This window comes from Protomyctophum bolini, assembly GCF_963924005.1.
Source record: "Protomyctophum bolini genome assembly, chromosome: 5".
NCBI lineage: Eukaryota > Metazoa > Chordata > Actinopteri > Myctophiformes > Myctophidae > Protomyctophum > Protomyctophum bolini.
Window position 1 is genome coordinate 21,069,815 of NC_137866.1, and position 61,049 is coordinate 21,130,863.

Sequence of the window (61,049 nt, forward strand, 5' to 3'; positions counted from 1 at the left end):
AAAAATGACGAAATGACAAAAACGATGGGTTATAGCCCATGTTTTTTGAAATTTTGAAAAAAAAAGTTAGCCTCGTTTCTCATCATTTTGGACCGTGGGCTATAGCCCATATCGTACAGCATACTATAGCGCGCCGTTTTTCATCATTTTTGAAGATTTGAAAAAAATGACGAAATGACAAAAACGATGGGTTATAGCCCATGTTTTTTGAAATTTTGAAAAAAAAAGTTAGCCTCGTTTCTCATCATTTTGGACCGTGGGCTATAGCCCATATCGTACGGCATACTATAGCGCGCCGTTTTTCATCATTTTTGAAGATTTGAAAAAAATGACGAAATTACAAAAACGATGGGTTATAGCCCATGTTTTTTTAAATTTTGAAAAAAAAAGTTAGCCTCGTTTCTCATCATTTTGGACCGTGGGCTATAGCCCAAATCGTACGGCATACTATAGCGCGCCGTTTTTCATCATTTTTGAAGATTTGAAAAAAATGACGAAATGACAAAAACGATGGGTTATAGCCCATGTTTTTTTAAATTAAAAAAAAAAAAGTTAGCCTCGTTTCTCATCATTTTGGACCGTGGGCTATAGCCCATATCGTACGGCATACTATAGCGCGCCGTTTTTCATCATTTTTGAAGATTTGAAAAAAATGACGAAATGACAAAAACGATGGGTTATAGCCCATGTTTTTTGAAATTTTGAAAAAAAAAGTTAGCCTCGTTTCTCATCATTTTGGACCGTGGGCTATAGCCCATATCGTACGGCATACTATAGCGCGCAGTTTTTCATCATTTTTGAGGATTTGAAAAAAATGACGAAATGACAAAAACGATGGGTTATAGCCCATGTTTTTTTTAATTAAAAAAAAAAAAGTTAGCCTCGTTTCTCATCATTTTGGACCGTGGGCTATAGCCCATATCGTACGGCATACTATAGCGCGCAGTTTTTCATCATTTTTGAGGATTTGAAAAAAATGACGAAATGACAAAAACGATGGGTTATAGCCCATGTTTTTTGAAATTTTGAAAAAAAAAGTTAGCCTCGTTTCTCATCATTTTGGACCGTGGGCTATAGCCCATATCGTACGGCATACTATAGCGCGCAGTTTTTCATCATTTTTGAGGATTTGAAAAAAATGACGAAATGACAAAAACGATGGGTTATAGCCCATGTTTTTTTAAATTTTGGAAAAAAAAGTTAGCCTCGTTTCTCATCATTTTGGACCGTGGGCTATAGCCCATATCGTACGGCATACTATAGCGCGCCGTTTTTCATCAATTTTGAAGATTTGAAAAAAATGACGAAATGACAAAAACGATGGGTTATAGCCCATGTTTTTTGAAATTTTGAAAAAAAAAGTTAGCCTCGTTTCTCATCATTTTGGACCGTGGGCTATAGCCCATATCGTACGGCATACTATAGCGCGCAGTTTTTCATCATTTTTGAGGATTTGAAAAAAATGACGAAATGACAAAAACGATGGGTTATAGCCCATGTTTTTTTAAATTAAAAAAAAAAAAGTTAGCCTCGTTTCTCATCATTTTGGACCGTGGGCTATAGCCCATATCGTACGGCATACTACAGCGCGCCGTTTTTCATCATTTTTGAAGATTTGAAAAAAAATGACGAAATGACAAAAACGATGGGTTATAGCCCATGTTTTTTGAAATTTTGAAAAAAAAAGTTAGCCTCGTTTCTCATCATTTTGGACCGTGGGCTATTGCCCATATCGTACGGCATACTATAGCGCGCCGTTTTTCATCATTTTTGAAGATTTGAAAAAAATGACGAAATGACAAAAACGATGGGTTATAGCCCATGTTTTTTTAAATAATAAAAAAAAAAGTTAGCCTCGTTTCTCATCATTTTGGACCGTGGGCTATAGCCCATATCGTACGGCATACTACAGCGCGCCGTTTTTCATCATTTTTGAAGATTTGAAAAAAATGACGAAATGACAAAAACGATGGGTTATAGCCCATGTTTTTTTTAATTAAAAAAAAAAAAGTTAGCCTCGTTTCTCATCATTTTGGACCGTGGGCTATAGCCCATATCGTACGGCATACTATAGCGCGCAGTTTTTCATCATTTTTGAGGATTTGAAAAAAATGACGAAATGACAAAAACGATGGGTTATAGCCCATGTTTTTTGAAAAAAAAAAAAAAAAGTTAGCCTCGTTTCTCATCATTTTGGACCGTGGGCTATAGCCCATATCGTACGGCATACTATAGCGCGCCGTTTTTCATCATTTTTGAAGATTTGAAAAAAATGACGAAATGACAAAAACGATGGGTTATAGCCCATGTTTTTTGAAATTTTGAAAAAAAAAGTTAGCCTCGTTTCTCATCATTTTGGACCGTGGGCTATAGCCCATATCGTACGGCATACTATAGCGCGCAGTTTTTCATCATTTTTGAGGATTTGAAAAAAATGACGAAATGACAAAAACGATGGGTTATAGCCCATGTTTTTTTAAATTAAAAAAAAAAAAGTTAGCCTCGTTTCTCATCATTTTGGACCGTGGGCTATAGCCCATATCGTACGGCATACTACAGCGCGCCGTTTTTCATCATTTTTGAAGATTTGAAAAAAATGACGAAATGACAAAAACGATGGGTTATAGCCCATGTTTTTTGAAATTTTGAAAAAAAAAGTTAGCCTCGTTTCTCATCATTTTGGACCGTGGGCTATTGCCCATATCGTACGGCATACTATAGCGCGCCGTTTTTCATCATTTTTGAAGTTTTAAAAAAAATGACGAAATGACAAAAACGATGGGTTATAGCCCATGTTTTAAAAAAAAAAAAAAAAAAAAGTTAGCCTCGTTTCTCATCATTTTGGACCGTGGGCTATAGCCCATATCGTACGGCATACTACAGCGCGCCGTTTTTCATCATTTTTGAAGATTTGAAAAAAATGACGAAATGACAAAAACGATGGGTTATAGCCCATGTTTTTTGAAGTTTTGAAAAAAAAAGTTAGCCTCGTTTCTCATCATTTTGGACCGTGGGCTATTGCCCATATCGTACGGCATACTATAGCGCGCCGTTTTTCATCATTTTTGAAGATTTGAAAAAAATGACGAAATGACAAAAACGATGGGTTATAGCCCATGTTTTTTTAAATTAAAAAAAAAAAAGTTAGCCTCGTTTCTCATCATTTTGGACCGTGGGCTATAGCCCATATCGTACGGCATACTATAGCGCGCAGTTTTTCATCATTTTTGAGGATTTGAAAAAAATGACGAAATGACAAAAACGATGGGTTATAGCCCATGTTTTTTCAAAAAAAAAAAAAAAAAGTTAGCCTCGTTTCTCATCATTTTGGACCGTGGGCTATAGCCCATATCGTACGGCATACTATAGCGCGCCGTTTTTCATCATTTTTGAAGATTTGAAAAAAATGACGAAAGGACAAAAACGATGGGTTATAGCCCATGTTTTTTGAAATTTTGGAAAAAAAAGTTATCCTCGTTTCTCATCATTTTGGACCGTGGGCTATAGCCCATATCGTACGGCATACTATAGCGCGCCGTTTTTCATCATTTTTGAAGATTTGAAAAAAATGACGAAATGACAAAAACGATGGGTTATAGCCCATGTTTTTTGAAATTGAAAAAAAAAAAGTTAGCCTCGTTTCTCATCATTTTGGACCGTGGGCTATAGCCCATATCGTACGGCATACTATAGCGCGCCGTTTTTCATCATTTTTAAAGATTTGAAAAAAATGACGAAATGACAAAAACGATGGGTTATAGCCCATGTTTTTTGAAATTTTGAAAAAAAAAGTTAGCCTCGTTTCTCATCATTTTGGACCGTGGGCAATAGCCCATATCGTACGGCATACTATAGCGCGCAGTTTTTCATCATTTTTGAGGATTTGAAAAAAATGACGAAATGACAAAAACGATGGGTTATAGCCCATGTTTTAAAAAAAAAAAAAAAAAAAGTTAGCCTCGTTTCTCATCATTTTGGACCATGGGCTATAGCCCATATCGTACGGCATACTATAGCGCGCAGTTTTTCATCATTTTTTAGGATTTGAAAAAAATGACGAAATGACAAAAACGATGGGTTATAGCCCATGTTTTTTGAAAAAATAAAAATAAAAGTTAGCCTCGTTTCTCATCATTTTTGACCGTGGGCTATAGCCCATATCGTACGGCATACTATAGCGCGCCGTTTTTCATCATTTTTGAAGATTTGAAAAAAATGACGAAATGACAAAAACGATGGGTTATAGCCCATGTTTTTTGAAATTTTGAAAAAAAAAGTTAGCCTCGTTTCTCATCATTTTGGACCGTGGGCTATAGCCCATATCGTACGGCATACTATAGCGCGCCGTTTTTCATCATTTTTGAAGATTTGAAAAAAATGACAAAATGACAAAAACGATGGGTTATAGCCCATGTTTTTTGAAAAAAAAAAAAAAAAAGTTAGCCTCGTTTCTCATCATTTTGGACCGTGGGCTATAGCCCATATCGTACGGCATACTATAGCGCGCCGTTTTTTATCATTTTTGAAGATTTGAAAAAAATGACGAAATGACAAAAACGATGGGTTATAGCCCATGTTTTTTGAAATTTTGGAAAAAAAAGTTAGCCTCGTTTCTCATCATTTTGGACCGTGGGCTATAGCCCATATCGTACGGCATACTATAGCGCGCCGTTTTTCATCATTTTTGAAGATTTGAAAAAAATGACGAAATTACAAAAACGATGGGTTATAGCCCATGTTTTTTTAAATTTTGAAAAAAAAAGTTAGCCTCGTTTCTCATCATTTTGGACCGTGGGCTATAGCCCAAATCGTACGGCATACTATAGCGCGCCGTTTTTCATCATTTTTGAAGATTTGAAAAAAATGACGAAATGACAAAAACGATGGGTTATAGCCCATGTTTTTTTAAATTAAAAAAAAAAAAGTTAGCCTCGTTTCTCATCATTTTGGACCGTGGGCTATAGCCCATATCGTACGGCATACTATAGCGCGCCGTTTTTCATCATTTTTGAAGATTTGAAAAAAATGACGAAATGACAAAAACGATGGGTTATAGCCCATGTTTTTTGAAATTTTGAAAAAAAAAGTTAGCCTCGTTTCTCATCATTTTGGACCGTGGGCTATAGCCCATATCGTACGGCATACTATAGCGCGCAGTTTTTCATCATTTTTGAGGATTTGAAAAAAATGACGAAATGACAAAAACGATGGGTTATAGCCCATGTTTTTTGAAATTAAAAAAAAAAAAGTTAGCCTCGTTTCTCATCATTTTGGACCGTGGGCTATAGCCCATATCGTACGGCATACTATAGCGCGCCGTTTTTCATCATTTTTGAAGATTTGAAAAAAATGACGAAATGACAAAAACGATGGGTTATAGCCCATGTTTTTTGAAATTTTGAAAAAAAAAGTTAGCCTCGTTTCTCATCATTTTGGACCGTGGGCTATAGCCCATATCGTACGGCATACTATAGCGCGCAGTTTTTCATCATTTTTGAGGATTTGAAAAAAATGACGAAATGACAAAAACGATGGGTTATAGCCCATGTTTTTTTTAATTTTGAAAAAAAAAGTTAGCCTCGTTTCTCATCATTTTGGACCGTGGGCTATAGCCCATATCGTACGGCATACTATAGCGCGCAGTTTTTCATAATTTTTGAGGATTTGAAAAAAATGACGAAATGACAAAAACGATGGGTTATAGCCCATGTTTTTTTAAATTAAAAAAAAAAAAGTTAGCCTCGTTTCTCATCATTTTGGACCGTGGGCTATAGCCCATATCGTACGGCATACTATAGCGCGCCGTTTTTCATCATTTTTGAAGATTTGAAAAAAATGACGAAATGACAAAAACGATGGGTTATAGCCCATGTTTTTTGAAATTTTGAAAAAAAAAGTTAGCCTCGTTTCTCATCATTTTGGACCGTGGGCTATAGCCCATATCGTACGGCATACTATAGCGCGCAGTTTTTCATCATTTTTGAGGATTTGAAAAAAATGACGAAATGACAAAAACGATGGGTTATAGCCCATGTTTTTTTAAATTTTGAAAAAAAAAGTTAGCCTCGTTTCTCATCATTTTGGACCGTGGGCTATAGCCCATATCGTACGGCATACTATAGCGCGCCGTTTTTCATCATTTTTGAAGATTTGAAAAAAATGACGAAACGACAAAAACGATGGGTTATAGCCCATGTTTTTTGAAATTTTGAAAAAAAACGTTAGCCTCGTTTCTCATCATTTTGGACCGTGGGCTATAGCCCATATCGTACGGCATACTATAGCGCGCAGTTTTTCATCATTTTTGAGGATTTGAAAAAAATGACGAAATGACAAAAACGATGGGTTATAGCCCATGTTTTTTTTAATTAAAAAAAAAAAAGTTAGCCTCGTTTCTCATCATTTTGGACCGTGGGCTATAGCCCATATCGTACGGCATACTATAGCGCGCAGTTTTTCATCATTTTTGAGGATTTGAAAAAAATGACGAAATGACAAAAACGATGGGTTATAGCCCATGTTTTTTGAATAAAAAAAAAAAAAAGTTAGCCTCGTTTCTCATCATTTTGGACCGTGGGCTATAGCCCATATCGTACGGCATACTATAGCGCGCCGTTTTTCATCATTTTTGAAGATTTGAAAAAAATGACGAAATGACAAAAACGATGGGTTATAGCCCATGTTTTTTGAAATTTTGAAAAAAAAAGTTAGCCTCGTTTCTCATCATTTTGGACCGTGGGCTATAGCCCATATCGTACGGCATACTATAGCGCGCAGTTTTTCATCATTTTTGAGGATTTGAAAAAAATGACGAAATGACAAAAACGATGGGTTATAGCCCATGTTTTTTTAAATTAAAAAAAAAAAAGTTAGCCTCGTTTCTCATCATTTTGGACCGTGGGCTATAGCCCATATCGTACGGCATACTACAGCGCGCCGTTTTTCATCATTTTTGAAGATTTGAAAAAAATGACGAAATGACAAAAACGATGGGTTATAGCCCATGTTTTTTGAAATTTTGAAAAAAAAAGTTAGCCTCGTTTCTCATCATTTTGGACCGTGGGCTATTGCCCATATCGTACGGCATACTATAGCGCGCCGTTTTTCATCATTTTTGAAGATTTGAAAAAAATGACGAAATGACAAAAACGATGGGTTATAGCCCATGTTTTTTTAAATAAAAAAATAAAAAGTTAGCCTCGTTTCTCATCATTTTGGACCGTGGGCTATAGCCCATATCGTACGGCATACTACAGCGCGCCGTTTTTCATCATTTTTGAAGATTTGAAAAAAATGACGAAATGACAAAAACGATGGGTTATAGCCCATGTTTTTTGAAATTTTGAAAAAAAAAGTTAGCCTCGTTTCTCATCATTTTGGACCGTGGGCTATAGCCCATATCGTACGGCATACTATAGCGCGCAGTTTTTCATAATTTTTGAGGATTTGAAAAAAATGACGAAATGACAAAAACGATGGGTTATAGCCCATGTTTTTTTAAATTAAAAAAAAAAAAGTTAGCCTCGTTTCTCATCATTTTGGACCGTGGGCTATAGCCCATATCGTACGGCATACTATAGCGCGCCGTTTTTCATCATTTTTGAAGATTTGAAAAAAATGACGAAATGACAAAAACGATGGGTTATAGCCCATGTTTTTTTAAATTTTGAAAAAAAAAGTTAGCCTCGTTTCTCATCATTTTGGACCGTGGGCTATAGCCCATATCGTACGGCATACTATAGCGCGCAGTTTTTCATCATTTTTGAGGATTTGAAAAAAATGACGAAATGACAAAAACGATGGGTTATAGCCCATGTTTTTTTAAATTTTGAAAAAAAAAGTTAGCCTCGTTTCTCATCATTTTGGACCGTGGGCTATAGCCCATATCGTACGGCATACTATAGCGCGCAGTTTTTCATAATTTTTGAGGATTTGAAAAAAATGACGAAATGACAAAAACGATGGGTTATAGCCCATGTTTTTTTAAATTAAAAAAAAAAAAGTTAGCCTCGTTTCTCATCATTTTGGACCGTGGGCTATAGCCCATATCGTACGGCATACTATAGCGCGCCGTTTTTCATCATTTTTGAAGATTTGAAAAAAATGACGAAATGACAAAAACGATGGGTTATAGCCCATGTTTTTTGAAATTTTGAAAAAAAAAGTTAGCCTCGTTTCTCATCATTTTGGACCGTGGGCTATAGCCCATATCGTACGGCATACTATAGCGCGCAGTTTTTCATCATTTTTGAGGATTTGAAAAAAATGACGAAATGACAAAAACGATGGGTTATAGCCCATGTTTTTTTAAATTTTGAAAAAAAAAGTTAGCCTCGTTTCTCATCATTTTGGACCGTGGGCTATAGCCCATATCGTACGGCATACTATAGCGCGCCGTTTTTCATCATTTTTGAAGATTTGAAAAAAATGACGAAATGACAAAAACGATGGGTTATAGCCTTAGAGTATATATGAATAGAGACGGCACCCAAGTTCTCCTCCCGTCCACTTGCATTGAGTTGCTCAGAAGCGCATGAGGCGAATCCACTCCTCCTTCCGGTTTAGGAGCCCTGTGCATTCTGGATTTTTGCCCTCAAACACATGAACGCGCGACGACCGACACATGAACTAGCATCGTGCGTGTGTGCGTGTGCGTGCTACTCGTGGTGAACGCGCATCGCTATGTTGTCTATATCTCAGGCTCTGACGTGACCTAGCATCTAGCCGAGCTGAGTGGCTAGCGCAGTAAAGGCTAGTGGTTTTGAGGTGGCCTTTTGCGTCATACAAAGTGAAAGTGTAATAAAAAAAATTATTTTATTGCTCGAAAAGCTTCCTTACAATGACATTGAGTTGACGTGTAGGTCTTAGGGTAAGCTGTTGCATAATCGCTATTTCGCACTCGGAGTTCCATGCTGCGGCAGAGAGCTGGGATGCAGCCCTGCTCACGTCCGTTTGTCCCCTCTCACCGGCCGGGCACAGCCTAGTGCGCACACGGTATAGCCTCTGGTAGTCATGCAGGCTGCTCTCAGCCGGTCGGACTCTAAATGTGTGAAAATAAAATGTATATAACGTACTCAAATGTGTTAGTTTTACCAATATTGTTTGTTCATGTGAAATGTTTGTTTATGCATAATGAATTGATGAGAAGGCACATCAAAACGGGGAAATTGCCGTACTCTTTGAGTGTGTGTAAACGTATGTTTTCTCATGCCAATAAAGCCCATTGAATTGAATTGAATTGAGTGTGACTCTGTACCAAATAATAAATTGCCTCAACTGATCGTCTGACCTGTCCTAGATTATAAGCCATGAAAATATTCTGCATTCTTTCCCATTCTGCAGCAAGGGGCGATATAATGCTGTGATTCATTCCACTTTACTGACCGTTTCATTGCCTATATGTCCGATTGTCCGTCATGAGTGTGTCAAAAACACACTTAAACTCGCTTCAAGAGATTAAGCCAAAATACTGTGTCTGTGTTTTGTTGGTATTTTCAAGGGGTGCCAGCCCCTCCTATGCCCAGCTTTGTGTTTGTGTGTACCACATAGTGATGATTTCATTGACTGAGCACGGAATGTGATGTATGATGATGTATGATGATAAGAGTGCCCCTCACTTCAATGTATATTCTATCCAATGGATAATTGGATAATTCTATCCAGAATAGAGCCATACTGTGTTGATGTTTGTATGATTGTATGATGATGATTGTATGATTACTTCATCTTCTGGTTTAAGCTGGGACACCTGTGACCTTCAAGCTAAAATTTAAATTACAGGGAGACAATCTTACCACAACATGCAGCTTACTCAATCGGTTAAGACATACATTTATTGTTTCATTCTCATTCTGTTCTCATTGGATATCAGAACTGGATATCATCATGTCAAAACTATGCGTCTTCATGATCATTTTTGTGGAATCACATGGACTATAAAAAAATAATGTGTTTTGTCTTTTAGGTATTTTAATTCTGGTAATAATAGAAATATTCTAAAATATATAACATAATCTAATCTGGTGAACATATAGTACAAGTGCCTAATGAAATATATCGATTATCTAAACAAACGAGTACAAGCTCACAGCATGTGAGCTTTCCATTTTCTTTAGCTATTTAATGTAAAACAAAGTGGTTAATGAAATATATCCAGCATATGGTGTCATGTTCCTGAACCAGGTTTTAACAATTCACCTCTGAATGTTAAATGGGGATTGGAAAAAAAAACAGATTCCATGTGACCTGTCCATTTAGACTTATTTAAACAAATCAGATTCCAATCTGGATGTGGCACAGATAGATCTGATTCAGGCTAGATTTGGCTGTCAGTGTAAATGGTGCCTAAGGGAAATGTGTTCTCCACTGACCTTAGAGTATATATACTCTAAGGCACTGACCCCCCCCTAGTGTCCAAGTTCACTTATTCTGTTAATAGGACCCAAGGAAGATATTTAGTTAAAAATGTTTAAAAGAAAACGTTAAATATTCTGATAGTAAGCATTGCCATAGCATCCCATCAGGAAGGAGTACCTTGGATGTACAGTATTCCAGTCCCACTGTTGTTTATCCAGTGTGAATAATAGATTATTTTAAAAATCATTGCAATTTGATCTGTGACTTTTGCAGAACCCAATGTTTTAATTCAGAGGTTGGTTTAAAATGAAAGCATTTTGATTATCTCGGTAAGCACATCAATACGAATCTGGGTTATTATTGTGGTTATCTTAGCACTTCATCATGGATTCCTTGGGTGAAATTCCCAGTTTTACACTTCACATGTGACATAGAGAAATTCTTCCTTGATCTCCACCTTTTCTTAACTGCACTTTGTCCAAACAGAATAAATGTAATTTACACACTTAACCATAATTTGATTTTAATTGGAAAATTGATCATTTTCAGTGTTATGGAATAATTTAACCATTGATTTTAGACTGTAAAGAGACGGCACTGCACAGAGCTCCACGACCACCAGTCAATCATTCAACCTCTGCCCAGGGATGGAGGCTTGAAGACGGGGTAGATGGAGAGACATACGCCTGGCAGAAAATGACTTTCGCCTACTTGTAGGTTATCAAACCATGTATTTATATCGGTAAATAATCATGTTGATGCTAAATCAACATTAACATTTCATGTACAGCTGCTATTTAAAAAAAAAAAAAAAGAATTCGGACTCGGGAGTTCTACAGCAGAAGCCTATGGTAAGTGAATGGGAAGTCCCTGGCCGTCAAAATGACATAAGCGATCTTTATAATCTTAATACTTGGTCACAAACCAACTATTTTACAAGAACAATATTGATGTAACTAGAGATTAGACAAATTATCTATATTTTATATACACAGAATAATAAGTAATGAGCAAAAGTCCTGATAAGACATTTCCTGGTTTTAATGCGGTCAGTCTCTCAGCGCTCCGCTCTGGGGCAGAGCTCAGAGAGCTGGCTGAAACTTGCTGGAGTGGGCGGAGCCTAGTGCGCGTTCATGTGTTTGAGGGCAAAACCTTACCAAACTGCAATACCTTCTTCGGCCACTATGTCCATTGCGCTTCAGGATTTTCTCTGGGTGTCTTCTCTATTGTATAATAACTCTATGGTTATAGCCCATGTTTTTTGAAATTTTGAAAAAAAAAGTTAGCCTCGTTTCTCATCATTTTGGACCGTGGGCTATAGCCCATATCGTACGGCATACTATAGCGCGCAGTTTTTCATCATTTTTGAGGATTTGAAAAAAATGACGAAATGACAAAAACGATGGGTTATAGCCCATGTTTTTTTTAATAAAAAAAAAAAAAGTTAGCCTCGTTTCTCATCATTTTGGACCGTGGGCTATAGCCCATATCGTACGGCATACTATAGCGCGCAGTTTTTCATCATTTTTGAGGATTTGAAAAAAATGACGAAATGACAAAAACGATGGGTTATAGCCCATGTTTTTTGAAAAAAAAAAAAAAAAAGTTAGCCTAGTTTCTCATCATTTTGGACCGTGGGCTATAGCCCATATCGTACGGCATACTATAGCGCGCCGTTTTTCATCATTTTTGAAGATTTGAAAAAAATGACGAAATGACAAAAACGATGGGTTATAGCCCATGTTTTTTGAAATTTTGAAAAAAAAAGTTAGCCTCGTTTCTCATCATTTTGGACCGTGGGCTATAGCCCATATCGTACGGCATACTATAGCGCGCAGTTTTTCATCATTTTTGAGGATTTGAAAAAAATGACGAAATGACAAAAACGATGGGTTATAGCCCATGTTTTTTTAAATTAAAAAAAAAAAAGTTAGCCTCGTTTCTCATCATTTTGGACCGTGGGCTATAGCCCATATCGTACGGCATACTACAGCGCGCCGTTTTTCATCATTTTTGAAGATTTGAAAAAAATGACGAAATGACAAAAACGATGGGTTATAGCCCATGTTTTTTGAAATTTTGAAAAAAAAAGTTAGCCTCGTTTCTCATCATTTTAGACCGTGGGCTATTGCCCATATCGTACGGCATACTATAGCGCGCCGTTTTTCATCATTTTTGAAGATTTGAAAAAAATGACGAAATGACAAAAACGATGGGTTATAGCCCATGTTTTTTTAAATAAAAAAATAAAAAGTTAGCCTCGTTTCTCATCATTTTGGACCGTGGGCTATAGCCCATATCGTACGGCATACTACAGCGCGCCGTTTTTCATCATTTTTGAAGATTTGAAAAAAATGACGAAATGACAAAAACGATGGGTTATAGCCCATGTTTTTTGAAATTTTGAAAAAAAAAGTTAGCCTCGTTTCTCATCATTTTGGACCGTGGGCTATTGCCCATATCGTACGGCATACTATAGCGCGCCGTTTTTCATCATTTTTGAAGATTTGAAAAAAATGACGAAATGACAAAAACGATGGGTTATAGCCCATGTTTTTTGAAATTTTGAAAAAAAAAGTTAGCCTCGTTTCTCATCATTTTGGACCGTGGGCTATAGCCCATATCGTACGGCATACTATAGCGCGCAGTTTTTCATCATTTTTGAGGATTTGAAAAAAATGACGAAATGACAAAAACAATGGGTTATAGCCCATGTTTTTTGAAATTTTGAAAAAAAAAGTTAGCCTCGTTTCTCATCATTTTGGACCGTGGGCTATAGCCCATATCGTACGGCATACTATAGCGCGCAGTTTTTCATCATTTTTGAGGATTTGAAAAAAATGACGAAATGACAAAAACGATGGGTTATAGCCCATGTTTTTTGAAAAAAAAAAAAAAAAAGTTAGCCTCGTTTCTCATCATTTTGGACCGTGGGCTATAGCCCATATCGTACGGCATACTATAGCGCGCCGTTTTTCATCATTTTTGAAGATTTGAAAAAAATGACGAAAGGACAAAAACGATGGGTTATAGCCCATGTTTTTTGAAATTTTGAAAAAAAAAGTTATCCTCGTTTCTCATCATTTTGGACCGTGGGCTATAGCCCATATCGTACGGCATACTATAGCGCGCCGTTTTTCATCATTTTTGAAGATTTGAAAAAAATGACGAAATGACAAAAACGATGGGTTATAGCCCATGTTTTTTTAAATTGAAAAAAAAAAAGTTAGCCTCGTTTCTCATCATTTTGGACCGTGGGCTATAGCCCATATCGTACGGCATACTATAGCGCGCCGTTTTTCATCATTTTTGAAGATTTGAAAAAAATGACGAAATGACAAAAACGATGGGTTATAGCCCATGTTTTTTGAAATTTTGAAAAAAAAAGTTAGCCTCGTTTCTCATCATTTTGGACCGTGGGCTATAGCCCAAATCGTACGGCATACTATAGCGCGCCGTTTTTCATCATTTTTGAAGATTTGAAAAAAATGACGAAATGACAAAAACGATGGGTTATAGCCCATGTTTTTTTAAATTAAAAAAAAAGAAGTTAGCCTCGTTTCTCATCATTTTGGACCGTGGGCTATAGCCCATATCGTACGGCATACTATAGCGCGCAGTTTTTCATAATTTTTGAGGATTTGAAAAAAATGACGAAATGACAAAAACGATGGGTTATAGCCCATGTTTTTTTAAATAAATAAAAAAAAAGTTAGCCTCGTTTCTCATCATTTTGGACCATGGGCTATAGCCCATATCGTACGGCATACTATAGCGCGCAGTTTTTCATCATTTTTTAGGATTTGAAAAAAATGACGAAATGACAAAAACGATGGGTTATAGCCCATGTTTTTTGAAAAAATAAAAATAAAAGTTAGCCTCGTTTCTCATCATTTTGGACCGTGGGCTATAGCCCATATCGTACGGCATACTATAGCGCGCCGTTTTTCATCATTTTTGAAGATTTGAAAAAAATGACGAAATGACAAAAACGATGGGTTATAGCCCATGTTTTTTGAAATTTTGAAAAAAAAAGTTAGCCTCGTTTCTCATCATTTTGGACCGTGGGCTATAGCCCATATCGTACGGCATACTATAGCGCGCCGTTTTTCATCATTTTTGAAGATTTGAAAAAAATGACAAAATGACAAAAACGATGGGTTATAGCCCATGTTTTTTGAAATTAAAAAAAAAAAAGTTAGCCTCGTTTCTCATCATTTTGGACCGTGGGCTATAGCCCATATCGTACGGCATACTATAGCGCGCCGTTTTTCATCATTTTTGAAGATTTGAAAAAAATGACGAAATGACAAAAACGATGGGTTATAGCCCATGTTTTTTGAAATTTTGAAAAAATAAGTTAGCCTCGTTTCTCATCATTTTGGACCGTGGGCTATAGCCCATATCGTACGGCATACTATAGCGCGCCGTTTTTCATCATTTTTGAAGATTTGAAAAAAATGACGAAATTACAAAAACGATGGGTTATAGCCCATGTTTTTTTAAATTTTGAAAAAAAAAGTTAGCCTCGTTTCTCATCATTTTGGACCGTGGGCTATAGCCCATATCGTACGGCATACTATAGCGCGCAGTTTTTCATAATTTTTGAGGATTTGAAAAAAATGACGAAATGACAAAAACGATGGGTTATAGCCCATGTTTTTTTAAATTAAAAAAAAAAAAGTTAGCCTCGTTTCTCATCATTTTGGACCGTGGGCTATAGCCCATATCGTACGGCATACTATAGCGCGCCGTTTTTCATCATTTTTGAAGATTTGAAAAAAATGACGAAATGACAAAAACGATGGGTTATAGCCCATGTTTTTTGAAATTTTGAAAAAAAGTTAGCCTCGTTTCTCATCATTTTGGACCGTGGGCTATAGCCCATATCGTACGGCATACTATAGCGCGCAGTTTTTCATCATTTTTGAGGATTTGAAAAAAATGACGAAATGACAAAAACGATGGGTTATAGCCCATGTTTTTTTAAATAAATAAAAAAAAAGTTAGCCTCGTTTCTCATCATTTTGGACCATGGGCTATAGCCCATATCGTACGGCATACTATAGCGCGCAGTTTTTCATCATTTTTTAGGATTTGAAAAAAATGACGAAATGACAAAAACGATGGGTTATAGCCCATGTTTTTTGAAAAAATAAAAATAAAAGTTAGCCTCGTTTCTCATCATTTTGGACCGTGGGCTATAGCCCATATCGTACGGCATACTATAGCGCGCCGTTTTTCATCATTTTTGAAGATTTGAAAAAAATGACGAAATGACAAAAACGATGGGTTATAGCCCATGTTTTTTGAAATTTTGAAAAAAAAAGTTAGCCTCGTTTCTCATCATTTTGGACCGTGGGCTATAGCCCATATCGTACGGCATACTATAGCGCGCCGTTTTTCATCATTTTTGAAGATTTGAAAAAAATGACAAAATGACAAAAACGATGGGTTATAGCCCATGTTTTTTTAAATTAAAAAAAAAAAAGTTAGCCTCGTTTCTCATCATTTTGGACCGTGGGCTATAGCCCATATCGTACGGCATACTATAGCGCGCCGTTTTTCATCATTTTTGAAGATTTGAAAAAAATGACGAAATGACAAAAACGATGGGTTATAGCCCATGTTTTTTGAAATTTTGAAAAAAAAAGTTAGCCTCGTTTCTCATCATTTTGGACCGTGGGCTATAGCCCATATCGTACGGCATACTATAGCGCGCCGTTTTTCATCATTTTTGAAGATTTGAAAAAAATGACGAAATTACAAAAACGATGGGTTATAGCCCATGTTTTTTTAAATTTTGAAAAAAAAAGTTAGCCTCGTTTCTCATCATTTTGGACCGTGGGCTATAGCCCAAATCGTACGGCATACTATAGCGCGCCGTTTTTCATCATTTTTGAAGATTTGAAAAAAATGACGAAATGACAAAAACGATGGGTTATAGCCCATGTTTTTTTAAATTAAAAAAAAAAAAGTTAGCCTCGTTTCTCATCATTTTGGACCGTGGGCTATAGCCCATATCGTACGGCATACTATAGCGCGCAGTTTTTCATAATTTTTGAGGATTTGAAAAAAATGACGAAATGACAAAAACGATGGGTTATAGCCCATGTTTTTTTAAATTAAAAAAAAAAAAGGTTAGCCTCGTTTCTCATCATTTTGGACCGTGGGCTATAGCCCATATCGTACGGCATACTATAGCGCGCCGTTTTTCATCATTTTTGAAGATTTGAAAAAAATGACGAAATGACAAAAACGATGGGTTATAGCCCATGTTTTTTGAAATTTTGAAAAAAAAAGTTAGCCTCGTTTCTCATCATTTTGGACCGTGGGCTATAGCCCATATCGTACGGCATACTATAGCGCGCAGTTTTTCATCATTTTTGAGGATTTGAAAAAAATGACGAAATGACAAAAACGATGGGTTATAGCCCATGTTTTTTTAAATTTTGAAAAAAAAAGTTAGCCTCGTTTCTCATCATTTTGGACCGTGGGCTATAGCCCATATCGTACGGCATACTATAGCGCACCGTTTTTCATCATTTTTGAAGATTTGAAAAAAATGACGAAATGACAAAAACGATGGGTTATAGCCCATGTTTTTTGAAATTTTGAAAAAAAAAGTTAGCCTCGTTTCTCATCATTTTGGACCGTGGGCTATAGCCCATATCGTACGGCATACTATAGCGCGCCGTTTTTCATCATTTTTGAAGATTTGAAAAAAATGACGAAATGACAAAAACGATGGGTTATAGCCCATGTTTTTTGAAATTTTGAAAAAAAAAGTTAGCCTCGTTTCTCATCATTTTGGACCGTGGGCTATAGCCCATATCGTACGGCATACTATAGCGCGCCGTTTTTCATCATTTTTGAAGATTTGAAAAAAATGACGAAATTACAAAAACGATGGGTTATAGCCCATGTTTTTTTAAATTTTGAAAAAAAAAGTTAGCCTCGTTTCTCATCATTTTGGACCGTGGGCTATAGCCCAAATCGTACGGCATACTATAGCGCGCCGTTTTTCATCATTTTTGAAGATTTGAAAAAAATGACGAAATGACAAAAACGATGGGTTATAGCCCATGTTTTTTTAAATTAAAAAAAAAAAAGTTAGCCTCGTTTCTCATCATTTTGGACCGTGGGCTATAGCCCATATCGTACGGCATACTATAGCGCGCAGTTTTTCATAATTTTTGAGGATTTGAAAAAAATGACGAAATGACAAAAACGATGGGTTATAGCCCATGTTTTTTTAAATTAAAAAAAAAAAAGTTAGCCTCGTTTCTCATCATTTTGGACCGTGGGCTATAGCCCATATCGTACGGCATACTATAGCGCGCCGTTTTTCATCATTTTTGAAGATTTGAAAAAAATGACGAAATGACAAAAACGATGGGTTATAGCCCATGTTTTTTGAAATTTTGAAAAAAAAAGTTAGCCTCGTTTCTCATCATTTTGGACCGTGGGCTATAGCCCATATCGTACGGCATACTATAGCGCGCAGTTTTTCATCATTTTTGAGGATTTGAAAAAAATGACGAAATGACAAAAACGATGGGTTATAGCCCATGTTTTTTTAAATAAATAAAAAAAAAGTTAGCCTCGTTTCTCATCATTTTGGACCGTGGGCTATAGCCCATATCGTACGGCATACTATAGCGCGCCGTTTTTCATCATTTTTGAAGATTTGAAAAAAATGACGAAATGACAAAAACGATGGGTTATAGCCCATGTTTTTTGAAATTTTGAAAAAAAAAGTTAGCCTCGTTTCTCATCATTTTGGACCGTGGGCTATAGCCCATATCGTACGGCATACTATAGCGCGCCGTTTTTCATCATTTTTGAAGATTTGAAAAAAATGACAAAATGACAAAAACGATGGGTTATAGCCCATGTTTTTTGAAATTAAAAAAAAAAAAGTTAGCCTCGTTTCTCATCATTTTGGACCGTGGGCTATAGCCCATATCGTACGGCATACTATAGCGCGCCGTTTTTCATCATTTTTGAAGATTTGAAAAAAATGACGAAATTACAAAAACGATGGGTTATAGCCCATGTTTTTTTAAATTTTGAAAAAAAAAGTTAGCCTCGTTTCTCATCATTTTGGACCGTGGGCTATAGCCCAAATCGTACGGCATACTATAGCGCGCCGTTTTTCATCATTTTTGAAGATTTGAAAAAAATGACGAAATGACAAAAACGATGGGTTATAGCCCATGTTTTTTTAAATTAAAAAAAAAAAAGTTAGCCTCGTTTCTCATCATTTTGGACCGTGGGCTATAGCCCATATCGTACGGCATACTATAGCGCGCAGTTTTTCATAATTTTTGAGGATTTGAAAAAAATGACGAAATGACAAAAACGATGGGTTATAGCCCATGTTTTTTTAAATTAAAAAAAAAAAAGTTAGCCTCGTTTCTCATCATTTTGGACCGTGGGCTATAGCCCATATCGTACGGCATACTATAGCGCGCCGTTTTTCATCATTTTTGAAGATTTGAAAAAAATGACGAAATGACAAAAACGATGGGTTATAGCCCATGTTTTTTGAAATTTTGAAAAAAAAAGTTAGCCTCGTTTCTCATCATTTTGGACCGTGGGCTATAGCCCATATCGTACGGCATACTATAGCGCGCAGTTTTTCATCATTTTTGAGGATTTGAAAAAAATGACGAAATGACAAAAACGATGGGTTATAGCCCATGTTTTTTTAAATTTTGAAAAAAAAAGTTAGCCTCGTTTCTCATCATTTTGGACCGTGGGCTATAGCCCATATCGTACGGCATACTATAGCGCACCGTTTTTCATCATTTTTGAAGATTTGAAAAAAATGACGAAATGACAAAAACGATGGGTTATAGCCCATGTTTTTTGAAATTTTGAAAAAAAAAGTTAGCCTCGTTTCTCATCATTTTGGACCGTGGGCTATAGCCCATATCGTACGGCATACTATAGCGCGCAGTTTTTCATCATTTTTGAGGATTTGAAAAAAATGACGAAATGACAAAAACGATGGGTTATAGCCCATGTTTTTTTAAATTTTGAAAAAAAAAGTTAGCCTCGTTTCTCATCATTTTGGACCGTGGGCTATAGCCCATATCGTACGGCATACTATAGCGCACCGTTTTTCATCATTTTTGAAGATTTGAAAAAAATGACGAAATGACAAAAACGATGGGTTATAGCCCATGTTTTTTGAAATTTTGAAAAAAAAAGTTAGCCTCGTTTCTCATCATTTTGGACCGTGGGCTATAGCCCATATCGTACGGCATACTATAGCGCGCAGTTTTTCATCATTTTTGAGGATTTGAAAAAAATGACGAAATGACAAAAACGATGGGTTATAGCCCATGTTTTTTTTAATTAAAAAAAAAAAAGTTAGCCTCGTTTCTCATCATTTTGGACCGTGGGCTATAGCCCATATCGTACGGCATACTATAGCGCGCAGTTTTTCATCATTTTTGAGGATTTGAAAAAAATGACGAAATGACAAAAACGATGGGTTATAGCCCATGTTTTTTGAAAAAAAAAAAAAAAAAGTTAGCCTCGTTTCTCATCATTTTGGACCGTGGGCTATAGCCCATATCGTACGGCATACTATAGCGCGCAGTTTTTCATCATTTTTGAGGATTTGAAAAAAATGACGAAATGACAAAAACGATGGGTTATAGCCCATGTTTTTTGAAATTTTGGAAAAAAAAGTTAGCCTCGTTTCTCATCATTTTGGACCGTGGGCTATAGCCCATATCGTACGGCATACTATAGCGCGCAGTTTTTCATCATTTTTGAGGATTTGAAAAAAATGACGAAATGACAAAAACGATGGGTTATAGCCCATGTTTTTTGAAATTTTGAAAAAAAAAGTTAGCCTCGTTTCTCATCATTTTTGACCGTGGGCTATAGCCCATAATCGTACGGCATACTATAGCACGACGTTTTTCATCATTTTTGAAGATTTGAAAAAAATGACGAAATGACAAAAACGATGGGTTATAGCCCATGTTTTTTGAAATTTAAAAAAAAAAAGTTAGCCTCGTTTCTCATCATTTTGGACCATGGGCTATAGCCCATATCGTACGGCATACTATAGCGTGCCGTTTTTCATCATTTTTGAAGATTTGAAAAAAATGACGAAATGACAAAAACGATGGGTTATAGCCCATGTTTTTTTTAATTTTGAAAAAAAAAGTTAGCCTCGTTTCTCATCATTTTGGACCGTGGGCTATAGCCCATATCGTACGGCATACTATAGCGCGCCGTTTTTCATCATTTTTGAAGATTTGAAAAAAATGACGAAATGACAAAAACGATGGGTTATAGCCCATGTTTTTTGAAATTTTGAAAAAAAAAGTTATCCTCGTTTCTCATCATTTTGGACCATGGGCTATAGCCCATATCGTACGGCATACTATAGCGCGCCGTTTTTCATAATTTTTTGAGGATTTAAAAAAAATGGGGAAAAAAATCCGCAATTTCCATTTCCGCAATTCCGCAATTTGACAAAAACGATCGTTTTTGTCAAATTGCGGAAATTGCAAATTGCGGAAATTGGGGAAATTGCAAATTGCGGAAATTGCAAATTGCGGAAATTGCAGAAAAAAAATGACGAAATGACAAAAACGATGGGTTATAGCCCATGTTTTTTGAAATTTTGAAAAAATGTCTCTGTGATGCTTTGCTTTGCACACTGACTTTCAGAAGGACAACTTTAAAGCAGCACAGAAATTCCCCATGATTGTGTGCCTCAGTGGACCAACGGATAAGTCAAATGATATCTGTAGTATACCTAGTAGAAGTGTGCCGGTTCAAACCCTGACATACTCAAATCTTTACTGACACTTTGCATTCCACACTCACATCAACTAGCACAGAAAAGCTGTGTTGTATTAACCAGCAGTTAGCTCAGTGTGATGAGTGGCTCTGCTTGTGATCCACAGGTCCAGGGTTCAAATCCCACATTATTCATGTGTCTCTGTGATGCTTTGCTTTGCACACTGACTTTCAGAAGGACAACTTTAAAGCAGCACAGAAATTCCCCATGATTGTGTGCCTCAGTGGACCAACGGATAAGTCAAATGATATCCGTAGTATACCTAGTAGAAGTGTGCCGGTTCAAACCCCGACATACTCAAATCTTTACTGACACTTTGCATTCCACACTAACATCAACTAGCACAGAAAAGCTGTGTTGTAGTAACCAGCAGTTAGCTCAGTTTGATGAGTGGCTGTGTTTGTGATCCACAGGTCCAGGGTTCCAATCCCACATTATTCATGGGTCTCTGTGATGCTTTGCTTTGCACACTGACTTTCAGAAGGACAACTTTAAAGCAGCACAGAAATTCCCCATGATTGTGTGCCTCAGTGGACCAACGGATAAGTCAAATGATATCTGTAGTATACCTAGTAGAAGTGTGCCGGTTCAAACCCTGACATACTCAAATCTTTACTGACACTTTGCATTCCACACTCACATCAACTAGCACAGAAAAGCTGTGTTGTATTAACCAGCAGTTAGCTCAGTGTGATGAGTGGCTCTGCTTGTGATCCACAGGTCCAGGGTTCAAATCCCACATTATTCATGTGTCTCTGTGATGCTTTGCTTTGCACACTGACTTTCAGAAGGACAACTTTAAAGCAGCACAGAAATTCCCCATGATTGTGTGCCTCAGTGGACCAACGGATAAGTCAAATGATATCCGTAGTATACCTAGTAGAAGTGTGCCGGTTCAAACCCCGACATACTCAAATCTTTACTGACACTTTGCATTCCACACTAACATCAACTAGCACAGAAAAGCTGTGTTGTAGTAACCAGCAGTTAGCTCAGTTTGATGAGTGGCTGTGTTTGTGATCCACAGGTCCAGGGTTCCAATCCCACATTATTCATGGGTCTCTGTGATGCTTTGCTTTGCACACTGACTTTCAGAAGGACAACTTTAAAGCAGCACAGAAATTCCCCATGATTGTGTGCCTCAGTGGACCAACGGATAAGTCAAATGATATCTGTAGTATACCTAGTAGAAGTGTGCCGGTTCAAACCCTGACATACTCAAATCTTTACTGACACTTTGCATTCCACACTCACATCAACTAGCACAGAAAAGCTGTGTTGTATTAACCAGCAGTTAGCTCAGTGTGATGAGTGGCTCTGCTTGTGATCCACAGGTCCAGGGTTCAAATCCCACATTATTCATGTGTCTCTGTGATGCTTTGCTTTGCACACTGACTTTCAGAAGGACAACTTTAAAGCAGCACAGAAATTCCCCATGATTGTGTGCCTCAGTGGACCAACGGATAAGTCAAATGATATCCGTAGTATACCTAGTAGAAGTGTGCCGGTTCAAACCCCGACATACTCAAATCTTTACTGACACTTTGCATTCCACACTAACATCAACTAGCACAGAAAAGCTGTGTTGTAGTAACCAGCAGTTAGCTCAGTTTGATGAGTGGCTGTGTTTGTGATCCACAGGTCCAGGGTTCCAATCCCACATTATTCATGGGTCTCTGTGATGCTTTGCTTTGCACACTGACTTTCAGAAGGACAACTTTAAAGCAGCACAGAAATTCCCCATGATTGTGTGCCTCAGTGGACCAACGGATAAGTCAAATGATATCCGTAGTATACCTAGTAGAAGTGTGCCGGTTCAAACCCCGACATACTCAAATCTTTACTGACACTTTGCATTCCACACTAACATCAACTAGCACAGAAAAGCTGTGTTGTAGTAACCAGCAGTTAGCTCAGTGTGATGAGTGGCTGTGTTTGTGATCCACAGGTCCAGGGTTCAAATCCCACATTAGTCATGTGGCTCTGTGACACTTTGCTTTGCACACTGACTTTCTTGAATAAAAAATAAAAACTCAAAAGCACCAGGAGACATCTGCTGAATGCCCCAAGGTGCCTTGGCTCAATGGTGTGGAGCGCTTGACCCGTTGCCTCTGCTTCAGACAGTTGGCCGGTTCAAGTCCCATGTCATGACATCAAGGTGCTGGGAAGGACCATCGGGAGACGGTGCTCTCTCCCCCTGTTTCCTGAAAAGTAACGGTTGGGGTTATGCCGTACGATATAGGCTATAGCCCACGGTCCACGGCAATTAATGTGCAAAATAAAGCAAATGATGTACACAGAATAATGTATAAAACACTGGATACACACAAAATGTATTTATTTAAAAAAATACAGAAAGTCTATGCATTCCTATTTAGTTTTTCTCTACGTAACAAGACTGAATCACACTTGAAACAAAATGCATTAAAACGTAACGCCTGACTGCTCAAACAATCCAATTTTTATTATACCGTTATTAAAACGTATAAAAAACATCTCAGTACAAACATCGACAACAGCAATTATTGGTTCTACAACACAGCATGCCCTGATGGAAAGGCAATGTACATTACAACACAACATAATGTGACAAAGGGCAGATTTGACAGGACTGTAGCGTAGCCGCCCATTAATTTTTTAGATAAATTCAAAAAGTTAACAAGGTCCTATGACAATTAGCTGTCTAACAAATGGATGACAAAGCTACCATTTCCTGGAAAGAATCATATTTGTTCTCAGGTGAAGCACATAAGTAGAAATGCCAAAGTGTGATGAGAGCAACATATTCTCATATACTCAACATAAACCCATGGTGACATCCGACTGACACATAAACCCCAGTTTTTGAATGAGCCCAACTGTATACAAGGCACTAAGACACACTCAACAGTGGGGCAAAGGCAATGTCACATGGCTATGTCCCTCTCTGAGCATCAGAGCATCATAGAAGACTGTCATAATGGAATTCAAGGCCCCTGTTAGAGCTTAGGTGAATAAGAAATGTGACATTCTAAATAGAATTCCGCCCAGGCGACTGCATGGTCAATCAAATATCATCCATTGGAACAGAAGGTGACACAGATGGTGTCACCATTGTAAACATCTGTGAAGTTATTCCCATACGTGTACAGCAGAAGGAACTGTCTAAAGCTTCAGCAGGCCACAATATGAGTACACCAGATGTCCCACCTCACAATTATGCAAAGAAAAGTCATAATCTTTTCTATAGTGCCTTCATTCTTAAACCGTCCTAGTGGCACTGATTTGAATTAAAAATGAGAATACATTTTTGGCAAAATAAGTATGACAGAGTTGCTCTGTAAGTGATAGTTTTTGGTAAGCCTCTTGACGTGTATATGTGCCCACCAGCTGCTCAAAGCCCTGGAAGATATCAAAGGAATGGCTTATGTGCTGCCTATAGTTTTGCCCGCACAAGAATAATCCTATATGTGCTTGCACCTAATCGCAGGCAGTTATTGCAAAGTGCAATGTCACAACTGTGAATTCCATCATCATTGCTCCCGTGATTCAGTCCAAACCTCAAATAGAAATAGTTTTCTATTTGAGGTTACCGGTTATAATCCTGTTTTCAAACATTTATCTCAAATATTTGAATAAAATATTAAAAGCCGCAATGACAGTAAGAAAATGGACACTGTAGAAAATGGAATTTAAATAAGAGAAACAAGAAAGCTGCAAAAACAAAGTTCTCATAGCATAATTTAAAGAGCAAAGGAGACTGTCGCCTTAGTCCAGACAAGGGCTATAAACAATGAGCTTTTCTGTAAATTCTTTAAAATTCAATAAGTCCAAGTGTGTCAGTCACATATGGGATTTGGACTGTGGTGAAATAAAGACCACATTGACTTGACTTTTATATTCAATCAATCATCTATATGAAAATGTGTATATCGTATTTACTGATTGGTTGGAATGGTTGTCAACTAATGAGACTGTACAGCTCAAAGATTAGGCTGATGTATCAAACATGTTAAAAATCCCCCACAATCCACAGAACTCTAGCCACCAAGGAAACCTGGATTCTGTCTTCCTTGAAAGAGAATTTCACCATTGCTGAGCTTAGAAATTGCCGAGCTTAGAATATTAACACAAATCTCGTCTCTTTAACACGTGGGGTTGTATCTGTCTGTACTTTACAAGATTTAGTCGACGCAATTAGATTTGACAGCAAAAGACAGTCGAGAATTCCAGTCTAGCTAGGTTCTACCAAATATAAAATCATATCGAAACCAGTCATATAGTCCATTCAAATTATGCACTTTGGCTGAATAATAATTTATAAGAGGAAGCTAAATGGTGCTTCCCGTTTGACACAGATATTTGCAGTCTTCTTAAATAAGCTCCTACCACAGCAGGAGTGTCAAGGAGAAAGATAAATAGATATACACAAAGAGAGCGAAGGTAAAGAAGGCTCATGTAAATCTGTACATCGTGATGAGCATTATACATGGCGATGAATGGAGGGACGGTAGGGTCCAGGATGAATGAGGCCTTGCGGAAGGCTATGCTCTAGAGTTGGAACTGTGCACGCAGACCGGGCTGCTGTTAAAGGAGACTGAAGCTCCTGGTAAGGTGGGACCAAGTGAGCAGACATGGAGGGCCGAGGAGCTGCGGGCTGAGGCTCCCGGCGAGGAGTCGCTGGCCTCTGGAACACCGGTTCCTCCGTCTCAGCCACGCCTCCTTTGACGTTGCCTGCCCGCGGGTGTGCACGGGGCGCTGCGGTGGCGTCGTGCCTGGGCGAGAAGTGGTCCGAGATGGGGTCCCGGTCGTCAGGCCTCGGTTCTTCGTCCTCCTTCTCCTCTGGATGATACTGTTTGAGGCGGATATGCCAGGCCAGGCTACAGACGGCAGACACGGTCTTGAACTGGTGGATGACGTTCCTGGGGATGAAGTAGATGTCGTCATCGCAGAGCTGAACACGGACGTAGCGGATTCCCTCCCTCCTCAGCTGGTTTAGTTTGGCGTCGTCTACCCACTGAACACACTGTGAGGAGATTTGTTTTATTTGAAAAGGATCCCCATTAGCTGATGCCATGGCAATCAGCAAGCCTTACTGGGATCACCACAAAACACATTACACACACACACACACACACACACACACACACACTTCTGAGATGCCTGCTATAGGCTAGAGGCTTCTGAGATGCAGCAGACTGGCCTGCTATAGGCTAGAGGCTTCTGAGATGCAGCAGACTGGCCTGCTATAGGCTAGAGGCTTCTGAGATGCAGCAGAATGGCCTGCTATAGGCTAGAGGCTTCTGAGATGCAGCAGACTGGCCTGCTATAGGCTAGAGGCTTCTGAGATGCAGCAGACTGGCCTGCTATAGGCTAGAGGCTTCTGAGATGCAGCAGACTGGCCTGCTATAGGCTAGAGGCTTCTGAGATGCAGCAGACTGGCCTGCTATAGGCTAGAGGCTTCTGAGATGCAGCAGACTGGCCTGCTATAGGCTAGAGGCTTCTGAGATGCAGCAGACTGGCCTGCTATAGGCTAGAGGCTTCTGAGATGCAGCAGGCACGGTTGGAACTCCCTTCTACATTTGAAACAATATTGCATCTCTGTGCCTGCTTTTGATCCGTCGTTGGCTTACTGCCTACTTCCATAATTGTATCTTCCCATACTCTTTGCTCAGGCTGAACCGCCAAACGGAGATCTCTCTCCTCACCGACAAGGTCCGCCATCGATTCAGCACGATCAGTCAGGGGAACGCCACGCTAATGGACAACTAACTATCACTGGGCGGTTGTTGGTCACATGCTGACAGCTTTTCAGAAGATTTTGCCTTGGTGCGTCAGGGCCTTAACCCATTTTGACCTGGGTGCGCCACTCGGTGGCGCGCTATGAGCTTGTAGATCTGCTATTTTTCCAATAGCTAAAGCATAACATAATGCTAACACCAAAAGGGGTTCCCGCCCAAAATGGGTTTAAAGTACTCTAATTTCTGGCTGTTACCTGAGACACTGGGGGCTCATAGATATCCAGCTGCAACCTCTGTACTACATCATTGAAGTCTTCAGCATGGAAACACACTACGTCTTTGGTTATCCGTGGTCGCTCGCTCCTGTCGGAGGGAGGAAAAAAAAAGAAGTAGTCACGCACAGTAACTCGCACATCACTCCAGTCAATCCTCAGCACTTTTCATTGGGAATCTCCACAGTGACATTGTTTAATGCTTCAAGACACTCACAGGCGCTCTCCAAACTGCACCGCCTTCAGTACGCCTACAGCAGCGGTGCTCTGCCAGTCGAAGCTCTGACCTACGTGGTCGGCGTGGGCCTTGGTCCGGTCCTCAAAGAGAACCTCTCTGGGTTCACTGGCCCGCGGCAGGTAGTGGAGATTTTTTACCTTGTTCATGGACCTTAGTTGAAAAAAGAGAGGAGACAGAGGAAAAGGCCTTTAATTATGCTTCCATAACTGAAAGAGTAGTAACCTTGCCTATCGTATAGGCAAGGTTACTACTCTTTCAGTTATGGTAGAACTGACAGGTCAGCCTTGGGGCAAACTCTGCTGTTACTCAGCAGTCAGCACCATACTGTACGTCTCTGTTTTTTTACAATCCTTCACAGAAAGAAAAACATGCATATTCTTTGAAGGACTGTATACCTGCTTCGTTTGAAGGGAGACATGGGCATGTCTGCAGTGGGTATCATCTGCTCCCCTGGCCTGACCCACATGATGGGTCCATCGTCACTTTGAGAGCGACAGTCCAGCTTGAGGCTCGACATGCTTCCCCATGGGAGAGTATTCTGAGAACATGCACGCACGCACGCACGCACGCACGCACGCACGCACGCACGCACGCACGCACGCACGCACGCACGCACGCACGCACGCACGCACGCACGCACGCACGCACGCACGCACGCACGCACACACACACACACACACACACACACACACACACACACACACACACACACACACACACACACACACACACACACACACACACACACACACACACACACACACACACACACACACACACACACACACACACACACACACACACACACACACACACACACACACTATAATTATAATAATAATAATCTTATGATTTGAATTGTGTGTAGAGAGGGAGAGAGAGAGAGAGAGAGAGAGAGAGAATTTATATAACACATTTTTCCCATTCCTTTGCCCCCCAGCACCCCCTTGTGGCCAACACTTTGAAAACCTGTGGCCTGTCTGATATGTCCTCCCTGGTACTGCCCAGCTGCAGCCCGTCAGTAATAGTAATAGACATGGTAAGAAGCCTGACCTTGAGAAAAGGTGACTCCTCCAGCATGTCCAGGAACTCTGGGAAAAAGTCGCCCACCTCCTCCGCCAGTGCACCGACCAGGCTGATCTGTCTCATGGGTCCAGCCCGGTATGTCCCTGAACAGTAGGTACGGCTCACCTGCCCACAGAGGAAAGAAGTCAGCTTTCAGAGAACTCTGTGTTTCATGGCTACTTATTTTTTCCCCGAATGAATGGCATTTCTTGGATATTTGGTAATTATTTTATGAAATTATCTGAATCTGAATTTGTTTTTTTTCACAGTTTTGTCTATTCAAGATTTCAGGGTATACAGTAAATCTAATAATATGACAATATATGTGACACACCCATACGAACATACCAAAGAGATAAAAGATATGTAAATGTCGTGACCACCATATGCAAAATATAGTGGTAGCATAAAAGAAAAATAAATTGTAATTTGTTTTTATTTCTTGAAATTTATTTGGGGGGTTGGGATTGAAAGTGTGTTTTAAGTGTAAAATAAATAAATAAATAATCTGCCGGATAAATAACAACGGAATGACACTATATGAACCTGATCTTGGGGGATTGTGCAGTGCTCCAGTCCCACTACTATATCTGGTCCCTGACATTAAGCTGTGCTGTGGTTTATAGACAAATCCACACAGGCTGCCCTGCGTGCAATCATACAGTAGCTGTGGTCGTGAGGTGTCACATTTCTTTATAATTTTTATCCCACGATTGTGTAACCCATTTTCACCCCTGTGTTATTATCTAATGTGATCCTGGGCTCTACACACCCTCCACCAACCTAGTCCCCATATATGGGGGACATGGGGAGAGCAACGGACTTGAACTCATGCTTCCTTCATGCCTTAGTGTCCAAGTTGCTCCTTTACACCTGACAGGGGGGAGTTTCCCTGGTTGGACGTAGCGCGTGGAAGCGCCAGTTCCTTTCCCCTCCATCAGGCGCCCCGGCTGGCCAGGGGGAGGCAGTTTAGAGACCAGGATTACTGCATGTTTTTTGTGAGGGTACCTACCTAGGGGACACGGGGAGAACATGCAAACTCCACACAGAAAGGCCCTTTCGCCAACCCCGCCTCGGGTATGGGCACTGACGACGCGGAGGAGGAAACACGCCGCCAGCGCCCACAGTGTCCCGAGCGGGAATCGAACCCAGGACCTTCTAACTGTGAGACGACAGCACTACCAACTGTGCCCCCGTGCCCCCTGTGAGGTGTCACATTAAGATTGCATGGACACGGCTCTGCACATTCGTCTATAGGCATGCCATGCAACGATGACTTCCTTCACACATACCGTACCTGAGTGTGGAAGTTTGCAATAGTGGTGGTCTCAATGTCCTTCTTGCCCAGGATCTCCATCTTGACCGGCGTGTTGGGGAAGTTGAAAGCAAAGTAATCCAGGAAGTCCGGCAGGTAGGAGGCCGCTCCGTGCACCACCGCCAGGGCATAGCGGGCCGCGCCTCTGGGCTTCTCCGCGAAAGCCAGCTCCAGGAACTGGCGGGAGAAGCACTCCAGGTCCGCGGACCTCAGGCAGGCCAGCTTGTCGGAATAGGCGTGCAGAACCAGCGCCCCGCCGTTGGCCTGCCTCTCTTCGTGTATGAAGCGCCCGTGCCAGGTGCCCGTCTGGAGGCAGGAGCTGCGGATGTAGTGGTCCTGGTGGGAGAGGAAGGGGCCGTGTCCCACTTTAGGCGCATGGTGGTGGTGGAGGTAGGAGCGGCGGTCCACGGTGGTGCCCGGCTCCTGTTTCACCACACCGCCTGACCTGGTGGGGTCAGGGCGCATGGCGAGGGCCGCTCCCGGACACACAGCGCACACGGTTTGCACTTCCTTGTGATGCAGGCGCCGGACCTTCTTCTTGCCATCGTGTTCGTCCTCGCGATGCCTCTTCTTCTTCTTATTCTTCTTCTTCAGGAGGAGGTATTCCTCCAGAGTGAGGGACTTGACATTTTCGTCATGGGGCCTGGGCTCTGCGTATATAGGAACGGGTTAAGACAAGAGAGAAAAGGGGTTTTGAGTTGGAGAGGAAAGGAATAGGCACCCCAATTAAGGCACTGTCCCATGGTAATGTTTTATGCAAGAACAGGAAAAAACTAAAACAGTGTAAACAATATTGTACACAATATTGTCTATTGATAGTCTGACAACATAATATATTAATGAATTGAAGGACTTGATCTGCCAGTCTCCCATAATGTAAGCTGTAGGCCTACTATTAAAGACTTGTTTACATAAGGGTCTACATCGGGGTTTACATAAGGGCCCTCCATTTTCAATTCATCAGAAGATTTAAAAATCACACCCGTGTGAAGTGAGGGGCGCAGGGGCGCTAATATATTAAAGTCTAACTCATGTTGATTAGGTGATGTAATGGTGATATGAAACAAACGGTGCCAACACAAACAAACATTAAACGTCCTTATCAATAAAGAGACAATTTGACTAATGAGGCACATTATGACTACATTTTCCCTTCATTGTCAATGGCGTTTACAAAACAAACATTGAACTAAAGACAAACATTAAACCTGTGAGGAGGGGCCCCTCAAAAACATACAAATATACACTTCTATGCAAAAAAAAGAAGAAGAATATACGGTTATAAAAAAGGTAAAACGTGAATAAAGTATAGAAATATAGGGGGTGAATAGCTCACCCTTCCTTTTCTTCGGTTCCACACATTTCACATTTGCCTCTGTATTTTCCTTCTTTGGCTTGAGTTTGAGATCTGCATCTCTGTGCTTTTCTTTGTAATCCTGTGTCTTGGCCTTCACCACTTTGAGAGGCGTAAAGGTGAAGAGGGCAGGTGCCGCGGCGGGGGGCACCGCTCGCCTCTTCTGGTCCGGAGGTACCTTGATCCTCGGAGCGTGAGCCTGAGCCGAGGCCGGCTGCAGGTCCCTCCTTGGGCCGTTTGTGAGAGTGACTGTGTGACGGTGGTGCTGTTGGTTGTGGTGGTGCTTATTGTGGTGAGGCGGCATGTCAGCGGGTCTTTTATTGTGGTGAGGCGGCATCATGTCAGCGGGTCTTTCGGAGCTGCTGCGAGGCTGGGGTTTTTGCGGCTGTTGTTGATGCGGCTGGTGCGTCCGCTGCTGAGCGTGATGGTGATGATGGTGGTGGTGGGGGGGAAGAATCGGGAGATGTAGCTTCAGTTTCTTGGCGTCTTTAGCCGAACGCTCGCGCTTGTCCGCTTGCGGTGACAGGTCCCTTTTCCTCTTCTTTTTCTTCTCTTTGATTAATTTGTCTAGGCTGTCCCCTGTCTTCACTTGTACTTTCGCATGGACCAAGTCGACTTGAGCTGCCATCTTTGCACGTAGGCTACACAGTACAGTTATATTTAAAGGTCTAGCTCAAAAAACGCCGCTGAATTCCCACTGCGCAAGTCGGTGAGCAATTGTAGTCTGTATTGCCGTTGTTTGTAGTTTTTAGCACGTCGCTGTGTATGCGCATGCGCACAACAGCGGGATGTACCTGGGAGTTGTAGTTTATGTTAGTGAGCGCGTGCGGCCCTGCACGCATCCAGCTCTTACAGCTGACGACGTCATGTTTATAAAAATGAACGACGTTACACCCGTTATAGCTCCTTTATAGCACTTTATATGGTTAAATAATTAATTATTCATTAATAATAATACATCGTACTTTTGAAGAAAAAAAAATCTCCAAATAAAGATGCTTTTAGGACTATTTGGAACCAATTTCCATAAATTCACAAAAATGTTAAAAGAAATAAAGAAACACAAGGGCAGTTTATTCAGTAAACGTTTATTTATCAGTGCATGAACAGGATGCCATGACCAGATTATTTCCTTTCACCGCAGTTATATAATTTTCCTTGTATACTTAAAAAAATAATGAAACGATTTACAGAGGATTTATATATTTTCTTTTCTGAATGAAGGCAAATATTTATACATTTGCTGTACAATTTATAAACATTTACAAACTACAATAATGTGAATAGGCGTTTTATGTAGAAGCAATGCAAGGCCACAGTATCACAGAGACAATAATGATGGCAGGAACGGTAATAAAACGGTAGCCTATCACATAAACTTTAAGATAGACACTAGACAGTTATTAGTATGAGGTCTTTCAGACTGAGACAGGTATATGTGTCCGTCCGTCCGTCCGTCCGCCCATCCATCCTAACATATATTAGACATGGCTGTAACGGTTAACGCAATTTATACATTTATGTTTATATGGGTTGCCACTTGCCAGTATTGTTGTAACAACAGTGATTTCCACAAGTCAAGCTCCCAAATGAGCAGACATGCAGTACTGTATATAAACCACTAGGTGTCTCTGTACTCCACACTGTCCACAGTAGCAGAGAGACAACAGATGTGATGATGGGTGCTGCGGGACTGGTATAAACTGTAAAGTGTTCACTAGCGCCCCTACTGGTGTAAACTGTAAAGTGTTCACTAGCGCCCCTGCCGGATGCATTCGCTCCTGAGAAAGTCTACACATTTTCAGAACTGCATGAACTTTGCCTGAACAGCAGTTTTTGATCTAACCTATTCATTTTGTTTTAATAAAATATTGCTAAAACCTAAATTTAGGACCACATATCCTACAGTATCTTGGTGACCATATTATTAATTTCCCCATTCATGTGAAAACCTAACCAGGACTCTTTGGAAAAGTGGATTTATTTACATTATTAAAAGTGTGACAGACATAAGTGAAGGTTAACAAAGGCAAACAACACAAATGTATTCATGGATAAATAGCAACTCTGATCAAAATAGATTTGGATATTAGTATGAGGGAAAGAAAATAGATTGTGCCAAAACTAACTTCATATAAAATGCAAATGTTTGTTTTTAATAAATTCAAGGCAAAGATCTAATTTAATACAGATCAGATTAGATAATCCAACTCAGCTAAATTAGACCTCTATGTATAGATCACTTTGTTAAATTATAATATACTGTACAAATCAGATTAAGTACAGTCAAAGCTACAGCGATGTCTAAAATACATAGGCCTACCATTGGGTTGGTATACATACACACACACAGCCAGCCAGAGGAGTGAGAGGACCTAAGATACAGTAGACAACATTACAGGATGGAATAGGCTTGTGGAACTGTGGACAGACCATGGATGAATAGAAATAGAATGTATGGTTTATCATTGCTGTCAGGAAGAAACCCTGTTATCTTCATATTTAATGTTTTTATGTTTATTCTTTTAGTAAATGAATGCCCTTCTGTGTCATGACAGCGTCACGCAAAAGCAGAAGGAATAGAAGATCTACAAGCTCACCATGTGTCGCATTGTGATGCGTTGTGAGCTTGTGGATATGCTTATCTTTTAAAAAAAATTGAAAGATTTGGCAAAGTTTCTAAATTATCTTTTTGCTTATGACATGCAGAGCTTGTAGGTCTGCTATTTTTGAAAAATCGTGAAAATGCGGCACAAATCTTTGATGTATATATTCTTTCAGAGCGAACGTTTTCTTTATTTTGACGTCAGGCCTGAATGGGTTAAGTCTGTCTGTGGGTTTGTATATAAATATTTAACCAATGAAAGAGCTTGTGACAAAATGGTAAATACATTGGATCCATTGAAACGCAGGCGAATATACAAGGTTTCTGCCTGACAGCAACGTTATGCATCAACAAAATAACAGGCTCGTTCATTTGCTATAGACTTGCATAACACTGGTTAATAATGTATACTTGTTGAGTTGAGAAATAGCAGTGGACATTTGTTCTTGTTGAGAACATTACACACGTTTGAATGATGATGCAATATACGGTATAATAGTAGACAATAATGTCCACGATGAGGATGCAGATGTACACATTCTGTTTCTATTTATTCACCACATGGAGGCATAAATGAGTCCGTGTGGATAATGCATACTTTAAGTATTTCTTGGTCATATCATTTCAATAAATTACATTATACTTCATTATAAACACGCATAATAACAAACAATAGAAGTCTAACCACAAGTGTCTGGTCTTCTGATCTGATTGGTTCTTGTAAAGCTCCAAGGTAGTCCAACACCCACTGCAAAGCAAAACTGTAAAGATGAGAACAGCATGATTCTTTAAATGTGTGCAAACACGCTCACACACTCACAGTTCACAGCTCAGGGATTCCCAAATGTATGTTTTTGGACCCTCATCTAAACGTATTCTCTGCCAGGGACCCCCAATGTAAGTAGTTAAAATGTTTCCAAAGTATCCCACATTTTTCAAACATTTTTAAATTAAAAAGGGCCTCTGTTTTAAGAACCACTGATTTAGGGGGGGTGGTCACCATAACCTCAGACATTCAGTGACAAAACAATGGAATATTCCCCAACAGGAGAAGCCGGGTGATTTCTGTGTGGATCTAGACGGCTTTTTAAACTTTCAGACTGACAAATAAAACACAGGATCCTTCATTGAAGCTAGCAGAGAGAGAGAGAGAGATGATTTCTTTTGTGTCATCGCCTACAAAGAGTCTCACAGTGAGAGTGATACAGTGCACCTTCATTTAAAGCCGGAGTCTCCGATTGGCACAATGAGGACAAGAGACTTCACTGCCATGTCCAAAATCAGACCCAAACCCACCCCTCTATGCAAACAGACAGACAGACAGACAGACAGACAGACAGACAGACAGACAGACAGACAGACAGACAGACAGACAGACAGACAGACAGACAGACAGACAGACAGACAGACAGACAAACAGACACACGTACAAATAGCACGTACAAATATGCTCGTCGGATCCGACAAAGAGCCCGGTGCCAACCGACTTGATATGAGGCAGAGGGTGGAAAGAAAGTCACTGGTAAACGATGCGAAGCAAATGTAGCCGTGGGTTACACAGTGATGTTATTGTTATTCATCTTCCAAGTCTCAAAAAAGTATTCATTCGTTTCATTCCATGACACCACCATGCTTCGGAGGCTTCCGCTTCCGTTCCATAATGGATGAGTGGGTGCGTATTTAGTTCCTCTCAACCTGGGACTGGATCTTGGCTGAGCTGGGGACTTTCCATGGCCCGGGGGTGATGGAAGCCTTCTTAATGCCGTTGCAGCCCGGGTCGTGGATGCTACCACTGGATCCCCTGGGGTCCTTTTTGTCGACCTCTTCACTCGATCCGCCGTGGTTTCCCGTCTCTCTCGCGTCCTCTCCGTCCTTCTCTCTCCTGCCCCTCCGGCTCAGGGTGGCGTGATCCGCGTCGGACCCCGCCCTCGCCGGGTTAGTCTGGGATTGGGGGGCTCTACTCTGGGGCTCCGCCTCTCGCTCGGCCCCTTTGTCTCTCTTGCGCCGTTCGTTGGTTCGCCTGGTCGCGTCTCCTCTCTCTAAGGTCCCCCTTTCCTGCCGGTGGGGGGCCGCATCGTCGTCGTCTATCCCTTCACCGGGGGGGGGGGAGCAGGGCTGCTGGCCCCCCGGGCGCCGGGGGCTCTGAGGCTCATCGAGGCTCTTAGCCGCAGTCGGGTCTTGTTGCCTCTTGGAGCTCTTCTTAGGGCTAGAGGAGTGGTCTCTTTGTCCGTGGGGCCTTCTCTCCTTGCTCATGTCCTCTTGGGACCCACCGTGGCCTCGGTCTGTCTTCCTGGGGCTCTGGGATCGCTCGGCCTGATCAGGCCGCCTCTCAGTCGCTCTCTTGGGACTGGCGGGCTTGTCTTTGTGCGACGGGCTGGAATCGCTCTTTTTATGGAGGGCTTTTCTGTCCAGGGTGTCGGGGCTGGTGGGACGCTTATGGTGCTGATGAGAGTGCTGTCCTCTCGCCCGGGCGGCCTGGCCCGCGGCGGGGGACTCGTCGGGGGCAGTGGTGTTGTTGGGGGAGGACGGAGACCGCTCGGAGGCAGAGAGGGTGACGGAGCACGGCGAGGCCAGAGACGACTGCTCGTCGGATGCAGAGAGTCTGGGAAAGCTTGAGGTCGGGATGGTTACTTTGTCCTTTGAACCTGCAAAAACAGGTATCGGGAGAGTAATGAGGAGAATGAAAACCATTACACAGCTCTTATAACACGGATATTTTAACACGGATCGGTATTCAAATGTTGAACGTTTGTCAAATTAAACTGAACACATGGTTTTGGAAATTATCGGCAGCTCTAACATGATCCAAAATCAAACAAACATCACTTAAAACAAAATAATGTTTATTTTGGGCTGTAATGTGGTCTCACATCTTGTTTCACTAGGTTATACAAAACAATGTGATAAGCGTGCAAAACGCCTTGGTTCAGAATAAACATTTGTCAAACTACTCAAACACACAATCTCATACCAAAATATAAAATAATCGGCAAAATCTACCAACAAGCACACAGGAAAATGGAGTGGGCACTTCCTAAACTTTAATTAGGTATCATATGCATCACAGAATGGCCCAAGACGACACAAAAAACATGCTTGATCAAACATGACTAAGAAATGACCTATCGCTGCCTGCAAAAAGTAGGGGTGCCAATTCATGTGAAAATCAATTATTCTGAAACCATGTTGTGAGCTTGTAGATCGGCTATTTATCTGCAGATGGGAAAAAAGTATTGACCCCTGGGGGTCTCCAGTCGAGTACAGGGTTTAACTGGTTAAATACTGTCAATGTTTAACCTGACAATGGTTAATTGTGTTGATTTATAAAGGTTGCTATTTTACATAAAAAAGTCTAATAGATATATATATATATAGATCTATTATTATATAACATAAACAAAATCAATCTCAAATATCATACTATAACATTATGAAATTGGAAAGAAATATTGAAAATGCCATAATGTCATTCAGTCTCAATGGAAACTACACTTTCACCCAGCAGTGACATTTCAATGTCCTAATGTTGATAAGAATTGCACGGCCGTGATTAAGAGCAGAAGAATGATTAATTAACATAATTAATGATTAAGAGCAGAAGAATGATTAATTAACATAAGTAATGATTAAGAGCAGAAGAATGCAGCAGAGAATCAGAGAAAGAGAGCGAAGGGTGAATGGACTTAGTGGGGTCTGGAATGAGCTTCTCTATTTCTATGAGTAACAACTCATAGAAAACCATTCTCTTCGGTTTGGGGCCAGTGAATGCACATGCGTATCCTTGTAACCATTTGTCACTCGCTGATCAATATCTAGTTACGGGGTTTTCGCCAATGTCTCAATCTTTATTGTTCTTTGCCTCGGGATGAGGCGTTTGTGTGCTCAGTGGCAGGGTGGGTTTACTAATAATAATTTAAAAATGAACCCCTGGGCCTCTAAAAGCTTCCAGCGCTCATGCAGGTCTGTTTATTGTCCTAGGAGTCACTGCTTTGTTCCACAGCCCTCTACAGTTCTGTGATGATATGCCAAGACCATGACACCATAGGACTTAATTAATAGGGACTTATTTGGGACATAGTCAGGAGGAGCTGAATCTTGGGAGGTGAATCGCTATAGTTTAAAACAGGAGAGGACAAAGGCAAAAAGTAGGACAAGGTTTACCGAGGTTATTAGGGACAGACCAAGAAAAGCAGTGAGGCCCTTTAGTGATGATCTGGTTTCATGTAGAAGCACAGGGTGGAGGAAGAGTTCAGACCTATAGGAGGAAGAAATAAAGAAACAGAAATAGAGAGCAGTGCTGGGAAGGCGAGACACTGAAAGCACGGTAGTGAGAAGGAGAGACAGAGAGAGAGAGAGAGAGAGAGAGAGAGAGTAGCAGAGGCTTTGCAACACATGCATGAGAAGAATAAAGAAAGTCAAGCATATTCATACCAAAGCTTCTACATCTGTATGATGTGTGTGCTACTGCTAAATAGTCTACTGTGTTAAACCTCTATACGGTGTGTCCAATTGCACTGCTGCCAGTACTGTGTGTGTGCGTGGGTGCGTGCGTGCATGCATGTCGCTCTCAAGTGTGCACGCACTGTGGTCGGGGACCAAGCCCAGGCCGGGTCGGAGCAGCAGATGAACTTTGGTGCCCCCTGCTTGGATCAGCTCGATGGCCCGTGTGTGCGTGATGCCCTGGGTGGCCTCGCCGTTGATCTCCACGATCTGATCTCCGACCTGTGACACGGAGGTAAAGTGTATTATAACTGCGGTAAATGCAAATTAACAATTCATATAAGAAAACACCCCTTTCGCACCAACCAGAACACAGAGCTACAGTATTGTGTTAAGTGTGTACAGATACTCAAAGAATCACACCCGTGTGAAGCGAGGGGCTCGTATCATCATAACATCCGGCCGGATGTAATCACAATTTGCGTCCTCACTTTTCCGTCCTCACTTTTGTCTTCAATGTTTGTTTGTGTTTATACTGTACCTACGTACAGTATTGAAGTAAACTTCATTACTGTACCACCACTGGCACAGATGCCAGGCAGACGTTGAGGCAGTTGAATGACTTACATGTATCCTGCCATCTTTGAGAGCAGGTCCCTCCTCGGCTAGTCGTAGGATGAACAGGCCCATGTTGTACTCTTTCCCGCCCCTCAGACTGAACCCAAAGCCACGCTGGCTGCGTTCCAGCTCCACCACAAAACAGCCCTGTCGACACGGAGACAACAATATGAAGTTATAATAGTTATAGTTATAAAACAGCCCTGTCGACACAGAGACAACCATATGAAGTTATAATAGTTATAAAACAGCCCTGTCGACACGGAGACAACCATATGAAGTTATAATAGTTATAGTTATAAAACAGCCCTGTCGACACGGAGACAACCATATGAAGTTATAATAGTTATAAAACAGCCCTGTCGACACGGAGACAACCATATGAAGTTATAATAGTTATAAAACAGCCCTGTCGACACAGAGACAACCATATGAAGTTATAATAGTTATAGTTATAAAACAGCCCTGTCGACACGGAGACAACCATATGAAGTTACAATAGTTATAGTTATAAAACAGCCCTGTCGACACGGAGACAACCATATGAAGTTATAATAGTTATAAAACAGCCCTGTCGACACGGAGACAACCATATGAAGTTATAATAGTTATAGTTATAAAACAGCCCTGTCGACACGGAGACAACCATATGAAGTTATAATAGTTATAAAACAGCCCTGTCGACACGGAGACAACCATATGAAGTTATAATAGTTGTGGACACTATTAAGTTATAATAGTGGGGACTTTTTACACAAGTCAGGAGTTTGTTGAAAAGGAAGAGCAGAAAAAAATAACAATACAGGAGATGTAAGTGATATATTTGTGTAAAAAGTTCGATATTCAGAGTGTTTGTTCAGTTCAACAGCAGTCTTCCCCATCTCTCCAGCTCTTTGGTAAACAGAAAATACGTTTTCAAGTAAGGATACACGTTTTATCCAATCGAGAGAGAGAACTGTTCATTATCAGCTTCAACGTTACAGTGTTCCGTGGGCGTGTTTCAATTTGTTTTCTCGTTATTATTTTGTTTCATCACTTCCAATTTAATTTGATCAGCCTGTGTCCTCACTCTTCTGATTGGATGTTATCACCAGCCTGAAACTGTATTTTCTGTAAAAACATAATAGCTAGTAATGGAATACAGTGAGGACATGAATGACAAGAAATGTAAAACGACCTGGAGAGACAGACATACATACAGTACCCGTACTACCCCTGTTATAATAAACAGTTGTTATAATAAACAGTTGTTATAACACTAACTAAGTGAAAAATATCAGTTGCACACCCTTTGAGCATTCATTGTAAGAAAAGCGTCTGCCACATACAGTGTGTACATGTAACTGTGAGAACAAGCCGAGTTTAACTTTCTCATCACCTGTTTTGGGCCCGAGGTGATAAGTTCTCCTCCCTCTCCAGCTGGGAGAGATTTCAGCTCTGGCCAGCCGACACCCTCCTTCTTATCATCCGACTCGCCATTCCTGCCCCAACACACATATACAAACAGTACAATCACATATCCTGCCCCAACACACATATACAGTACATACAGTACAATCACATATCGCAGCATAACCAAAAGTAGAAACCAGTAATTGGAGTAGTCAGCTGTGGAGTGGGGGTAGGGAACTGTGACGGACATTGTGCATTTCTTTGTTTGTTTGTTTGTGTAATAGGTTTTTTTTTCTTTTTTTTTTCCTGTATTTATTGTTGTCAAAACATTTCCTGATGTTTCTTGGAAGATTTTGTTTGTATTTGTGCTGCCATTGGGATGTGGGGGGAAAATATATGTGAATCATTGTTTTGAAATTACTTATTATGCTGTCAAGAAAATCAATAAACATAATTTATGTTTTAAAAAAATTAAAAAACACAGTAGAAACCGTTATTTGACCCTACTAGAATATGACAATACTTCTTAGCAGACACCTTTACCTAATGCTGTGATTCTAAACCCTTTTCATTTTAAGGATGACCCCCCCCCCTCCCATCTACTGTACAGTGTAGATTGGACCCTCTCTAAATTCTACACCGTAAAGATCCTCAGTGTTCATTTAACCCTGAGTGTAAATGGAACCAAATGATCAATTTGGTTCAATTTGTACACTCTCAAGTTACAATTTAGGCAATTAGCAGATAAGTTACAATAATCACATAGCAATGTAGTGCATCAAGAAACTAGTATACCAGATAAGCAATTAACCTAGCATCTGTCTAAAAACAACATGCTATCAAAATAACATTCTGTACATTGAAACTATAAGATAGACAACTATAAGATAAACAACATCATATCTAAATAACATTATTGTACATTTAAACTACAAGATAGATACCAGGTAAACAATGACCCTAGCGTCTGTCTAAAAATAACATGCTATCTAAATCCCTTTCTTAACAAGTGATCTAAATCCCATTCTTAACATTAATTTTTCGATTTATGCTAGCGACGGACATTATTGACCACAGATTTTGTGGTCAATTATGTCAGTCGCTAGCATCAATCAAAAGAAAATGTGGCTAAAACCGTACAGGTAGTGTACTATAGGTACTAGTGGAGTCTGAAGGTCAGTCTTCATTACGGCAGACAATTAGGAGACATAATGAGACAATGGGGAGTTTATTACACAGATTGGGAGCCAGGAGGGAGACGAGTTTAGAATGTGTGGAAGGTTGTCCATGGTGTTTTAGGGAGGGCTCGGTCATCATCACTGTGTTAGCTGATCTAAGTGAGCGTTATTATGCCATGCCTTTGGTCAGTGTTTTGTATTCAGTACAGGCAGCAACCGGGAGCAAAAGGGGGGGGGGGGGGGGAAGACATTTTATGTTTTGTGCTGTTGGATGACTATACTGTACTACGGCAGCATTCTGTATCATTTGAAGAGACTGAAGTGAGAACGCCAGGAGGCCAGTAAAGAGGGAGTTACAGTAGTCGTAATAACTGAGGCCTGGATAAGGAGTTAGCCAGTCTCCTGGGTTGAGACTGTAATCGAATGTTGTAAAGTGCAAACCTACAGGAGCGAGGTATTGCCGCATGAGTCTTAAAGGACTTATCCAGGACAACACCCACAGCTGCAGCCCTGTAAGGGTTTGTACACCTGGTGGTCCCGGTGTTGAGAACCAGTGACCTAATCATTAGGTCCTAATGTACCTAATAGCCCTGTGTAGGTTGATGGGTCGAGCATGGCACTGATACTGTACTTCCCAGGTTAGGGCCAGGGTTCTGTTTATAGAAGGTACCAAAAAAAAGGTATAAAAAGGTACCGTAAAAGGGGTTTTAACAAAATCTTCTCCTGTGAAAAAAGGAGGGGTTGGTCTTTAAGATTATCTGTAAGAAGATTGGGTTGTTTCAGAGACTATTTCAGATATGACATTTTGAAAAAGTAATGTACTTTACACCAAATGCCACTGGCTATCCGTAATGACTGGCTAATGACTTCCTCCAGCTCTATGAATGGACTATTACATTTTGCCTCAGAAACTGGAAGCATGCATATTTTAGTCAAAAAGGGGCATTAATGTTCTTGCCATTAAACAGGGGTAATTGAACAATTTGGACATTAGAAAAAACTGGGGCCTTAAAGTTCTTTCAGCATGAAAAACATGGATTTCTGTGTCCCAGTAAGTAGGGCTGCAACGTTCAATTAGTTTAAAACAAATTACTTTTTTGGTTTATCAAATAATCTTGAAGCATGTTTTCTTTGGTATTTTGTCTTTTTTATGTCTCTCTTTTTTATTGGAATTGATTAACAAATATCGAAATGCCTCGTTTTCTCTGTCTCTTATAAACCATCCTGTGAATATACTGTGATTTAACATCCAAGGTGCATGTTTGTATTTTGTATATTTATTTAAGCCATTCTGGGCCCCTTTTGGTGTTTTAAGGATTATGTTATACTGTTAGCTATTGAAAAATAGCAGATCTACAAGCTCATATGAACTTGTAGGTCTGCTATTTTTGAAAAATTGTGAAGATGTGACGCAAATCTTTGAATATATTCTTTCAGAGCGAACATTAACTCAAATCTTTGCTTCTGGGGGGTCCCTGGAACAACATATTTTCAGATGGGGGTCGGCGGCCAAATACATATAATTCTGGGGGTCCTTGACATGAAATATTGAGAACCACTGACATAGAAACATAGGTTTTTCAGAAAACGGTCAGGATTCAGAAGACATTTTGTAGAATCAAACGTAGGTCTAAATGGGTTAAGTATGTTAGTGCAAGATATCGCATGTCCATGTATGTAATGGTCTGTAGTCTGTTCATTAGCTTTTAGAGTACAGTACATTGATGCATGAAGTCTGTTATTCTGTGGGTGATCAGGTGGGGTGGGAGTGGGCCAGTTTCATGTGTTTTTTACTTGTTTATGTATATATGCATGTATGTATTTGTTGTATTGTTCTGTCTACTGTACTTTCTGTTGGACCCCCTCGAAAACGAGATGATACAACTCAACCCTCAAACGAGATGACACAACTCAAGGGGATATCCTTTTCAATAAAAAGGTTCATATACAGTACATTCTCATTTTTACAAATCGATTAAATTGATTACTTCGATTAACTGTTGCACCCTTAATAGTAGGTGACGCTTCACAGACGGCCTTTCGTGTCCCTTTCCATTAGGATGCCTCCAATTGAACTGGCTTCATTACAACATCAGGGCTCTGTCTCATAGCTCTCATTATACAGTGTGAGCAGTCGGCGTTAAATCCTTTCAAAGCACCGCGTTGCCTTTACGGTTCACTGGCAGACAGCTGGGGCATACTTTAATGCTTCACAGAGCTCATTACAAGGCCTTTGTGGGAACTTATCTGCATCGCCAGTGGCTCGCCACACTATCAAAAGAGGCCGCGCCTTCCTTAGCAGCCACTGGTGCAGAGACGAGTTCACATACTTCACCATGCAGGCGAGATGACAGAATTGACGTCACGCCACATGTTAAGGATTATGTAACAACGACAATAAACGTAATAGCGAGAACATTAATTAACCCATTCTGACCCGAGATTTTTCAAAAATAGCAGACCTACAAACTCGTAGCGTGCCACTTGGTGGTGCGCTATGAGCTTGTAGATCTGCTATTTTTCAATAGCTAAAGCATAACATGATGCTAACACCAAAAGGGTTCCCGCCCAAAATGTGTTAAGTACAAAATACGAATCATAACAAACTATAATAAACATTATAGCACTCAAAAACAAAGTCACAACGTGCCTTAAATAAAGACGGACGAAATTATCGAATGAATTATGAAATCATAGAATAAAATATAATCAGAAAACAATAGAAAAAGGAGGTGCAGATGTTGTTGATTGAGAGCGACGAAACAGACGAGAAAGGAAGATTTGTATCCGCAGAAACACAGTACAGTCTGATTCATACTCCGTTCGAGTGTCGGAAATAGCCAACCTACAAGTTTACAATGCGTCACGGATGCTACGCTATGCGTCGTTGTGAGCTTATTGCTCTGTTATTTTCTGTTCGCAAAACACACCGTCGTGCGGCGGACGATAAATTAGGCTTAACAGTCCTGACACAGGTGATCTCGTTTGAAGAGGAAGATCAAAGCGTAAAGTGAGACTCCAATAATCCGTGGATCTCCACGGGGCTGCGGCTGCATGGGATATTTTATCCTATGCTTTCTGTATGTGAGGAGAGCAGTGTTCTAATGAGACATGAGACATTTTATCCTATGCTTTCTGTATGTGAGGAGAGCAGCGTTCTAATGAGACATGAGACATTTTATCCTATGCTTTCTGCATGTGAGGAGAGCAGCGTTCTAATGAGCAGGACATCTTATCCTATGCTTTCTGTATGTGAGGAGAGCAGTGTTCTAATGAGCAGGACATCTTATCCTATGCTTTCTGTATGTGAGGAGAGCAGCGTTCTAATGAGACATGAGACATTTTATCCTATGCTTTCTGTATGTGAGGAGAGCAGCGTTCTAATGAGACATGAGACATTTTATCCTATGCTTTCTGTATGTGAGGAGAGCAGCGTTCTAATGAGACATGAGACATTTTATCCTATGCTTTCTGCATGTGAGGAGAGCAGCGTTCTAATGAGACATGAGACATTTTATCCTATGCTTTCTGTATGTGAGGAGAGCAGCGTTCTAATGAGACATGAGACATCTTATCCTATGCTTTCTGTATGTGAGGAGAGCAGTGTTCTAATGAGACATGAGACATTTTATCCTATGCTTTCTGTATGTGAGGAGAGCAGCGTTCTAATGAGACATGAGACATTTTATCCTATGCTTTCTGCATGTGAGGAGAGCAGCGTTCTAATGAGCAGGACATCTTATCCTATGCTTTCTGTATGTGAGGAGAGCAGCGTTCTAATGAGACATGAGACATTTTATCCTATGCTTTCTGCATGTGAGGAGAGCAGCGTTCTAATGAGCAGGACATCTTATCCTATGCTTTCTGTATGTGAGGAGAGCAGCGTTCTAATGAGACATGAGACATTTTATCCTATGCTTTCTGTATGTGAGGAGAGCAGCGTTCTAATGAGACATGAGACATTTTATCCTATGCTTTCTGTATGTGAGGAGAGCAGCGTTCTAATGAGACATGAGATATTTTATCCTATGCTTTCTGTATGTGAGGAGAGCAGTGTTCTAATGAGACATGAGACATTTTATCCTATGCTTTCTGTATGTGAGGAGAGCAGCGTTCTAATGAGACATGAGACATTTTATCCTATGCTTTCTGTATGTGAGGAGAGCAGCGTTCTAATGAGACATGACATATTTTATCCTATGCTTTCTGTATGTGAGGAGAGCAGCGTTCTAATGAGCCGGGTAGAAAGTCACTCAAGTACTGTACTTGAGTAAAACTTTGAGCCACTTTGACTTTACTTAATTCTATTTCACTACATCTCAGAGGAAAGTATTCGACTTTTCACTTCACTACAATTATCTAGACAGATTTATTTACTAGTTGCTTAATTTATAATAACCCATTTTGGGGCGGGAACCCCTTTTGGTGTTTCATTGTTGTTATACTTTAGCTGTTGAAAAATAGCAGATCTACAAGCTCATAGCGCGGCGAGTGCCGCACTACGAGCTATTTTTTGAAAAATCGTGAAAATGTTTGAATATATTCTTTCAGAGCAAACAGTTTTAACTCAAATCTTTGCTTCTGGGAGGGTTCCTGGAAAAACATATTTTTCAGATGGTGGTTGGTGGCCAATTACATATCATTTTTGGGGTCCTTGACATGAAATGCACCACTGACATAGAAACATAGGTATTTTAAAAAACGTTCAGGATTTAGAAGACATTTTTTAAATGTTCAACGTCAGGCCTAAACTTAAACCCTAGGATCTACAAGCTCACTTGTCTTTTCTTGTTCCTTTTGTGTGTGTGTGTGTGTGTGTGTGTGTGTGTGTGTGTGTGTGTGTGTGTGTGTGTGTGTGTGTGTGTGTGTGTGTGTGTGTGTGTGTGTGTGTGTGTGTTTGCGAGCGCGCGTGTGTGTGTGTGTGTGGGTGGGGTGGGGGGGGGGGGGGGGTCCCTTTCACTTAAGTTTTGATTCCAATACTTTTACTCAAATTAAATGTTTAATACAGTCAGGACTTTTAACAGTGTATTTTATTTCTACATTTTGGTATTGCTACTTTTACTTTAGCAAAAAAAAGAAATTGAGTACTTCTTCCACCACTCGTAACGAGGGAAAGCAGTGGTGGAAGAAGAAAACCAGACTCTGTTTTGACCGGTGGACTAATTTATGGCTCAACGACGGTCTCCAACTCAACTCACTTTCAGTCTGATAAACAGGAGGTGCTGGTATATACCAGTGAATTTACCCCTATTATGTGGCCTGCCTGCCTGCCTGCCTGCGTGCGTGCGTGCGTGCGTGCGTGTGTGTGTGTGTGTGTGTGCGTGCGTGCGTGCATAGCCCCTCTACCTGTCCGGATGGCTGGGGGGCTGTTGGCCAACAGCTCTGTGTTGTGACGACGGGCTCTGCTTGGCTGAACTGGTTCCGGATGGAGGACCGGTCTCTGTTCCAAACACAATATAAACACACCAAACATTCCAAGGATGTCCAAACATTTCAAGGATAGAAGAACACAGGAGCACCGGTTTGTCTTGCAATCCACAATGGGACACCAGTCACACACCACAGTACAGTACAATATCCAATGGCTTCATTGATTTCTTCCCCCCCCCCCCACCCCAACACAATGAAGTGATGTGGAGTTTTATCTAGAAACTATGGCTTATTCATTCAATGAATAATCAATCGTTAAGCATGTTTTTTTATTATACACCAATTAATCATTTAACCACATAATCTTTGTACTTAAATGTGGAGCTACAAGCCCCTAGATCCACAATTCTTTTTTGAAACCTTTTTGCCTATAACACTACAAATTAGCCTTTAACTAAGCATTATTTAGCTATTGAAAAATAGCAGATCTACAAGCTCATAGCGCGGCACTCGGTGGCGCGCTATGAGCTTGTAGATCTGCTATTTTTGAAAAATCATGAAAATGCGGCACAAATCTTTGAATATATATTCTTTCAGAATACTTTTTTTTATTTAACGTATCTCACTCCTACAACATTCCGGAAGTCAACGGGACCGGACCCTTCCCACGCATCAACGTACCGTCTTCAGGGACCACGGTGAGCGTGACCGAGGTGCCGGCCTCTTTGATGAGCTGGACTATGTCGTTGTGGGAAAGCTCCATGATGGACTGGTCGTTCACGGCGGAGATGCGGTCTCCCACCTTCATCTGCCCCGTGCGGTCCGTAGGACTGCCCTCGATGATCCGGCCAATCTTGTGTGGGATAACTGCCGTAGAGAAAACAAGACACATTTCAACTTAAAGGAGAATTCCATACTAAAAGGCTTTCTTACCTTTCTTTGTAGTTGTTACGTCCCCACCAAAGAGGTCCAGGTGTTATTTTGTGCAAAAGTTCCTTATTGGCTATTTCCCCTACCATAAGCCCTAAATTAATTGCATTGAATTGAATGGGAATTGAATGGGGCTATGGGGTGTTGTGCTAATTCGCTTATTTCCATCGCTCAAAATTATAATTTCTTTGTATATATCCTCTCTTCATAATGTAAATAATATCCCAAGCGGCACACTTTACTACTTCTTTCGATGGAAATAAGCGAACTAGCATAAGCATAACACCCCATAGCCCCATTCAATTCCCATTCAATGCAATGCAATTCATTGAGGGCTTATGATAGTGAAAATAGCCAATAAGGAGTTTTTGCACAAAAAAACACCTGGACCTCTTTGGTGGGGACGTAACAACTACAAAGAAAGGTAAGAAAGATAAGAAAGCATTCTAGCATGGAATTCTCCTTTAATGTTTTTGCTCGATGACTAGCTTGGTTGCATACAGTATGTCTGACCTGCATTCAGTTTACAATTTAGCAGACGCTCTTAATCCATAATCATGTAATCATGTAATACATCAAGTACATAGGAATCATACGTATTACGTAAGCTAAGAACCTGACATCCGTCGAACTGTGGAATATCTATTTAATGAAATTACGTGTATACTGTACACTAGTGCTATGACTACATAAAATGCTATCTAATTGCATAAGTTGAGTTGTTAACGTGAGACGCTCTTACATGTAGCTTTACCGTTACCAATCTCGCTGATCATTTTATTTCTGTTCTAAGAGCTATACAGTCTGAAAAGGTGTACATCATCTGCTAAAGCAGCATTTCTCAAAGTAGAACATTATTTCACTCTTATGACACATTTTTCTGTAGAAGCTTCTCATCTGTAAAATGTTCAGCCAAATTAAATAAAAAAATCAAACCCGTGTGAACTGAGCAATCCCCCCCCCCCCCCCCCCCACACCCCCCTCTCTCTCTCACACAGGTACACAGGTACACGGATATTGCTGGTTGTAGGAGTGGTTGCACCACTCAAAAAAAGGCTCAATGTGTGACAGTCACAGTGGACAAGAGAAGTGACGTCTCTTTCTTTATATCTTACCACCAGGTGGCGGCTTGTTCTTGGACGTGAGGATGACAAAGCCGAAGCCCTCGGTTTCTTTACGCTGCAGGGTGACATCGAAGCACGCCGGCCGACAGGGCTGGGCCGGCTGGCCGGCGGTGGTGGTGCCGGCCAGCCCCTCGATGCGAGGCGCCTTTGGAGAGCCGTTGACCAGGACAGAAGCCACCTGCGGGGGGGCGGGCTGCGGACCGCCCTCCTGCTCTCCACTGCAATCTGATATAATTATGACAACACAGGATGACCACAGGAGGGAATATTAAATATAAGTTATCAGTGGGAAATGACACCATTTTGTCAGTCTGGAAAGTTCTTATAGCGGCAGTGGGTGCCCCCCAGTGAATCAAGGTGCAGTTTTGGAAAAAATAGACTTCAGTTCTGCAACATGATCAGGAAGGTTGTTTACCATACATCACATCCAACGTCATTTCAGAAAATGCTTGTACACTATTTGTGGAATTGTTATTCATGGTTGTAAACAAGGCTGCGTTAAGCAGGGGTTGGTGCTGCTGAAATAGAAAATTCAGATTTCTTTCTTTTTTACTCTATCCTTTGAGATGTACATCAACACTACTGGCTGGCTGGTCTATCTCAACTCCAATCAGAGACAAACAAACAATCTCTGTTTAGTAAACTTTTTTTCTTTTTTTTTTTGCTGCAATATGTACTGCAGTCACCCAGTGAAGGTGTCATTCCTCGTTTTCAAGTGGAAAACTTGTATGTCCAAAACCAAAGACAACCCAGTCATTGGGCTATATGCATTATGCACACAGAATAACTCTTCCTACTTTCAGGCTTGCTTCCCTACTTCCTTGGTGTAAAGGTGTTACTTACCGATGACATTATTAGTATCATCGCTAAGTAACAGATCCATTTAGTGTGCAGTAATCTCTCAAGAACAGTTTTTATTTTTTTTTATGTTTTTTTTCTTTATTCTATATTTTTTATTGAGGGAAAAAAAAGGATGCTGACAGGAAATCGGGAGAGAGATGGGGGGGTGACATGCAGTAAAGGCCGTCGGGATCGGGAGTCGAACCCGCGGCACACTGCCAGACTGGATTACCAGCCAAGGTGCCTGGACCGCTGAGCCACGGCCCAGGCCTCAAGAACAGATTCTGTGCTGGGCTACCAAATCTGTCAGCAAGGCCATTCAGAGTGGATAGTGGGGATGAAAACACAGGAAGTGGAGGGCTGAGGGCTGACCACTAGGGGGCGAGCCAAATTAGTTTGCGATGGTTTTTGAAAACCTTATGCCCATACCTAACACCATGCCAAAATTCAAAAAGTAGTTACCAAGTGCATAATTGTTATGATTTTTTTACATCCCAGTTTATAGGTTCGTTTTTCCTAAAAATTTTAGTACGTTATTGTAAAATCTCTTTTATCAATTATTCGGGTTTTCAACCATACCGATAAGTGTCTAATATTTGAGTCTGTGTAAACAGACCACTAGGGGGGCGCTCCCAATACGTTTGCACAGCTTTTTTAAATGATTATACCCATACCTAACGCCACGCCAATATTCAAAAACTAGCCACCAAAAGCCAAATCTTTACAAGTGCGACCCCAGCTATGCCCTAACCTCGCCTCACCAGGCTTTCCACCTCGGGAGGAAAGCCTGGTCTCTGTTCCAAAAGTGTCATACGTATTATGATCCGGTCGGGAGCGGATGATATCGTTGTAGTATTGTTTTGTAGTCATCAGGCAGGAACAATCAAACGGAACTTCCTTTTCCCTCAAACCGGAAGAATAACAATAAAACGATAAATAATCGGTTTGAGGGAAAAGGAAGTTCCCGGGAGATTGCAGACTACAAAACAATACTACAACATGACGTAGCGATATCATCCGCTCCCGACCGGTTCATGAACCCAAAATGGAATGGTGCCCAGGCTAGCTATGCCCCCAGAGGTAAATTAAAAGGAAACAAACAGCAGAGGGTTCCCAGATTGTGTGTGCAGTGTATCTCAAACTTTTTAATTTATTTTTCATTTGGAACCCACTCAAGGACACTCTGAAACCCACTGGTGTTGTAGCAGAGCTTTTCCAGTGAGCCAACACGCACAATAGAGCACCGAAGTCTGACGTCAATATCGGTAGAGGGCGCAAATCCACAGGTTCATGTACTTCTTATTTGCATTGTGATCCCCATAGGGGGATTTTTTTTTTTTATCATAGGGGGATTTTAGTTCGCCTCATATGAGAACTGTGATCGAAATCCCGGCCGTTTCACTCATATGGATATGAAGAATCAACTGACTGAGAGAAAACACTATTGTTACTGCGACTGAATTAGTTACATTATTTCGCTAGGAACATATATGAGTGACTGACTGTCGAAAACGATACAGAGACGCCTCCCTGACAATAACGCCGAGACGGCTTGTTTATTTTACTGCAAAGCGTTAAGCATATTGCTTATATGAAACGATTTAAAGATGACCCCATGTTATTCTCCAAATAGAGAAATGACTTCCGTGAACCAGGTGGATGAGTGAGCCAATTATCAAGCATGTAATGCAACAACACGCCAGCACAAGCCAATTAAGGCTCGAGATTGAAATGCCAACTTGTCAAACTTTACATTACAGTCGATAATCCATGTAGAAAATTATAAATATATGTTTAACCCATTCTGAACGGGAACCCATTTTGGTGTTAGCATCATGTTATGCTTTAGCTATTGAAATAGCTAAAGCAGATCTACAAGCTCATAGCGCGCCACCGAGTGGCGCGCTACGAGCTTGTAGGTCTGCTATTTTTTTTTAATCGCCTGACATTTTTAGAATCTGATCTCAGGTCAGAATGGGTTAATCAGACCAGTGTTAAGCTTATGACATAGAGCTGTTTATAAAGATAGCAGTGATTGGTCCTATTTCTGGCCGTTACGTCGTTACATTTGCCAAGTCTGAAGACAGAACAGCTGATGCAGCGTTCCACTGTGGCAGTACATGATGTGAGACCGTGTCATGCTGAGCCATGCATGTACAGTATATAGCATATACAGTATCTGCAGTGGTGGACAGTAACCAAGGACATTTACTTTAGTACTGTACTTAACCCATTTAGACCTGGCGACGATTCTACAAATGTCTTCTAAATCCTGACAGTTTTCTTTAAAAAAAAAAATGTTTCTATGTCAGTGGTTTTCAAACTATTTCACGTCAAGGACCCCAAAAATTATTATGTGATTGGCCACCGACCCCCATCTGAAAATATGTTGTTCCAGGGACCCCCCCAGAAGATTTGAGTATTTGAATATATATATATCAGAGTGAACCTCTGATATATATATATTCAAAGATTTGCAACACATTTTCAAGATTCTTCAAAAATAGCTAAAGCATAACATAATGCCAACACCAAAAGGGGTAGTAGTACATCTTTGGAGTATTCGTTTCTGTTTTGCAAGGTCATGACTTTCAACTCTACGCTACATTTCAAATAGAATAGTTTTTATTTGGACTCCACCGCTTACTTTGGAAATGTTCTAAATGTCAACAGTAATGCATGATTGATATTAACAACAGTGGTGGACACAATATAGTAGTATAGTATACTATAGCATAGTATTGTAATGCTATGTTTTGTCCTAGTGATGGTGACAACATACCACACTACCTTTAAATGTGTTCACTGTCTCCATACGCTCTGGTGTTCTTACATCTTTATGGTGCATAAAGATGTAATGACAGTCCGTTAATATAATGCTTTCTTGGAATATCTTTTGGGCAGACACTCTGCAACATCTAGATTCTAGATGTATGAAAAAAGGGAATCTGTGGGTATACAAATATATACAATAATATTATTACTAATAAGTATGAAACAGTTCATAAAAGTCTCATTCCGTCTTCTCAACAATGCTATTCACTGTCAAAGCTGAGGAATGCACAGAAATGCTTACACCTGCAAAATAACCACCTAAAAAGTCAATTTCAGCATAAAACCCCTTTAAGCATTCCTTTGTTAAGGCTTACCCCAAATTTAGGGGATCAGAGTGCAGATCCAACACCAAAGCCTTTCTTACAGACTTTCCTGTAGCGTCCTGACCTAGGAAATTATAGATTTGAATTTACGCGTTGCTTGGTGTTTAAAGCTGCGATACAGAACTTTTTTTAGTGCATAAACTGTTATTTTAACCAATCTAGTAATAAGGTAGCACATATGCAGTGGTTGGAGGTGGCCTCTCTACTCTTCCACTGAGACATAATCGATAATGATGCAGTTCGACGTAGGAACACTGGTTGACAAAAGTCATTGCATGGATCTCAAAATGCTCCCCTATCCAAGCGGTCATTCCAACTTGGCTCAGCAGGAGAACTTTCAGCCCTCGTGCGGAATCCTCGGGTAGGACATATACTGTAGTGTACATCTTATGGATTGCAGCTTTAACCCATTTTAGGCCGGGAACCCCTTTTGGTGTTAGCATTATGTTATGCTTTAGCTATTTCAAAATAGCAGATCTACAAGCTCGTGGCGCGCTACGAGCTTGTAGGTCTGCTATTTTTTGAAAAATCGACCTATAGAAACATAGCTTTTTCAGAAAACTGTCATTTTCAAACAGACATTTTTTTAGAATCTGATCTCAGGTCAGAATGGGTTAAAGGCCTCAGCGAGTAAAATATACCGTAAACATTTAGAGTTAATCCACCTGCGTCACCAGACCCACCTGTGTGAGTCAGTTTCCTGCGGACGGTGAGCATGACCTGGCCGTTGCGGGCGGCGTTGGTCATCAGGTCCAGGACTTGTTTGTGGGATTTCCCCTTGACCGGCACGCCGTCTATGCAGAGCAGCTCGTCCCCCGCCCGCAGGCGCCCGTCCTTCTCCGCAGCGCCGAGGGGCACGATGGCCCCGATGTACACCTGCAGAAAACCAAGGAGTAGCGGCCATTAATGCAGCACAACATCAATCAATCAATCAAAACTTAATTTGTATAGCACATTTCATACAGCAAGTGCAACTCAATGTGCTTCACAGTTTACAAATATAAAAAACAATAAAGGAGATGGAAAACAAAGAAGGAAAAATAAAGAAAACATTTAAAAAGAAACATTATGGATAACATAAACAAGGATAATGATATGAGCCAATTAAAAGCAATGTTAAAAAGGTATGTCTTAAGGTTTCTTTTAAAAACGTCCGTGGATTCAGAGAGGCGCAGGTTAACAGGCAGGCTGTTCCACATTACAGGACCATAATGGCTAAAGGCTGCTTCTCCATGCCTTTTAGTCTTTGGTCTAGTCTTAGGAACCTATAAGAGAGCAGTTCCCGAGGATCTAAGAGCTGTTCCAGGCACGTACCCAGGGAGCATTTCGGACAAATATGTAGGTACATTTCCATGGATAGATTTAAAAACCAGCAGAAGGACCTTAAAATCAATTCTAGATAAAAGACATAGCTATTACAAAAATATATTGTTACCGTTCGATAACCGTCAATTCTCTAGAATAGATCAACTATTTTTGTCACGGGCGTCAGGACACTGCATATAAAGGTGGCATCAGTGTACGAAGCTTACCGGCTGATCTGGTCCTTCGCCTCCAAGGACCCTGAAACCAAAGCCTGACTCCTGGTTCCTCTTGATGAACACGTCCAGGTCCTTGGTGTTGGGGGCTAAGAGAAGGAATCAGAATTTAAATAAGGATTAAAGGAATATTAGGCCTGGAGGTCAGAACTAGTCAGTGAGATTATTCATGAAGGCCATTTTTTTTAACTCTAGTATATCATGGCAAAATATTATTTTCGGAATTCAGACATTCACCAAAAATGTGATAAATCAAAAGCATTACAGTGTACCGTTGCTGCCGGGTAGTAACCTTGCATATCTAACTTTCAACTATTTTATATTCTTTTTAAATTAATGCTACTTTGTCGTTCAATCGTGTCAAACAAAAGAAATAGTCAATGATTTGATCGGCTATTTTTTGCTACTTTTGAAGATTTCTGAAAGCGAAGATGGATTAGTCCGTTTTATAAATATTTAACCAATGAAAAGTATTAACAAGACCGTAAAGGGACATTTCACAGCTGGAAGAATCTGCAGTCACTTTCTTTGACACTCTCATGGGAGCCAAACTCACACCGGAAGTGCAATGAACACTAAAGGAAAGCAGTTGAGACAGACCAGGAAGTTGTACATGCCCAAATTTGGTCATGTACAACTTCCTGGTCTCAACCAAGGACTGTCTAAAGAGGACAAGAAGCGAAGACCATAAGGGCGCCGCCATGTTGCTCACATGGTGCTCCATGGAAGTAAAGAAACATGCGCAGTGGGCTATATGCAGCCAACACTTCCGCGTTCAGCTTCCTTGGTCTCAACTGCGCATGTTTCTTTCCTTCCATGGAGCACCATGTGAGCAACATGGCGGCGCCCTTACGGTCTTCGCGTCCCGTCCTCTTTAGACAGTCCTTGGTCTCAACTGCGCATGTTTCTTTCCTTCCAGGGAGCAACATGGAGTCCACCGTACGGCCTTCGCTCCCCGTCCTCTTTAGACAGTCCTTGCTCAAAGCTTCCTTGATGTAGTACAGGAAGGAAATGATGAGTCATCAGGCATTTGAAATACCAAAATATCTAAAAACATATTATACACACAAACAACCCCAGGAATGTGTTTCTTGTGTCTAGGTCACATCCTTAAAATAAGATCTGGTCGTTCCATCTGTTTTTTAGGTTGTTAATTGTTTAAAAAATTATAAAAATTATAAGTGACAAAAAAAAAGATCCAATGGAATGCTATTTTCTATAAAGGCCATTTTCCTGAAAAATAAAACATTTTCGACATACAAGGTTTCCGCCCGACAGTAACAATATGCATGTTGGGGGAGCTTGTGAACCAAATAAACATGAGAATAAATTCAGTCAGTGTCGTGTCTTTGGCGGTGAACCTACGTTTGCTGTCCAACAGGGCCTTGGACTTGAGGTAGAGTTCGGAGGGGTCAGGTTTGGGAGAGGAGGAGCGCGGCAGGGTGTTGGAAGGGAAAGGCAGGGGCTGCGGGTGGTGGTACTCCGGGGGGCTCAGGGTCTCCGTGCTGCTGGTGCTCAGCTCCTGGCGGGGCTGCAGCATGAGGGGCACTGCAGGCTGGCCAGCCGGCTGGGCTACTGGATGGGGCGTCTGCGTCTGGGGAATCAGCTGGGACACGGCTTGGGACGCGGGGGCCGTGCACTGAAAACACACATGTTTTACATTCAGAGAAGAGTGATAGCCGAGCCAAAACTACACGGCCCGACATTCATTTTAAACTGAATTCACACCAGGTGATTTATTTTTGTTAGAATTTTTAGAATTTGTTTTAATGGCTATAGTTGACGCCTATTTCAGACCACAGCTCTCTTCTGGTTGGCTGCTGCTTTGTCCCGACCGCACTGAGGCTGAGGCATTGATACATTTTTCTCAACTTTTCTGCTGGCTCTGCCACCGACTGCAGAGTAGAAAGTGTCGGTCCTCTCCATATGGCAATACATGGAACCTTGCCGCTTTCTCAGAACACAGAGGTGGAATACCACAGCTGGTTGTGAATTCGGTGTAATGTAAGTAACTGTGAGTTGGGCTTTTTCAGTTTCAGCTCCTCTATCCCCTTTTTAAAGAGGCAGGCCATAAGGAGAACCAAACTGGAACCAACTGTAGAACATCCTATAACATCTTAAACACTGAGATACAGGAGGATGTCAAGTTACCGTTTGCCAGGAGCCAGTACATTTACCCGCAGCCAGCTCCAGATATAACAGTCATTCTCGCTAATGTCCCTGAATAATGTAACTTCCACTGCTAACACTGTGCACAAGCTTCCTGGTGCTTGCGGGTAACCGAGGCAAAGTTGTAGCATTCTGTTAAATTATTCAGCAGTAGTCTTATCCTCTGCATCTCCCTGCTTCAGCGTAGGCTTGAAGAACATCTTACAGATTTAACTGAGCTGGGCTCCTTCGGCAGAAGCTGGACTACTGCACGAGATATGATCTCTAAAGATGTGAATTTGTAAGAGCAATTAGAAGAACTTCCAACTCACCGGCTTCAGTGATTTCACAGGAGAGGAATGGCCTAGAGAGAGAGAGAGAGAGAGAGAGAGAGAGATGAATGAATGAATAATAATAATAATACATGAATGAGAAAAGCAGACATTTCATTCAAGACTCAATGTTTATTTGTCAGTACAAGTCATACAGGTACAAGCAGTGAAAAGTGTTTACCGTATTCTAAGGTCTGCAATACTGTGCAAAATAAATAAATAATGAAGATAAACTAAGATATACTAAATTACTAATAAGATAAAGATAGATTAAATCCTTGGCAAAGTCCCATGAGGAGTCCTATAGCAGCAGTAAGGGATGGGGGGGGGGGGGGGGGGTAGAGAATGTGCAATAAGGCAATATACTTTTTGTTTTGTGCAATATCGATGATTGAATCAAATGATTACAGTTCCAGGGCCAACATAGTTTAATTCATTCATTTATGTATGTATTTCTGACAGCCAGCAGGAAACAGCTCTTGTTGGATATAAAGGATTAGCCAGTGACGGTACAGCAGAGGTTTCTCCTCTGGTTTGTGTTGACCAAAAGCTAGGACCCAATATATGAAATATACCGGTATATAATAGATATTTCCATAAGAAGTTCTATCCCAAATATCTCTCAACCCACTACAATTCTAGACAGAAAAGGCGCACGCACACACTCACACTCACACTCACACTCACACTCACACTCACACTCACACTCACGTTGTGGCATAACTCAGTCAGTAGGTGGCAGTGTACTCCAGCAGCAGTATGGATTATTGTGCCACAACATGAGAAAACAGAGAGGGGGGCAATGGCAAAATATGCCATTCGTTAGGCATTATGTGAACCTCATCACATATTTGCTGTTCTAGTAACCTGCAAGGTGGTTCATAGACACATACAGTATATACCTATGCTCAGAGGTACTGTATGAAAGAACACGTTTCTTTACTACTATGTCTTTATTTAAGTACAGTTATAAAACATGAGCTGGTGGTCGTAACCTTATTGCTCTGGGGGGGGGGGGGGGGGGAGTCAGTGCCTAGTCTACAGTACATATCCCTTAGGGTACTGGCTTACAAAACAGCACAACAGACCATGTTTGTTTGCTGCCATCATATTGAAGGTGAGCTTTAGCTGCTGGCGGACAGAAAAGCCCAACTTAATCCGTAGTCTCTGACCAACCTGCGAGCAGCCCAGGCAGATGTGTTTGTGTTCTTCAACCCGGAAGGCTGTGATCTTGACTCATCCAATGCACCGATTCATGTTTATTCCCAGAGCAAAATAAAGATAATGTGAGCAAGATTGTTAACAAGGACAATTTAACATTCCACTGCTCTCTCTCTCTCTCTCTCTCTCTCAAACACGCACACACGGAGTGCATGGAAGGACAGCGCACACACACCCACACAGCAGGGAGGGCTACCAGCAGCAGCACGCGCCCAGGACAAGCCCCTGGAGCTCAGAGTATAGCTGGAGCCCGCCAGAGAACACCTGATACGTGGGAGGTGCAACCCTGGATCTCCGGAATCTAGGCTACTGCACTGCAGTGTAGGACAAAATGGAACAATCGTTGGCCAACCGGTAACACAGACCCCTCTTTGAATGTGACAGAATGGCTGTGATCACCCGCCCCCCCAGCCTGCCATCGTCGGTAGCCGACATCCGTGCATATCTCTGTCTCTTAAGCTCTGTAGGACACTGTGTATCGACACAGCAGGTGGGCCAAAAACCACCATCTTTCTCGTTAGGCTGCCCCCAGCGCGGAGGCGGCAATGTGTGCCTGTCCTGCTTGTTTGGGAAGGTGCACCGGGGAGTGGCGGGGTGGCCATGGTGGGCCAGAGCTTGAAATTGCTTTATTGGGGTGGGTTAGCAAGGGGCATATTGCATATTGCATATTTCACCTAGAAGTAACACCAGAGATGTACAATAATGGCAACCAGCATGTTACTATGATACTATAATGACACCCTCATAAGGACATGGCACTTTCGTTGGCCCACCTGATGTCATTTGAGGTTTTATCTTATTGCGAACGCAGTGATTGCGTACGCAGTGAGCACTAACTATAGAAGCTGGCCTAAACTGTCTGTCTGTCTGTGTGTCTGTCTGTGTGTCACGCTGTAACACCACCGGGCGCAGCTGTATCACACACAAAAAACACACACACACAACTTAACTTTAAAAAAGAAACTTAAAAAGAAAAACGTAAAAAAACCCGAAAGAAAACTTTAAAAAAAAACACACGCACACATACACACACTAAGAAAGGAACTAAAAACGTAACTTAAAAAAAACGTAATTTATTTTAATTGTTGTTATTGCAATTTACGAGCTGCGTTCGCTTCCCGCGTTGGCGCGTCTTTATCTTGTCTTAACTGTGTCTTACCTCCCCTGAGCACGAGCACGTTGACCTCGCTGCCGACCGGGAGGTCCTTGAGGATGTCCACCACCTGGGAGTGGCTGAGCGTCTGCACGTTCTGCCTGTTGACCTCCTTGATGACGTCGCCCTTCAGCAGACCCCGGCACCACTGGGCGTCCAGGATCATCTTCACCTTCTGGCCCAGCGGGCAGTCGGCGATGGCGAAGCCGAACCCTCCGGGCCCCTTCACCAGGGGCACGCCAACCAGCTCCGGCTGCAACAGAGTCATGGTGGTCTCGGGGGCGGCCTCCGGGGCGTGCGGCGGGTGAGCATGGTGGTGCGTTTGATGATGATGATGATGATGGCGCCCTCCGTTGGTCATCGTGGCCGGCACGGCGGCCTGCCTCGAGAGGGTCCCCCCGTCGGTGTGGTGGTGGTGGTCCCGGTGGTTGGAGGCGGAGGGGGAGTGCCGGCCTCTGCCGAGGCGTCGTCGTCAGCGCTGCCGGTGTCCTCGGGCAGCGGGTAGCCCCGGCAGAGGACCATGTCCACGTACTGGTTGACCGGGATGGACTGGAACATCTGCACCACATCGGCGTGCGTCTTGCCCAGCACACAGCTCCTGTTGATGTCCACGATCACGTCACCTGAGGAGGAGGAGCGAGGAGTCAAATCAAATCAATCAATCAATAAGTTTAAATGGTTTTAGTGCATTGATTCTCGGCCCGTTTCATTTCAACGACGCCCAGTTTGATATGCAGTTTGATAAAGAATTGTATCTCTCTGATCCCAATCTACTGTAAACTGTAAAAAAGAAAAGTTTTTTTTTTTTTTGTCACACTTGCCTAGTGTGGGTAGTTTGAAAACCGGGAAAATGGGAAAATATATAGAAATAACCTCCAGGCAGTCCTTGAACACCAAAACAAAAAGTTCAGTGATTACTGGACAGGTGGTCCTTAGCTCCTTCCACCTCCACAGTCCTACTGTGACTGCCATGCAGGCAGTGGAGGCCTCCCTACATATAAAGGCTAAGCCCCCTCCCACTGGAACATACCACCCTGAATTGATTCCACAATTATACCAGTACTTCATAATGTCCAGGGACAACACATATTATTCATCACATTATTATTATACATAACTTATTATTCAATCAATTAACCATATCATATAAACAATGAGAAAGCAGGGTGCTCTAACAAACCCTCATGCTGTTGGTATGTTCCCCACACCCCACAGTTTGAACTTCTTCTCACTTGGTCGATCTATGTGTCTCTCTGAGGAGCAAGGCACTTAGCCCCGGCCTTAACCCATTATGACCTGAGATCGGATTCTAAAAATGTCTTCTAGACAGTTTTCTGAAAAGTCTATGTTTCTATGTCAGTTGTTCTTTGATTTTTCAAAAATACAAGCTTGTAGAGCTTGTAGATCTGCCATTTTTCAATAGCTAAAGCATAACATAACGCTAACACCAAAAGGGTTTTTAACAGTCCGACTTTTTTCCTGTATGTTCAACAGAGCTATTCGAGCAACAATCGGCATCTGCTGGGTAAATTGGAGAATAGTAATTTCCCCATCCCCGTGGGTCCGGTAAACACTCTCTCACACCTTATCCTCTCTGATGTGGTGTAGATTAGAAAACATGTGAGTTGGACACAAGGACACAATACAGCCAGGCAATGGGAAATCATTGCCGTTCAACAGCCAGAGTGACCTGCAGAGCTGAAGCAGAGACATGAGTGATAGGTGTGGAGCAGCCATTCATTTCACAACGGTGAGTGTTCGGTCTGCAGCGTGTCACGGAAATGACAAAATGACAAAAAAGTTGTACCCGAAAAAAAGTTGCATCAGTGCTTTCAAACGTTCCCCCCC

General features: G+C 41.1%; 2 protein-coding genes across 2 annotated transcripts; both read right to left on the reverse strand.

The window, feature by feature from the left end:
• Positions 1 to 25,623: 25,623 nt before the first annotated feature.
• On the reverse strand, positions 25,624 to 31,782 carry LOC308315743 (lysine-specific demethylase 9-like; the record flags this gene model as incomplete). The annotated part of the gene is made up of 7 exons (XM_080763870.1): positions 25,624 to 26,195; positions 27,165 to 27,273; positions 27,400 to 27,570; positions 27,816 to 27,958; positions 28,474 to 28,611; positions 29,783 to 30,450; positions 31,137 to 31,782. 7 exons carry the CDS (start codon positions 31,780 to 31,782, stop codon positions 25,653 to 25,655), a joined length of 2,418 nt encoding a protein of 805 aa, XP_080619996.1. The 3' UTR covers positions 25,624 to 25,652.
• A 478-nt stretch (positions 31,783 to 32,260) lies between these two features.
• LOC308314997 (membrane-associated guanylate kinase, WW and PDZ domain-containing protein 3-like) lies at positions 32,261 to 60,387 on the reverse strand (the record flags this gene model as incomplete). The annotated part of the gene is given in 14 exon segments (XM_080762821.1): positions 32,261 to 36,404; positions 38,343 to 38,481; positions 38,827 to 38,964; positions 40,196 to 40,298; positions 46,734 to 46,827; positions 47,439 to 47,624; positions 48,803 to 49,036; positions 53,493 to 53,685; positions 54,342 to 54,436; positions 55,713 to 55,986; positions 56,828 to 56,859; positions 59,208 to 59,648; positions 59,651 to 59,824; positions 60,378 to 60,387. Coding segments are annotated over 14 exon segments (3,078 nt in total). The 3' UTR covers positions 32,261 to 35,439.
• Between the last annotated feature and the right edge of the window lie 662 nt (positions 60,388 to 61,049).